We start from the raw sequence: 64,447 nt of genomic DNA, 5'->3' as shown, positions 1-64,447 counted from the left end.
GTCAGACTAATGGCCCAGGTAGCCCAATATCCTGTCTCTGACAGTGGTCAGTACCAGGTGTTTCAGAGGAATAAATAGAACAGGGCAATTATCCAGTGCCCCAACCCTGTGTTCCCATTTCAGCTTCTGCCAATTAAGGTTTAAAGTTCCCCTGAGCATGGGTTTGCATCCCTGACCATCTTAGCTCATAGCCATTGATGAATCTAACCCCATTAACTTATCTAGTTCTTTTTTGAACCCAGTTATACTTTTGGCCATCACAACATCTCATGGTAATGAATTCCACAGGTTAATTGTGTTGGGTGAAAAGTACTTCCTCTTTTTTTAATTTTAAGTCTTTGCATGTTCACGTATGACTTTTTAATAACAAAACAAAATTCAAAGACAAGAACTTAAGATGTATACTACCTCAAATGTGCTCTCTAGTGGCATCACGAGGAAAGAAACAGTATATTTAAAAACCAATTTAATTTAACCTTGAACCACAAACACTAAAATGCATTAATCATTGTATGACTCTTAAGTTGTCATACAGAGCTAAGCTAAACTTGTACGTCTGGAACGCATATAGGATGGCAAAGGCACACCTATATTTTCACAGAAAGCTTAGAGAATTGTAAGGCAAAATACCAATACAACGATTGCAAAGCTACAGAACATTGCAGTGTGTTTTGGTTTTGTAAATATTATCAAATTACAGGTCTGGAAAAAGTTCTCTGAGCATCACAGCAACATGCAAGGCGAAACAGATCGGTCAGCATAAGTCAGGGCTTCACAAACTGGGGGTTGGGACCCAAAGTGGGCTGCAACCCCATTTTAATGGAGTTGCCAGGGCTGGTGTTAGACTTGCTGGGGTCCAGGGCCGAAGCCCAAGCCCAAGCCCCACTGCCCAGGGTTGAAACCCAAGGGCTTCAGCCCTGTGCAGTGGTGCTCAGGTTACAGGGCTTCAGCTTTGGCCCCCTGCCTGGGGCAGCAGGACTTAGGCGGACTCAGGCTTCGGTCCCTCCTCCCGGAGTCATGTAGTAAATTTTGTTGTCAGAAAGGGGTCATCACGGACAAAAAAAAGGGGGCGGGCAGGTGTGTGGGTTACAGATTGTTGTAATAAATCAGAAATCCAGAGTCTTTATTAAGACTGTGATTTTTAGTGTCTAGCAGAGTAATTAATTTATGCTCCCAGATTAATCTTTTGAAAGTGTTGTGGTGGTTTCCTTTAAGGATGAGGAGTAATAGGTCAGACAGAGTGATCACTTTGTGAAAAGTGTTCATCCACAGATGATAGGGTATTTTTGTCTTTTATCATTTGTCTAGTGATTGTCAGGTTTCACTCACATAGCTGTTGTTCAGGCATTTAGTGCACTGGATGAGGTACACCACATGTTATGATAGGGATGTGCAGGAGCCATAGATCTTGAAAGGTATGTTTTTGACAGGTGTTGATCACTGTAGAAACGTCTGCAGGTCTTGCATCTGTTCTGGCAGGGTCTGATGCCCTTTTGAGTTGATTGTCATGGTCTGTGGGGAGGTTGCTTCTGATGATGAGCTTGGAGAGGCTGGGTGGTGTTTGAAGGTCACAGATGGATGATTAAGGAAACCCCTCCTTTTCGTCTTATGTCTGCAGAGGTGTTAACAGGCCCCTCTGCCTTGAATGGTCCCTTGGAATATGTGCTAACTACTTATGCCAAACAATCTGTTCCGCCTTGCATTTAGCTGTAATGGGGCTCCATTTAAGTACCTTTCCCAGACCTGAAGAAGAGCTGAGCTGTGTGTTGCTCAAAAACATCTCTCTCTCTTTCTTTCTCACCAGTAGAAGTTGGTCCAGTAAAAAATATTACCTCACCCACCTTGTCTCTCTAATGTCCTGGGACTAACATGGCTACAACTACACTGCATACATCAGATTACAGGTATTTCTGGTGGTCCAAACCATTTTGTCTTCACTGTTTCTATAGAAAAGACAAAGACCAGGGTTCTATTTTCAGGTCTAGCCTTTCACTCTGAGCCAGCGGACACTGGAAGTATGCATACTTGGGGATAGATCCTGCTCCCATTGAAGGAAATAGCAAAGCTTCCATTCTCTTGAGAGAGGTATCTTTCACGGACCTGCGGTATTTGGGCCCCAAATGGAGTATCAGTCAACCTATCATCAACTAAGGAAAGTCGCTAGAGACCAAGTCCCCTATATATAGGCTGTGATCATTAAAGTATATTGCTTGTGTTTGGAGAAATATATACTTTGAACATTATAGCTATGTGATTCTTTCTGAAGAGTAGGAGAGGTGGAAATTAAAATAATCTTTGAGATGATATAAAGTAGAGAACTAAAAGACCTGTTAAATTCAAGTTCCTTTTCCTGCAGGATACAGTCCTTAGTTACCACATGCATCAGATATTAGAGTTAATGTTTAAAATCAAATATACATAAGTTAAGGACGGTACTGTAATCTGGGGTCAGGCTTGAGTTACGAGGGATTAAAAGTATCAGTTTCAAGGTTCATGAGGTACATACATATCACATAACCAGCATAGATCTAGATTGGGGTGTGGGAGTTTTTAAAGCATCAATGGATAAGTGGGTACACCACCCAATCTATTAAGAGTCCGAGTCAGTGTATGTTTAGTCTTAGCCAAAGGCCATGTTTCTGTTGAATTTAAAGCGGGTATGTGTGTGTAAAAACAAACTTTTTTCAGAGTATAGGACAATTCTATTGAAATGACCAGAGCTGTCATTTCATGACATAACATGAATCTAGAAAAAATAGGATCTGTCAAATATTTTGAAAAGTTAAAAGTTTTGTTCCTGTTATTCCATGCAGAAACCATGACTATTTCTAAAAAGCAACAAAGAATCCTGTGGCACCTTATAGACTAACAGAGGTTTTGGAGCATGAGCTTTCGTGGGTGAATACAAATGAAAAGCAAATGAAAGTCAAGAAAGAAAATAAGATTTTATACTAACAAATCATCACAATATTCTCTGCAAAATCTTTTCTAGGCAAAGAAAACATTTATGAAAGAGCAGATGGAAATCATGATCAGAATCCCTTATTTGGAAGTGCACTACTAGTTTTTGAATTAAAACCAGTCATTGGGATACATTTAATGCTTGTGGTGCAGTATTTAACACACCCTCAGTACAGAAAGCTAACATCTACACGGAGCTGGGGTATGATTCCCAGCTTGAGGGGACATACTAACACTATTTCTGATCGAGCTAGTGTGCTAAACACAGCATGGTGAGGGGACAGACTAGCCGCCTCAAGCATGTGCCTAGTGTCCTGGCTGGGTATGTACCTGGTGTGAGAAGGCCCTTGTGCCACTATATATATGCTCTATTTTTAGTGAACTAGCTTGATAATAGCTAGAACGGGTATGTCTCCTGGAGCTAGAAATGTACTCCCTCAGTTCCAAGTGTAGATATACCCTTAGTATACTACTGCTCTCTTGTGTATTTGGTAATTTGATAAATTATAAATAAACACGTTCAATAGGTGCTCTCTCATCTTTTCACACTATTAATTTAAAAGCAGAATGTTGGCAAGCATTTATATATGGCTTTTTCCTAACTAGTCTGTAGTAGTGCTTGAATCTGCTGGCTCACACAATTTGTGAATAAATTTTATATTGCTGTAAGCAACAGAAAAGATGAATTCATATAATAGCTGTTTCAGATTTTTATGCAAATTTTAAGCATAAGTTTCTAAATTTGCTTCAGCAATGACTTTTTCAAATGCTAAAATATTTTATATTAGTGTTTGTGAACATTGTTGATGCAAACTAATTTGTGCATTCTGATTAGAAAATCCATCATTAACTGAGGTAAGTATACCAATTTTAGTCCTCATGCTAGCATATGATTCACTGAATTAGAATTGTTCCAGTGGCCTTTGTTAACAGGACTTTGGTCAAACTATTTTGATCAGCTGTGATTGTATTCCTTCACCACTTAGAAAAATGATCAGTTGCTCCTCCTTCCAAACAGCTGAGCTTCCAACAGCTTATTTGAATCCATATTTCCACAGTTCCCAGCACTCCATGATGATTTGACTTCATGCTAAAAGTGCGCACGTGAGGAAGCAGACATCAAAATTAGGCAGTGTAAGTACTGGATAACTATTTAAAACAGATGGCTAAAGCATGATTGGGAAGCATTTTATTATTCCCCATCACTTTTAAAACATTAACATCTTTCATGCTCTAAGCCAAAATGTTAAGACTATTTATGTGTTTGTTAATTTATATCTTTTTAAGTACATGTGAATATTTCCTGCTGTTTCAAATCCTGAAATCAAATTATTTTGGAAACAGCAACTTTATGGGATTGTTCTTGTTATCCTGGGTTTATTTCTGGAACAATGAATTTTATGTAGATTTTTGTCTTCCACAAACCAACCATTTAGTCAGCTGTGGGCCTGATCCACCTCCTGTTTGAAGTTGGATTGAGACTTTTTAGAGACTTAGTTGTCTTAGGTTAAGTCACTAATATTTACACACTCTAACCACAGGTTCAGATTCTAGCAGCGAAAACATCCTTCACCCTTTTCAAACAGGTCAGTGGTGTTCAGGGCTGCATAACTGTTTGTTTCATAAGAATGGGGATTTGCCCCAAACTGCCTGCTCCAGATTTCCTTTCATTGTACTGCTGCATTTCAAATTCGCAGCATATCAGTGATGATGTCTCTCCAAGAGTTTGTGCAGTGGTTTGGTATCCTTGGTTGTAATAAAGAGTTAATAATTGTACATTTATTTAGCAATCTTCTCTGCTGTGTCTGCTGGTAATTTCTGTATAAAAGAGATACAGTATTTACATATCAGCCCAAGGCCTTCCTGTCCTTTGCACAGGCTACCCTTCCCAGTAGACCCAGCTGCTAGTATGGTTCCTAAGTGAAAAATGTGAGATCATCCTTAGCTAATCTAAATAATTTTGTTAAGAAATGTTGTAGGCTATTGCTCACTTCCTTCAACCTCACCGTCTTGCTCTGCAACCTTCTGGCACCCTCTTGTTAACCTTTTGCTAGGGTAGAAATTACTTTATTTCTACTCCTTTTTGTCTCTGACACTTTCTAATGCTTGGCACTATACTGAACTATGTCTGGGTCACAAATGAACGGGGCCAGGCTCTGCCCTCCACCCTCCTATTCCCGCCTGGCGATTTGCAAAGTACCTCGCCCCCTGGTCGTGTTGTCCCGCCTCTACCTTCTGCCCTGTGTCCCACTCACCTCCACCCCGCCCTCCCCTTTTCCCCACCGACACCCGCCAGCTTACGAAAACTGCGGTCCTCTCAAACGCCCCGTCCCCTCCCAGGCAGCGCAAACCAATGGGCTGCTTTCCACGCACGCAGCTTCTCTCGGGCCAGGCTGTTTATAAGGCAGCCCCAGGCGGGCCCCTCCCCTCGCCGCACGCCCCTGCGCTCCTGGCCGCTTCCCCGAGCCCAGCAGCTAGGTCCTGGCTTGTGCTTGGTGCCGCTCCGGTTGGCGGTGAGCTGTGCCCAGTCTCCTCCAAGCAGCGCTCGCCTGGGGCGGGACCCCTCTGCCCTTTGCACCGCGGCCCGGCTCTCTCTGCCGCTGCGGCTGCTGCAGAGCGGGGCTCGGGTTTCAGTGGCTTGGCAGCCCGGCGCTGCTGAGCATCTTGGGGGCTGCATCAGCCTCTGCTCCGGGCGGCTCTGGGTGTCCCCTGGCCAGGATGCTGCTGTGGCTGAGCTGGGCAGGCGGCTGCTGCCTGCTGCTGCTGCTCCCCGGCGGCGCGGCGGAGCCCGCCCGGCGCTACGACGAGCGGGCTGCCGGCTGCTCCGAGCGCTGCGACCGGGCGCGCTGCCCCGCCGTGCCCGCCGACTGCGCGGGCGGAGAGGCGCTGGACGCCTGCGGCTGCTGCCCGGTGTGCGCGGCCCAGGAGGGCGAGCCCTGCGGCGGGCCCGCCGGGGAGCCGCCCTGCGGAGAAGGGCTCCAGTGCCGGCTCCCGCCAGGCGCCGGAGTGGCGGCGATGGCCACGGTGAGGAAGCGAGCCAAAGCCGGGCTCTGCATCTGCACCAGCAGCGAGCCCGTGTGCGGCAGCGACGCCAGGACCTACGGCAATCTGTGCCAGCTGCGGGCGGCCAGCCGGCGCTCCGAGCGCCTGCAGCAGCCGCCGGTCATCGCCATCCAGCGGGGCGCCTGCGGCCAGGGTAAGAGCGGCCTGGGGGAAGCGAGGGCTGCGATTCTCTTGGCGCTAAGCAAAGCGAATCCAGTGGGCATTAGCCCTATTCCCCGGCTGATGGCCCTGCTGGTACAGGGCTGCCCAGAGGATTCAGGGGGGCTGGGGCAAAGCAATTTCAGGGGCCCCTGCCATAAAAAAAGTTGCAATCGAATAGAATATTATATTCTCGTGGGGGCCCATGTGAGGCAGCCACGCTATGATACCGAGCTCTGTAGTGTGACCCAGGCCTGAAATCAGCTCAGCTGACCACAAACGAATCTCATTGCCCTGCTCAGGACTGGGTCAGCAACTAAAGCAACCAGGTGCCAGCTCCTGCTCCTTTAAGTTTTATCATCTTGTTAGTGCCCCCATTAACAAGAGCTGGCTGTGTTACTGGTGATACCGTCATCGATATCAGTGATGACTGGGTAGGTGCCCAGTACATTGGTGCATGTAAAGGAGATAAACAAGACTCTGAATGTTCAAGTCTAAAGAGTTGGTCAAAGGTTCCAGAGCAAGCCCCTTCACTCATGAAAGGCCTTGTAGAGCTCGATTTTTAAGATCTCACCTGAAAGGCACACAGTGTTAATCCAGGGGTCTGTGGTAGTCTGATTTCCGGGAATCTGTATTTCAACCATTCAGTGGCCATTGAGCTGATACAGTGGACTGGTCCTAATGGAGACTTCAGACCTGGTTTTATAACAGGTGGCTGCTCAAGACAGCCTGCCTTTGAAGATGATGATACAGACTGTTTTTCACTTGTGTACTTCGGTAGGTTTTGTACCAAAATGAAAAGTAGCAAATAAACTATAGTTTTCAGCAGCTGAGAATTTAAAACAATTGTAAATAACATTCTTTACAATTTTGGGGTGAGGGGAAGAGGAGGTGCTTTGCTCTTGAAGTGGCTTCCTCTTTCAGTTGTAGTTTACATACCTGGGTGAGTGGGAGTGAAAAGGTTTTAGCTGTGGGTCCACCCATTCAATTAGTATAGAGGAGTTGGGAAATCTCTTGAGACAAGACTGAGATTTTCCCAGTTTATCTATTGTCATGGTCGTCATCATGCTGCAGGGAACCGTCAATATTGAGTAATAACTTTCATCTTGAAGTCTCCCTAAGTGCTTTATAAATTAGTATATAATTGTACCACTGAAATGCAGCTTCCTTGGTGGTAAAATATTGCATATATAATAAAATTAACTTCTTAGAAGAGGACCAGAGAAAAGGGTTGTCCTTGACTGATATTTGGCTTTCAAGTTTGGTCAGAAACTAGGGCAAGAATGCAATATTTTTAGTATGCAAAGTAACAGAGAAAATTGTTTTTATGTTCCACTTAAAATAAAATTAACCCCACATCCTTTAAAACTAGATAAAATAAATTTTATCTGAATGAAATTGTATTGCCTGAGGTAGATTCTGAGAAATACTGGTGTCAGAGAAAAACTCAGTTCTCGCTTTTTGTTTGGGTGCAGCAGTCAGATACTTCATTCTGTTTAGCAGCTACAACAGGGAGAGAGTGCACTAGGACATAGGGTCTCCCCTTCCTAGACAGGTCTCTCAATAGGTAAACAATTACAACAAGCATTTATACTTTTGTTATAGATAATAAGAAGCAACAGCTGCATTTTGTTTATACATAGGTCATCCTGATATCTTGTTTTTCTCACTTAAGTCTACATATTGTTTTTTGACCTTGTGTAGATAATACAACTTCTCACACAGTTCTTTTCCACTCGCCTCACACAATCCTTGCTTCTACAAGTCTCGCGTTATTAGGGTTACAGGTAGCCTAACTCTTGCTAAGAGAGACTGTCATGCATTAAGATCCCCTACAAATCCCTGTCAGTTCTTTCTGTACTTCCACACTGGTGAAGGGGTTTATAACTGGGTACTCTTTCATGAAGAGATGTCATGGAAAATGTAATAAATAATACTAAGTTGACAGCTTCTTTTGTAAACCAGGTATTTCTAAATGAATGAAATATGTCTGTGACAACAGAGCAAGCAGTGAGCTGCTTCCACCCATCTCATCAGATGTTTTATCTTGTTCTGTTTAGTAATAATACATTTAGGTGGAAGTGGGGAAAAATATAAACTTAAAAGTACAATAGGTCGACTTTCTAAATTCTCTTCAAAAGGAACACAGGGTCAGCGCAATACAAGTGACAGTGCACATAATAATGAAGAGGCATAATATTTTCTCCTTGCTATTGTTTATAAGTATTTATTGCTATGCTAGGTGAATCTGACAAGTTAGAGGAAGTGAATATGTATTTATAGTTTAATAAGGTTATTTTTCCCATAACAAAAATATCATGGGTTTTAAATTAGTTTGTTAGGTATAGTTAAATGTATTCCAAGGTAGAGTTGTGTAAATTTGAGCAGTTCATTGTTCATGTATACTGAAGTGACCTCTCTTCATATATAATATCAGGATAAGAAAAGGTAATAGCATTATGTTCTCCTATAAATGGGCCCTACCAAATTCACAGTCCATTTTGGTCAATTTCAGGGTCATAGGATTTTAAAAATAATAAATTTTATGATTTCAACTATTTAAACCTGAAATTTCACGGTGTTGTAATTGTAGGGGTCCTGACCCAAAACGTAGTGGGGGGGGGCAGGGGGTCACAAGATTGTAGGAGGGGTTGTGGTTCTGCTACTCTTGCTTCTGCTGGTGGCAGAGCTGCCTTCAGAGCTGGGCCGCTGGAGAGTGGCAGCTGCTGGCTGAGACCCCAGCTCTGAGGGCAGAACCCCGCCAGCAGCAGCGCAGAAGTAAGAGTGGCAGTACCATACCAGGCCACGCTTACTTCCGCGCTGCTGCCTTCAAAGCTGGGCAGCTAGAGAGTGGCGGCTGCTGACTGAGGGCCCAGCTCTGAAGGCAGCAGCGCAGAAGTAAGGATGGCATGATATGGTATTGCCACCCTTGCTTCTGCATTGCTACTGATGGGGCGTTGCTTTCAGAGCTGGGCGTCCGGCTAACAGCCACCACTCTCCAGCTGCCCAGTTCTGAAGGCAGTGCAAAGGTAAGGGTGGCAATACTGTGAACCCCCTAAAATAACATTGTGACCCCTCTGCAACTTCATTTTGAGTCAGGACCCCCAATTTGAGAAACGCTGATCTCCCCTGTGAAACCTCTCTTTTGTGTGCCTTTATTCTACACTATACCGATTTCACAGGGAAGACCAGATTTCATGGTCCGTGATGTGTTTTTCATAGCTGTGAATTTGGTAGGGTCTTACATATAAATAACAGTAAGAAATACATAGTAAAGTTACAGAACTGTATTTTACTCTTGTACATGAAATTGCCATACTGATTCAGACCTATAGTCCATGTAGTTCAGTTTCAAGTCTCTAACAGTGGCCATGACCAGATGCTTCAAAGGAAAATGCAGCATCTCTTCCAAACCCATCCTTAGGTAGGAGTGGGATAATCTGTCCTCCATTCCTCTGGAAGGTTTCATCTTAATCACTTACAGTTAGCAATTGTTAAACCCTGGATCATAAGGTTTTGTACCCATGCCAAACTACTCAGTGCTTTAGGGAGTTGTATACAAAAAATAGGATAAAATATATGGCTCAGTTTCTAAAATATTAGTCATGTTTAGTGATTCAGATGCTGTTCCCCTTGAGGTCAATCATTATGATAAAAACTTGCAGAAACTTTTCATCATCTGTCTTCACAGAAACATCTGCAACTGTTTGAATGTTTTACTCTTTCCTGTCCAGTAAAAGAATATCTGTGTGGCTCAGTACATGTATATTCCAGCTCTGAGTGAAAAACTTCTGTGGAATAGGTGTTGAGTTTCAAAAGTGAGTGATATAAATGCAGTGGTTATACAAATCTTACTTTAATGGTCCAGGAGCATCATATTTGATACACAAATGAGAAAGTGAGATCTAAGATTTGTACCTCTACATTTAAAAGCTATACTGTGTTCTAATAGAATACAGTATAGCTTTTAAATATCACAACCAGTTAACATCAGCAAACACTCAAAGCTTTCATTTCCTCAGTAGACTATAAGCCTTTGATTTTAGATCTCAGTTCATGAATACAATATTGTTGTCTCATGGTCTTTTTGCCGAACGGTCACAGATTCTGGGCTGTGTTTGAGCAGTAGAGAAATAAAACTCTGCTGTTGGTTATGCAGATAAAGCATAAGCCTGAATTGACTCATTCAATTCATAGTCTTACATTTTCAGTAGAAAACCTAAAAAGTTAATTTTTAGGTTAAATTTTCAACAAAAAAAAAAAAGAAATATCCAGAAATGATCATCATTCTGCTCCTGTAGCACCTCTCATTAGTGCTTTTTTTGATGTCTATCAATGAGAACAAAAGGGAGGTGCTGGAAAAGCAGACCAGTTGTGTGACATCTCATCCCTGGTACAGAGCACATGTTGTTGCAAGCAAAAATGTTTCAAATGTAAAAAATCCCAAAACAGGGAATAGGCAGGCTAGGAGGGAGGGAGGCTTCTAGTGATATCTGATAAAGCAAGCATTGCCTACTACATGACTTGTAAAACTTTAGCTGTGGCTTTGTTTTTGTTTTTCAATCCCATTTCTAACAAGGAGGCTTTTTTATTCATAACCAATGAAGTTGGGTTTCCTGACTATAAAATTGTGGGAGGGAGAAATCCTATAACAGTCTTTTATTTCAGAGTAGCAGTCCAGTTAGTCTGTATCCACAAAAAGAACAGGAGTACTTGTCGCATTTTAGAGACTAACAAATTTATTTGAGCATAAGCTTTCACGGGCTAAACCCCACTTCGTTGGATGCATGTCTTTTATTTGCAGAATAAATTTACTAAATACATCTTGAATTGCATAAGGAAACAGAGCAGTAGGTGTGTAAAAGTTTCCTTCAAATTCAGAAAATACAAAAACATTTTACATAATATTGGGTCATTTTGACAACTGATAAAAAACAATCCGTAGTGCAAACAGTCAAGTACTATGTTCAAAATCCCCTTTTTCTTTAAGTCATCTGAAGATATGCAGCTGCTGACCATACAGAACAACTTCTCCACCAGTTATTTCCTGGGAAAGCATGTAGGAGATTCTATCCCATCTTTAGTTTTGTGGGATAGGAAATTACTACCTCTGTCTTGTTCTCCATGAAAGGTCCTCAGATCAGAAAACCTGCTCACCTCTTGGTCTCGGTACTGGACCAGCATCAGGAAAAAATGAAATGTACTTAATTTTGTACCTCTTATCTTTTGGCTGTTGTAAATATTCTTTACTTATCTCAGGAGTCCTATCACAATGCTGCATAACTTGTATCTGTACTAGCCTTTCTCTGGGTTCTGATTGTCTATTTCATACACAGAGGTTCAGTCATGATGGCCTTTTTTTTTTTAATATGGCAGGCAGAGGACCCCAAGGATCCAAACATTATGATAATACATCTTATTCTTTAGCTATCACCTATTCAGGACTTAAACTTACGCATCACACATTTTGCTCATTGTTTAATCTATCACCGTCTATGCTGAACGTTTGCGTTGGTTGTCTACCTGGTTGCTGATGTGGGATATATATTTCTCCTCAAGAAATCAAACATTCAAATACATTTTATTTAACTGTAGGGCTGTGTGTGTGTGAGTGTTGTGTTCTCTACAGAGAATGCAAAAGTGGAAATTTGAGTCATAGGTGAAAGGTTGCAGAAGGCCAAGTAAGTCTGGAACGCTTTCTTGTGCTTCCTTATCGCCTCTCTTCCCCGGGCCTTCAGTTACAAATGGTGTGAACTCTAGGGAAGAGGCAGTTCACTTCAGGGTCTCTCTCAAGTACTGGGACCCTGCCTAAGGATGCAGGGTCATTCTGCGCAACTTGTCCTGGAAGCCAGATGAACTTGGGAGAGTGAGAATTGAGAGCTTCTTAAAGACAGAAGGAACTAGGAGCCAGGACCTGCACGGAGAAGTCCTAGGAACAACGAAGTGAAATTACCATTACATGAAACCCAAGGAAGGTGGTAACTTTGAATCAGATGAGATGGACCAGCTGAGCAAAGTTACGTGCAGGGTGCTGCATTGCACATATAAACAGGCTATTTGATGTTTTTCATATACAAGCACCTCCTCATCTCTCACCCTCCCCCCCCCAAAAATGCAGCTACAGAATTTTAATTTGTGAATTGCATGCCATTTTCATCCCAGTATATTGCAAACTACTTAAACAAAACAGAAGAAATTCTCCATCTTTGGAAAAGCATGAGAACTATCAGCCTAGAGAGTTCAGAAACTATCAAAACGAAGTATCAGTACACTTATACCCTGATATAACGTGGACCTTGGGAGCCAAAAAAATCTTACTGCTTTATAGGTGAAACCGCGTTATATCGGGGTCGCAGTGGGGTAGCTGTGGCTGGGCTCTGACAGTGATTTAAACGGCCCTGGGCTTCCTGTATGGCCAGAGCTCCGAGCCCTTTAAAGTGCTGCCTGAGCCCCGAGGTAGCGGGGGCAGGGCTCCAGCAGTGATTTAAAGAGCCCCAGGCTCCGGCCACTGCGGGGAGCCCTGAGCCCTTTAAATCTCTGCCCGAGCCCCGCTGCAAGATATAATAGAGTAAAACAGCCCCGCCCCCCCGAGCACTGCTTTACCGCGATATATCCGAATTCATGTTATATCCGGTCGCGTTATATCGGGGTAGAGGTGTACTTGGTATCTAGATACTGCAGTGAGGAGGGCATTAGAAATATCTAAGGCAGATCTCCCCGAGTTACTAGGAAATAAACTTTCTGTTGCTCCTTCTTTCACAAAGATATGTTTCAGTGGCTCTAACTTCCTCCTCGTCCTGGCCTTGTCCTGCAGGTCAAAGGGAAGAAAATCCTAGACCTTTGCAAATAACTTCCTAAATATCATTTTTCTTTTTGCTGTTGTTTCTCCCATTATACAGTTATGGGCATTCTTAGGGACAAGGCACAAGGCTGACAGCATCTCACAAAATTTTGTATCCTTGCGTGACATTCTTATGAGGGTATAGCATAAAGTTTGGACAAATTAGGATAGTTTTTAACATTTGCATCTAGTAAGAAGGATAGAAACTTTCTTGTGAATGTTGTATAATATTAACCCTTTTCTAACAGCCCTTCTTCTGTGATGTTAGGACTCCACCTTCTATTCTATGTAGGTTCTTATACTGCCCTCATCACTGTAGGATATGAGTGCCTTTCAATAGTGCATTACGCAGTGTGACTAACAATATCACATGTGGTTCCTCCATTCTCTCATTCCGTTCCCAGGGGCAGGATTGTGTGTGCAGTGCAAGGTTATGTTTTGGTGGGGTTTTGTTTTGTATCATTTAAAAATGTATAATCTGCCCTATGTTTATATGGGAGAAGGCAGATTGAAGACCCATGCCTTACACTGAGAGCAGAAGGTAGTGAGGTTTGGGATGTTCCTTAGTTTTTCTGGGAATTTGTCTCAGACCAGACCCTGAGAAAGCTCTGTGCCCTGCACAGCCCAGCTTTATGTGTTACTGAATTTTATAACCTCCAGTCAGCACATCTTCCTTTCATAGTTTCAGAAATGGAAGAAGTTTATTAATCGCTAAATCTGACTAATTTGATATTTTGAAATGCACTATATAGACATACATCTTGTCCAAATAACACACTATAATTATCTGGCAGAATGATTTAAATGGAAGGTCAGTAACCATTTGTCATTAATTCTGAGTACTTTGAAAACAACAGAGAAATGAGAACTATGTAGCAAATGATGGGAAAGAACAGTAAATGGAACTACTTAAATTCTTTAGCTTATAGGACTGAAGTGGCTGGAATGGTTTTGGCAGTGGAAAGTACTGCAGAAATGAATAGTCAGAGCAGGAAGAGAAACTCAACTGAGAAATCTGGGAAGGTCAAGAACTCAGCCAGATATTTATCAAGGGGAAAGCTGATATTGTTTGTTGTGAACTGAGCTTTCAGCTGTTTTCCTGAAGATAATAATAGATATGTTTAGCATTCTGGAGAAATTTTAAGAGAACTCCATAGGTTACTTAGTACACACTAAATCCACAAAAATGATCTATGTTAGGCTGGGGGTTTGAATACAATGTGTGCACAAAATAGAGCTTTACAGCCAAGAGAATAATTGACATAGCTTTCTTCTCCTCCTCTCCTCCCATTGTGGCTACATCTTACTCTATCTAAGTGGCCTGAATTTCATTTTTCTTCTCTCTCCCTCTTGACTGGGTCTTTCTTACCTCAGTAGGGAGTTGTTTTGTGTAGTGGAAATACAACAACAAAATATTTCCTGAAGAACAGAAGGCATTCCCAAACTCTGGCTATTGAAATGTCTCTGAAGCCAGGTATTCAGATTAGGAGAGAGGGAGCTGTGTGAAGTGGATTGTCTGAAGTAGCTCACCTTTACCCCCCTTCCCAATCTAATCCTTCCTTCTTGGGAGGCAGCAGTAGTTTTGGAGATAATGTAGGCTTTCCTAATCAGCAAATGAAGCTTTGGAGGGTTGGACTTAATCCTTTCATCCCCCTTGATTTGAAATTTAAGAGCACCTTACAGGAATATATAAAAACCAAGAGTAAGCAGCAAGAACTTGAAAAAGTGGAATTTGAATGTGGTGGGGCATGTTATAGTCTCACTGTTCATGGAAAATCTTGTGCTGTCCAAGAAATTGGAGACCTTGGAAAATTTTTGCAAATAAGAGCCTGTGTGTGCTTGGAGGGTAATGTTGGAAATAGAAGCTGTGAATGGCATGCAAAATCTCTTTGAAATTTTGTTGAAATAAAGTTTGAGCCCCTCTTTCCTCCCACTTCTCCGCAAACTGATAGGGCCTCTGGGATCTCAGGCCTGCCTGGGTGGTAATACAAGTACACAAGGGGGTATACAGTTGGGTTCAGTCAGAAAGTGAATGCATTGCACTATCGTAGTGATTTGGTGTCAGAATGTGGGAAAAGAAAGGAGGGTTCTTTATGGGGTTGCAGGTGCATGTGTTTCCTGTCTTTGCTCATGTGTCTTAATTTAGGAAAAGAACTTTAACTTCTTCAAAAAAATCTGACTTTTCTGTACTGGAGAAGCACTACAGTGAATTGCCTTGATTTACAGCATCTGATCATATAATCTACAGATTAAAAAAACCAAAATAAATAGCGTAGTTCATTACTGCTGTAGTTTTTGGAATCCATGAAGTGAGAAGATTTTTGTGCCTGATAGCTACAGTCTCGCAAACAGTGAAGATGAATTAGGCAGTCAGACATGCTAGGCTTTGCATTTCTGGATTATTCTAGCACACCTTGGCTGGTGGTAAAAGGCACAAGGCTGAAGGCCAACTGACACTCTTAAACTGCTTGGATTGTGTAATGCCTTATGAATGCTCTGCCAAGGACGTGTTCTATTTCTGGGAGAAGTCATTTATAAAGGAAAATTAATTGAATAAATACCTATAAATAAAAATACGCAGTGTTGTTGGAGCCACAGAGCTCTGGAGAAGAAGAGCTATATGAAAGCTCGAAAGTTTGTCTCTCTCACCAGTGAAGTTGGCCCACTGAAAGATATTACTTCACCCACCTTGTCTCTAGAAATAAAATGAAATAGGAAAGTCAGACCTCTGAACGTACACCTCAATCCTCTAAAACAGTTGTCTCCAACATGTATATGCCCAGGATCGCTTTTTGAATCTAAGGGCAACCCAGGATCTACCCTTCCCTGACTTGCTCATTCCATCCCCCTCTCCCTCACCCTCACTTACTTTCACTAGGATGTGGCAGGGGTTTGGGGTTCGGGAGAGGGTACAGGATCTGGGCTAGGGCTGAGGGGTTTGCAGGGTGAGAGGGGCCTCTAAGCTGAGCCTGGGGCAGGGGGTTGAGGGGTAAAAGCTCTAGGAGGGAGTTTGGGTGCAGGAAGGGCTCCAGGCTGGGACAGAGTGTTGGGGTGCAGGAGGGGATACAGGGTGCTGGCTCTGGGAGGAGGGTCCAGGCCAGGGCAGTGTTGGGGTGCAAGAGGGGGCATAGTATGCTGGCTCTTGGGGTTCTGGGCTGGGGCAGAGTGTTGGGGTGCAGGAGGGGGGACAGGGTGCTGGCTCTGGGAGGGGGGTCAGGGCTGGGGCTTGGAGTGCTGGAGGAGTTCATGGTGCAGGAGGGGGTTTAGGGTGTTGGCTCTGGGGCGGGGCCTCAGGAATGAGGGTTGGGGTGCAGCCTCCCGCCGGGCAGCACTTACCTCCGGCAGCTCCCAGTCAGTGATGGGCACAGTGAAGCTAGGGCGTGCTCCCTGCCTACCCTGGACCCACACTGCTCCTGGAAGGGGCCATTGCACCCCTAGGTGGGGGGGGGAGTGAGGGGGCATCTGGCTCCACATGCTGCCCCTCTCTGCAAGCACTGCCACACAGCTCTCCCGGCCAATGGGAGCTGCAGGGGTGATACTTGCAGGCAGGAGCAGCGCACAGAGGGAGACCCGTGCCTCCTATCCCTGGGGCTGCGCTGGTTGCTTCTGAGAGAGGCGTGGGGCTGGGTTAGGCATAGAGTTTGTCTTAGCAGCAGCCACACTGTGCTGCTGGAGATTGCAATTGTCTGGTTGGTGACCACTGCTCTAAAACATGAAGCCTGTGTTTAACTTTACCACAAATAGTCCCACGAACGGGTATGGTAGTCCCATTAATAAAAGTACTTATACCCATTCATGGACTATTTGTGATAAGGTTAAGCACATGTTTAGTATACTTATTTCTTATTTTTTTTAACAGACCGCTTATAATTGTACTTAATTGGTCTCACTTCATGCTGTATTTTCATCTTTTCAAAGTTCAGGTGTGATCTCTGAAAATATATTCTTTGTATTACCAGAGTTTGAAATCCAGTTCTATGGACTTGCATATCTTACCAGAAACATGAATGTTACCAAGTTTAGGAATGGTTTACATGGTAGTTGGAATTAGTAAATATACTTTAATTTTTAAGGCATCCATGCTTAATGCCTTACTTACTTGGATATTTTTGTTTTTAAAGGAATGAGTAAATCATTTTCCAGAGTAGAACATAAGTTTTTTAAATTTCTGTAAAATGGGTTTAGATGTACAAGCTTTTCTGTACACCTTACTTCTTTCAGTTTGATGTCTATCCCTGATCTTTTTATTGCAATAAATGCACCTATCACTTGCTGATTTCCTGGGGTTTAGTAATTCGAGGTGGGTAAAAAAGAGACTATTTCAGTTTGAAAATAACATGGGGAAAGAATGAATGTGGGCCCTAAAGGAAGTAAAGTAGCATAGACTTATGGATGAAAAGTGCTATATAAGAATAGAATAAAAATATATTGTGGCTGTTACACAATAGCTATAAAATCTTCAGCTAAGACTACAGTCCTATCTTCTTCTGTGATATAAAGCTTTTTAGCATAGTAATTTATATGAGCGTCTTTAACTTCTGCCATTAGAGGAAGCTATTCAAAAGTTGAGTTTGTGTTTTTCCCCTGCTTTCTTGCCCTTGATAGCCAAATATTCCTAGAAAATGGAAAAAAAAGTAGTCTCCCCAAAATAGGGCCATCTGTTAAATATTAAAAGCAAAAGTCTCATGCCTTCAGAACGTGACCTTAATTTTTTTTAAATAGATAAAAGAGATCTTCTGAATAACACTTTTGTTGTTTACATTTGGAATAGATAAACTTGCCATGTGATTGTTACCTAATGCCATTTAAATGGGCTTTGTATTCATTCTCTCTATGGGGAGTATGGAACTGGGAAGGAGAATAGGATGTTGACCCGAACTGGAAGCTTTAAAGGCTGTAAACTGGGCAGGGTGGAAAAGAGAGAAGGCAGAATGATTGCTGACTCATCCATCGTGTTTTCAGAATTCTCCAGAAAAGAAAATAACACGTCTGCTTTGAATCCTGTCGGCTGAAGTGCTCATTGCTTCTGTCTGCAGGATCTATTGCAGATCCTTTCCCACATCTACCAGAAGTACATGTCTTAGTGTTTCTATTTCAGGCAGGTTTTCCTCAGTGACATTTCCCAGTTCAATATGCTTCACCCTTGTCCTGAATATCTTTCTTCTACCTGTTTAGCTTTTTCCTAGCTCTGGTCCAAATGTTGCATCTGAACAGAACTTTCTGGGAGTACATAAGGCCGGGGAGTAGGACAACCGTTGGACAGTGAAGCTCCATTTCTGTTGTTTTTTCCACTGTGGAAGTCCAGCTCTCCCCCTCACCACTTACATTTACAATGAGGGTCTTTCACTTCTGATTTATTTTAGTTGTTCGTCACTGTGCTCTTCAGTTTCTTTCCATTTAATCATCCCACTGTGTCTTCCTCATTCATTTGAAAATCAATTGGTTTGACGTGGATGTTTCCGGTGATGTAACTTTTAGATTGTTTTGATGGCTTACTAATGCTGCACAGTTTAAAGAAGAATTTCTGGAGGCTTTGAGCGTTTATATAGCAACTTCATCTGAGGTTCTCCAAGCATTAGTTAAGTCTGAGCATACTTCATTTAAAGATGAATGACACTTCCATGATTGCACAGTGAGTCAACAGCATAGCTGAGAAGTCCTGAATCCCAGCCATAACCACGAGACACGCTTCCTTCAGCAAAAAAAAGTTCCATTTGATGTTTATCTAGCAATCCCAATGTTAATTTTCAGCAAGTCATAATAAGGATATTTCCCTGATTCATACACCACTAACTGTAGCTTTCATATTAGTGGTGGGAAGATCTCCTGCTTAAAATACATCATTAAAATCCTAGCCAAATAAGGAATACACTATAATACTCCATAAGAGAGCCATAAGCAATTTATCCCAGGGTGGACATTTATCACTTCTATTCAGTGATAAGGAGATACAGTGTTTTCATGGGGTGAGTGTCAGTAGTCGGCATGTGTCCACAGAGGTCTAGTTCGTCCTCACTAAGAACCTAGAGTAATTCGTGGAACTGAAATAACGAATTCTTCAAAGACTTCTGTGGTGGATAATTAATTTCTCTAAAGATATTTGCACATTTTGACTCCAATTTTATAAATATGCAAGAGCATTGCCAATGTTACATTGTTTATATCAGTGCTTCTCAAAGTCGGGCTGCCCTTTGTACAGGGAAAGCCCCTGGCGGTCCAGACAGGTTTGTTTACCTGTCGTGTCTGCAGGTTCGACCGATCGTGGCTCCCATTGGTCGCGGTTCGCTGTTCCAGGCCAATGGGGGCTGTGGGAAGGGCGGCCAGCACATCCCTCAGCCCGCGCTGCTTCCTGCAGCCCCCATTGGCCTGCAGCGGCAAACCGCAGCCAGTGGGAGCCATGATTGGCCGAACCTGCAGACGCGACAGGTAAACAAACCGGCCTGGACTGCCAGGGGCTTTCCCTGAACAAGTGGTGGCCCAACTTTGAGAAGCACCGGTTTACATAACATGATTATTAGTTAATGTCTAGTGCCTATGCTTGTTCCTTAATAATTTTGTCTTCAAAGCACTACTCCTTTTTAGACCCCTTTGAGGTGGGTAAACTTTACTATCCATGTTATAGTTTGAGGAACAGGAAGAACTGAAGTACAGAGTGGTAAAGTGAGCTATCCAGCACCCCAAAGCAAGTCTGTGGTAGAATTCATGTTAGAACTTCCTGCCTGCCCAACCCTCAACTCATCCTTTCAGTCCATACTTCCTCCAGTCAGAAGCTGTGGAAGCTATTGAGTTCTATAGCCTTTGGTATAGATTCCTGTGTTTGTTTAACCATGAAACAATGAAACAGACTACAGTTAGATACCAGTGTTTTTTATCCACAAGGGAAGCAAGAGTTTTGAGGCTTACATTCATAGGAGCATGATCAGGCCATGTGACAGATTACTGGGAGCTAGCCAAGAAAGAATTGATCCTCATGTAAATATTATGAAGATGAGAATACAGTGCATGCACTCTGCTGAAGATTGTGTTGACACCAAACAAGAAGCTTTACTTTAAAACCTCCACTAATCCTGTAGAGTTTCTAGCTTCAGGAAATATTTAATTAAGTGAATACTAGATTTTGCTCAATTTATTATTAACTTAAATAGGACATGTGAAACATCTCCATGGTACTTTCTGTCATGTAAGTATATTCTTTGTTAGCTATACACACCACATAATATCCCTATTTCCTCCTAAGCAATTGTCGGTGAAATCTCTTTAGGTTATCCTCTCTAGTTTATCACAATAATGCTGGCAGTATTGACAGACGACCATCTCAAAACCCCTTCCTGTGATTTTTGTTTATGCTGTTGGATCAGTGGGTTGTCTTTACAACATGTAAATTGCTGCTCCTTGTTTTCTTAAAACTGTCCTTGCGTTTTCCTTTATAGTGGATTACACAATTTATCCTTCAATAGTACGTGGAATATTGTGGTTTACAGTTCGATGTAATTTTAAAGATAAAATGGAAGAGATGGGGAGAAAAATTTCAACTATCATTTTCTCTTTACTTTTCCAGTGGAGCAGTAAGTACCTTTCACTGTGAGATAAATAAATATGCTGTTTGTAAAAAATAACCCCCCCCCCAAAAAAAAAAAAAAAAAAAACAAAAACAAAAACCCAAACCACCACCAACAAAAACCTACAGTTACAGAGCTTTAAAATACAGCTGGCCTGGATGAGTAGATGTTTTAGACCACAACTCATTGTTCAATGGAATTTTCCCCACAGAGCTGGAAATCACCTACAGGGTGGATAACATTTTAAGGTTCTGTGGCACCGAATAGAGCAATCATCCTTATTCAAACAAAGCACATAATTGTGTGCTCAGGTCCTATTGACTTCATTTATGCTGGGAGTATTGTGACAGTTGGGTTTAAGTATGTGTCTTAAATTAAAAATGTGTTTTAACTACTTTGTTGAATTGAGGCCTGTAACCATAGTGTGTATGTAATATTAAACAAGTAGCAGGTAAATGAAGTAATGTCGATTGGCAGCAAGTTGATTTGCTTGTGCAATATTGATACTGTTTGTAGCTTATCAGTAGATACTGTAGCAGGATGCGGTGGGTGTAAGCTTTTATTCTTTATATGGTGCAAGGACCTCCTGGAAAGAATTTTGATAACTATAGAGTTAACAAGGAAAAACAGATTAATCCTTGGATATGAGCCTTACTCTCTGAAAGGCTACCAGGCACCAACCTGGTTTTAGCATACCACGGGATCTGCTGCTGAGCACACAGATCTGTGTTGTTAACAATGGTTCTGATGCATGAAGGAAAAACACTCTTGAAACCAGGCCTTTTCATTGAGGATGCTACTGTTTCGCAAAGAGTCCTAAAGAAAAACAAACAAACCCAAACCCATTATTTCGTTGAAAGCACAAGAGTGTTAGTGGTAGAGGAAATCTTTTTCAAGTACAAAACTACACTTAGACACATATATTTCAAAGAGGATGCTTCAAACAGTTAGCGTGTATATGCATGTACACTATCTTTTATTTTTGTTTTAATAAGAGTACTGATAATCAGAACTGTCCAGAGAATGACAAGTCTGTTTGGCAGCAGTTTGAGGTTTTACAGTTTGTTTTGGTTCCATATTGAAACAAAATCTTTTCAAGGTTTTCACAAAACTGGAATTGTGTCTCATGTCTGTTTTCAGATTGAAACCTAAGCTTTTTGGTTTGGAAAGGTTTTTTGGGTACAGATCTCTGGTTTACCCTCCTGTTTGAAACAGCACCACTTCAAAGCACACTGCAGAAGTACATGATGTACTGACCACATGGCCACTTAGTGTTCTGTATAGTCACTAACTGACCTGATTCAGAGTGTTCTGCGACAAGAACTATGCCCTGAATCAGGCAGAGCAGGGCCTTGAACTCAGGATTTCTTACATCCCAGTCCAGTGCCCTAACCACCAGACTATAAAGTATGAGAATCATTCGTTGTCTTTCCCTTTCTTGAAGTGTCCAGAGACTTGGATGAAATGAAATTGTTCACCCAAATGTTCCCATCCCCTCTATTGCTAGTGTTGATTGACGTCTCTGTTTCTTTTCTGAAGTCTTTGCTTAGAATCCACACTGGTCACTTGCTGTTCCAGCACTGTTACTCTGTGCTAGGACGTGCAAAGATCAGAGATGGGTTAAACCTTCAGTCTAAATCCGTCAAGCTTTTGAAGGTAAGGTGTGAATGTTTGTGGACCATAGAGACACCTACCTGGTAAGGTTTGTGGAATTACTGTAAATGACAGTCAGCTCCAAACTGCTTACACTTTATGTAATGTGGGTGAAATAAACCAAAAAAGGTTCAGAGGGAAGGTGGGGGGTAATAGGCTGTTTTAGCATATATTAGCTGTGATGGTGTGCAACTCCTAGATACAGGAGGCTGATCAAGTCAGTACAAACTAAAATTTCATACAGACAATGACATGTTTATGCTGACCTGTATGCTGAAATGCAAGTACAATATCTATATTCCAATTGATTTATTTTAAAATTATATGGTAAAAATGAGGAAAGTAAGCAATTTTTCAGTAATAGTGTGCTCTGACACTTTTTATTTTAATTTTTGTGATTTTTTTTTTTTTAAGCAAGTGAGGTAAAACTTGGGGGTACGCAAGACCCATCGAACTCCTGAAAGGGTTGCAGTAGTCTGGAATGGTTGAGAGCCATAGGTATACTTCATATAAAGTATGTGTGACTGCATTGCCTTCTATGGCAAGTCCACTGAAAATGGGCAGCTAATAAGAGATTTTCTTTATGCTCAGGTGCAGAGAGCCATGATGTTTTCCAATTATTCTTTGAAAATTAGTTGCCTCAGGAAATTTTCATGTTGTAACCTATTAGTGTTTTAGTCAATCAGTCGTCATCTGCCAATTAATCATCGCTAACTTGATGATCATCCTTGTAACTTCATTAATAAATCACCCCTAGCCATCCCCATGGGCACTAGGCATTGTATAATAGTTCAATACACGAATTACTAAACACAGTGTGTTATAAATAGAGATGGGGAAGTTTTGTTTCTTTGCAGATGAAGCCCGAAGTTCCGAAATATTCAAAGCCAGAGTTTTGGTCAGGCTTATCTCTGTGTAAGGCCTTGTCTACACTGCCAATTGAACAATAACACTTTTGTTGTTCACAGGTGCTTAAAGCAAGACAGAATTTTTTCTTCAGCAAGCAGCAGTGTAAACGGCTTGTTGGCAGGAACGCTCTCCTGTCGACAGCGCAGATCCCGCTCGGGGTGGAAGTATTTTGTCAGCAAAAGTGCCGACAAACAGTATTTACGCTGCCTGACTTTTAGCGACACGGCCATGTCGCTAAAAGCTGTGTAGTATAGACAAAGCCCTAAAGACACCATAAAGGAAATACCACATGGGAAGGAAAAAATAATGAGGGTGTGACAGAGAAATAAAGAAAAAGCGAGCACAAAGGTTTTATATATATGGAGCCAATACCGTCCTTACCAAATGTAGGTTAGAAATCTAGATTTGAATTGAAGTTTAAAAATGGGGAGAGATTCACAGAAATGGAAATCAAGAGGGAGTGAATTACAAGCCTTATCTAATAGTGGGATCCCTGAAAAGCAGGGTGAAGGGTTCTGCTTATGCATATCAGCATGAGACACAAGGAAGAGTTAAAAATAGTAAGAACCTACATCTCGACCGGCTTCTGTATGATTCTTTCTGTATTAGTAGGTGGAAAGTGGTGAGAATAACTAGATAAGATACTGATACAACGTCTCTTCCTCCAAACTCAGAGATACTATCTTTAGTCAAGATAGTAACCCAGTCTGTTTGTATTTTTTGCTTTGGTAGTCATGGCGTAGTAAAATACAGCGTTTTAAAATGCTGCAGTTAGAAAGAGTACCTTTGATGATTTGAAATCAGGAAATACTTGCATTTGCAAAAATAACTTGTAAAACCCTGTAAATCACTCTTTGCACTCACTTTTCCTTGGAATTTCTTGCTGTCCCTAGAACTGGTTGGAAAATTTGGAGAACAATGAAACAAATGAAATTGCTCAAAGTTGTGACTTTCTTCACCCCTGTTTTCCAGTGAGCTCTAGATGTTGCAGAAATTACCTTGTAATCATTCAATCATGAGCAACTATTGTTCATATACAATTGTGTGAGTTGAGATTTACATGATGATTTGGACTGGTATGTGGATGTCTTCTAGTGATTTGTTTTCCTCTTGGTTTAGCCTGTTTGTTGTTGGTATAAAAGATAAAACAAATGTACTTAGTGGTCACTGCCACTGTTATAGGAAATAGTAAATATATATTGACATACATAACAAATAGCTATTCAAGAAGTATTTTAAGGAAAAGCAAAATGGGGTAGGTGTGACTCTGCCTCTGTGGGTTACACCTGAGAGTGCCAAATTCAGGACAAACCCCTAAAAAAATATGGCAGACATACTGCAAAATTGGTGGTTATTTTCCTATAAGAGATGCCAAACCTGCAACAAAAATAAACTTCTGTTTCACCACACTGGCTAACAAGAAGTCAGAAAAGCAATCTCCAGTCCTGGATTCAACATCCAGACACTAGACCAGGGATCGGCAACCTTTGGTACACAGCCCATCAAGGAAATCCACTGATGGGCCAGGATGGTTAGTTTACCTGCAGCATCCGCAGGTTTGGCCGATCGCAGCTCCCACTGGCCGTGGTTTGCCGTTCCAGGCCAATGGAAGCTGTGGGAAGTAGCGACCAGCCCATCCCTTGGCCCGCGCCACTTCCCACAGCCCCGTGGGCCTGGAATGGCGAATTGTGGCCAGTGGGAGCTGCAATCGACCGAAACTGCAGACACGGCAGGTAAAGAAACCGTTTTAGCCCATCAGCGGATTTCCCAGATGGGCTGCGTACCGAAGGTTGCCAATCCCTGCACTAGACTTAAAGATGAGTGGTTATTTAAAATCAATTTAATCAAACAGGATTCTTCTGATCCCAAAGGATCAGCCACATATCCAGGTCAATATACAACTCAGATCTTACCCAATAATCATGCTGTTGCCCGTTCTTTAGTATCTAGTATCTAAACATTTGTTTATAAAAAGAAAGAAAGGTGAGTTAAAATTGGTTAAAGGAATCAAATAAATACAATATTTACTCCTGGGAATTCTGCGCCACTGTATGTGCACAGAATTAATGTCCCCCACAGATTTCTTTGCTTCCCTTCAGAAAAATGACTTTCTGATGGGGAAGCAAAGAGAAGCTGTAAGAGCAGTCATACACCACTCTAGCAGCGCATGTACATAGATTCAGGTAGCCGGCACAGAGGTAAATCACCACGGGGCTGGGGACATCTGAGCCAAGATTAGCTGCTAGTCCTGGTTGGGCTGGAAGCAGGAGAGGATGGGACTTTCTGTTCCCCTGCAAGGAGTGGCTGGGGCTGTGTCAGACCCACCTCTAGAAACCTCCCTCAGCTGCAGGGAGCTCAGCATCCTCACCTGCTTCCTTCCCCCATCACTCCTCAGCTGCGGAGGGGAGGGATCATTGTATGGGGAGCTGCTCCTCCATCCTTCCAACCCCTGTGCATCTGGACCTCCCATAAACAGACACCTCTGTCAAGCCTCACCCAGTACATCCAGAACCCCCTAGCCCTCCATACCCGAACCCCACTCCACTGAACTTCAACCCCTGCATCTGGAGCCCCCCTGAACCCAGACCCCCTGTCTCTGGACCCGCACCCAGACCACCCCCCACTGAGCTCCTTGCACTCAGGTCCCCACCCTGATGAACTCCCCCTGTACAACCCTGAGCTCCCACATCCAGACACCCACACCACTGACCTCCCAACTAGCTGCATCCAGACCCCCACCCCACCAAACCTCACTCCTCAGCACCCAGACTTGCTGCTGAGACCCAGCCACCTTCACCTGGAAGCCCCTGCAGAGTCCCATTGCCCCTGCACCTGGAACCCTCCCAACGAGCCTCTGCACATCCAGATTCCTCCACACCTAGATCCCCCACTGAGCTGCCTGCACCCAGATTGTCCTACACAGAACCATGTCACCCCACACCTGAATCCCCCCACACTGAGCCCCTTCACGCTTGGATCCTGCCTGGTTGAGCCTGTCTGCTCCACGCCTGGTGCAGAGGATTGTTCCTTGGGCAGGCCCAGGCCTTGTGCTGTGTCAGGATCAGGTCAATCCATGTCCCAGCTCCAGGGTGATCTCCCACCTTCATGCAGCACAGTGTTCTGTGCTCCCCATGGCCATGACAGAGCCTCTGCATTTATTTATTGACAAATAAAACTTGCAGAATATTGTGCAATTTGTAATTAAATTAGTAATTTTAATTAAATTAATTTTAATTTTTTGGTGCAGAATGTCCTTCGGTGTAAATAATTGCAAAGTTCTTGAATCAGGCTTGTAGCAGTGATAGAATAAAATGCTGGGTGGTTAAGTCTCTGGTTGCTTTGGAAGGTCCTCAATCATTTGGTTAGAATGCTCCCATTAGTAGAAGTTCATTGTCCAGAGGTTTGAGTAGGAAAGAGGCCAAATGGAGATGTTTCTAGGGCCTTTTATAGCTTCTGCCAATTGAAGGGAAACCTACTGTTCTTACTGTGGAAAAATTACAACAAGCAAGATGGTGTTTGGAGTCACATGTCTGTGCATACTTAGTCATAGCCCACGTCCAGACTAACCCGCGGCATCGGCGGGTTAAAATCGATTGCTCGGGGATCGATATATCGCGTCTAGTCTGGACGCGATGTATCGATCCCCGAGCGCGCTTACATCGATTCCGGAACTCCATCAACCCGAACGGAGTTCCGGAATCGACAGGGAGAGCCGCGGACATCGATGCCGCGCCGTCCAGATGGGTGAGTACCTCGATTTTAGAAATTCGACTTCAGCTACGTTATTCACGTAGCTGAAGTTGCGTATCTAAAATCGATTTTAAAACCGTAGTCTGGACGTGGCCATAGTAGAGGCCATCACAGGAAAGTCCATTAAGGGTAGATAGGCATCTCCCCATATCCATTGTGAGTTAAGTGTTCCTTGAGGAGCCATTTAACTTGAATAGTCCCTTCAAGCTGTGCAGGTTAAATATCTTGTGGGGGTTACCACAGGAGCGAACCTATTTAAAATACTGGTATAGACCGAATGCTTATAACTTCAAATACAAAAATGATACATGCATACAAATAGCATAATCATATTCAGCAAATCATAACCTTTCCATAGACACCTTACTGGAGATACTTTATACAAGATTTGTTGCAATTATATAGCAGTAGAAGGTACAACGATGCTCTGCGTGGGCATATTTTAATCAGATAATGTCACAGTAGGAACATAAAAAATAGAGATGGTGAAGACTTGTTGGATCATACAGTAACTCCTGCAAATATGTGATATGCTCAACAAAAGACCATTAGCATTAGATATATGAAGGGGAGAATATACCCCTTTTAATGGTCCACTTTTTCTGATATATTTGTAGTTGTTCTTTCAGTGTAAGCAAAAATAACTCAATTGTAATATTAGAAGAGAGACTGTTACTTTCACTGGAACTGGTACCCAGTTAGAAAAACAGTTAGAACAGTGAAAGATTTCATTGATGAAAGCTGGTTGATTCTTGTTTACATAATTCAAAAAAACCAGGTATGTCTTCCATTCCATTTTAAACCATTGTTGCAAAACCATATTATACAACACAAGAATCTCTAATACATAAGAAGGGAAAAGGAGGGGTCTGAGTTATTTAGGTCACCATGCCATGACTCAGTCTTTATTACCTAATGTTTTCAGACACAATATTAATTTAATTTTGGCCTTTCATTTATGTATTCAGTTTGACTGGAGACTGCACAATTGTCCAGATTTTAGACCGTGACAGTCTTAGCTCTAAAATTCCTTGCAATTGTAGATTCAAATGTAAAGTCAAGACGACTCATCAGATTTGATTTTTAATATCCTTACCATGTATGCATTTGTTATAATGAAAAAAGATTGAAAACAATTCAGTCATGCTACATATTGTCTGCCTGTGCGGTTCCCATCACTAACAATGAGAGTTTTAAATATATCTCAGTGACAGGATATATAGCCCTAAGTGCCTCAACATTGTTGTTAATATCCAGTTATTTTATAAGTGGTGTACAAAAAGTAAACTGATTTAAGTGGCAGTGTCCCATGGCTTTTTTTTTTTTTTTTTTTTAGCCAAACAAAATACTCATCCACGCTGACAATCTGTCAAGCTTCTGTTTAGTTTGAATGAATACATCCAAACTATAGTTTATTCACCCAGTTTCCAAAATAATTTGGTAATACAACTGGTCAGCAGAGCTTTACAGATGATGGTGCTGTAGTTCCCTGGGCAATGAATTTATCCAATAAGCAATACATAACTCATTTTGATGAGACATTAGTCAGCCATCCTTTATGCCGTGTTCTGATGACGACCTGAACTGAAGTTCAAGAGCCTGCTGCACTTTGAGGAAGAGATTAGATGGTGATAACTCTGGTATCCTAGCCAACATTCTCTTTGTAATACAGATTCTTATGTCCAAACTGAGAATTGTCACTATAGTTCAGTACATAATTACTGCTGTTTGCAAATGTCCAGCGAACAAATTGCTATATAAAGCACTTCAGAGGTTTCAAATATTATGGTGTGGAGAAGCGAGGCAATTATGAGAAATTAAAATGAGGGATGCAGTGCAGACTAGCTGGTATTGTGTCTTGTCTGTACAAGCCTGCCTAGAATCTTGGGTGCCTATTCGTGTTGCTAATCTGTGCCAGAGTCCAATGCTGCTGCATCTTCACTGCTGTTTTAGCCATTTTCGTTAGATTAAAGCTAGCGTGGGTATTCCCATCTGAGCTGCCATCAAACCTCTGGTTGCAATAGAAGACATAATCTAAAACTCACCAGGCTTCCTGTAATTTCCTTCCTTGAGCCTGAGATCCCCCCCCCCCCCTGAACTGACTGCTTCTAGATTTTATTTTTTCTCTGCAGTGCTTCGCTCTCTTGCCTTAGAAATCATCTACTTTTTGTTCTTCTGAACTGTAACTAATGAGACCCCTCCAAGTATGGTGCTGGGGTGAGTCATCATTATAGTCGTGCATCTCTCACCTAGAGTCTGATATGCTATCACAGATACCTATAGTATTATAGAACTACCTTTTAGTCTCATCTATTTGACAGATCAAAGGATGACAACATGAAGGAAATTTGACTGGAAACTTACATATTTTAAAAAGAACAGGAGTCCTTGTGGCACCTTAGAGACTAACAAATTTATTTGTGCGTAAGCTTCTGTGGGCTACAGCCCACTTCTTCAGATGTAGCCCACAAAAGCGTATGCTCAAATAAATGTTAGTCTCTAAGGTGTCACAAGTACTCCTGTTCCTTTTGCGAATACAGACTAACACGGCTGCTTCTCTGAAATCTTACATATTTATAAATTTATGTGCATAAAAAAAAGTTTGAAATTAACATGCTTAATTCTGTTAGGGCAAAAATCTCTCACATATGGACAAAACCCAAATAATTAAGCTTTGTGTGGTTCCTGTAGAAGAAGGGGATCCCTGTCTCACAGGCAGAGCCTAAGGCATTTCAGTAATCCCACCACAGTCACTACTTCAGACCGTATGACGTATTTCTGACCGTTAAACAGTTTTGGGGAAATTGCTCAGAACAACCAAAAAATTGTTTATGGAACCTTGCACTACATTTCCAGGGAACGTTCTCTTTTTTTTTTTTTTTCAGTGCAGAAATATTATTGATGACTTATGGAAAACAGGCATGGTAAAAGTACTTTAAACACTTATAGTAAGGACAAAGAGGAAGGAAATAATACATTATAGGATTATAAGAGTCCAAGTCCCTTACTGTTTCTGTTTTACAATTTCTTTTTTGTGCCTTTATAATGTGAGATCAGTGTATGAGATCAAAACAGTCACGTTGATGAAAACAAAGCAATTGTATTTGCCTGTAGGCACATGTGGAGAACACGTGGTGTTGTTCAACACTCCCGTACCAAGAAACAAGGCTTTGTCCTATAACTGTAACAAGATGTGATTAAGAGACTGAGGTTAAAACAGAAGGAACGAGGAGTCCTTGTGACACCTTAGAGACTAACGCATTTATTTGAACATAAGCTTTCGTGAGTTAAAACCCACTTCATCGGATGCATGCAGTGGAAAATACATAAAATACATATATCTTTCTACTGTATTTTCTACTGCATGCATCCGATGAAGTGGGTTTTAACTCATGAAAGCTTATGCTCAAATAAATGTTAGTCTCTAAGGTGTCACAAGGACTCCTCGTTCTTTTTGCTAATAAAGACTAACACGGCTGCCACTCTGAAACCTGAGTTTAAAACAGCGGTGGCTGAGCTCTCACCACATGGGGCACAAAGGCCCCTAAAGATGCAGATAGGCACCTACTAGGACTGTCAAAAGTGCCTTGGTACCCACTCCCATTGGAACCAATGGAAGTTAGACCCCCGAGGTGCTTTTGAAAATCTTGCTAGAGGCTACGTTCACAAGGGGAACTTCGGCACAAAGTGACGGTTAGGCTCGGAAGTCTAGCATTTAGATGCCAGAGGCATTCATAAAACCATTACTCAGCTCTTGTCTAACTTGTAGGTGCCTGCTGTCCCCCAGGCATCTGTGTTTCTGTTGGGAGAATGAGCACAGTCCTGATACCCTCAGCAGCTTGGCACCTAACTTGTACCAAGCCTTGGGAAGATTCACAAATTAGGAGGTCCCCTGCCTATCTCACCTCTAGCACCTGATCTTCTAAGTGTGCTTTGAGCATGCCTGTCCCAATCAAAGGACAGCCAGCAGAAGTAAGTGTGATGGTGCTGCACACTGCTTCTCAAATTCCCAGTGCTTATGGCACTCTCCTGGGAGGTGGGAGACCTGAATTCAAATCTGTCCTCTGCCTGATTCAGAGCAGAGATTTGAACCCAGCTCTCACACCTAAAAGGAGAGTGCTGTAAACACTGGGTGATAGGGTATTCTGGGATGGGTCTTTCTGTCTCTCCGGTTGAAGCCATTCCACTTTGTATGAAATACTTTAGTCAATGGTCCAGAGGGAAAGTGATAATGACTCTAGCCTGGTGGTTAGGGCACTTACCTAGGATGTGGGAGACCCAAGTTCATGTCCTGTTCCAATGACTAATTATTAAAAATAGACCCACTTCAGCAGGAGCGATTGAGAGATTTCCATGCCAGAAAATCCCATACCTCAGTGACTGGGGTGCCCTTATGCAATGTGAGAGACCTGAGTTGAAATCCTTTCTCCACATCAGGCAGATGGGGGAATTGGGTGTTTAACATTCCAGGTGAGTGCCCTGTACTAAAAGTTACAAGGAGGGGGCAGCACGCCAGCCACTTCCTCTGGCCATTTTGTGAATCTAGCACTTAAAAAATAACAGATAGAAAATGTTTCAGATCGAATGACATGTTTCATTCAACCCTACATGGATTTTTTGATTCACTGGAGGGTTTTTTTTTTTTGTAGTTTTCAGATTCAATTCAACCCAAACCATTTTATTTTTATTTTTTTTAATTTTTGGAACTCTCAATGAACTAACAAGTCAGTTATAGTCCCAACTCTACAGGCAGTGCGGTTACAGGTGAGTCCTGAATGAAGGGGTCCAGAGGGTAGAGGCCTAAATTAGGTAATCTCAAATCTGAGTTAATATTATTTGTATTACAGCAGATTCAACTGAGATTGGGCTCTGTTGTGTTGAATAGAACAGAGAAGGGTGAGAGGGGAAATGGAGGCATAAAAATATGAACTGACTTGCCTAGAGAGACCCAGAAGGTCAGTGGCAGAAAGGGGACTAGAACCCAAGTCTCCTGACTTCCAGCCTAGTACTCTGTCCAGCGGCTCTCTACCCCTCTAGTGCAACTACCTTGGATATAGAAAGAGATTCCATAATCCATTCAGAATTTTCCATAGACCCCTTTGCCCAGCTACGTTGCCAGTAAAACTTTTTTTTTCCAAAAGTTAAGGGAATGGTTTAGGGCGGAGATCAGACTCAAAACTACAAGGCTCTATGGTTTCTCTTAAAAAGAAATCTCTACCTAGTGTTTTTTAATGCAAGTGTTTTGCAACAATTCTTCTGCCATTTGAAGAATAACATGTGTTTTCTGTGTTCGTTTTCAGGCCAAGAAGATCCTAACAGCCTACGGCACAAATACAACTTTATTGCAGATGTGGTGGAGAAGATAGCCCCTGCTGTGGTTCATATTGAATTGTTTCGCAAGTAAACAAGATACCCAGTTTTGATTTATATTTCTGTAGCTCACAAGGATTAAACTTGCAAGAATCAGTTAATATATGTATATATGGATATAAAATAAAATAATGACACTGTTTTCAAGATAATAAATGTGTGTCACGCTTAAGTAACGTAGTATGTTCATTTTAAAAAAATTTTGGCACAAATTTTTGAAGTCAGTAGACTAATGCATGTCCAATTAAATGTTAATGGGTATACTTAATAAATGATACTAAATTTTCTAAAATGTTTTTAAAAGTGCCATATACTTGTTGGCAGTCTAGGAACGAAAAAATCACAAATGATTTGTCATCTCTGAACAACCTGAATTTTCTTCTAACTTAAATGTTTATTTCCCATATTTTGTAGGCTTCCTTTTACAAAGAGGGAGGTTCCTGTTGCTAGTGGGTCAGGCTTCATTGTCTCAGAAGATGGACTAATAGTAACAAACGCCCATGTAGTCACCAATAAACATAGGGTAAAAGTGGAGCTGAAGAATGGTGCAACATACGAAGCCAAAATTAAAGATGTTGATGAAAAAGCAGATATTGCACTAATTAAAATAGATACTCAGGTGAGTCAAGGCTTTGTAAATTTCTTGCTAAAATCTATTTTTCCTAAAAGCTGTTGTTAATTGTAATGTTTACAGAACATACAGCTTAATGGCATGGACCATAATGTATCTGTGTGATCTCACAAGATGAATAGATTTTTAAAAGCTATGTCGCAATGAATATTGGTAGCTACATTTTTCTGTACAAAAAATCTGTACATTATAAAAGCAAGGCTATTTGAAGCATCCATGGATCCCCCAAAAAGAAAAGTATAGTTTACTAAATGGTTAACATATACCCAGGCTAGTGTAATCATTAGAGCCATGAGAGGAAGTTTTGTCTTATGGCTGGTACAGGGATATAGCAGTACACACCTCTTGTAGATATTGTGAAATTGTCAATTAGCATTTATAAAACATGTTGACATCCTCAGATGGAATGTGCGATATTAACACCAAATGTTAAAATGGACAATATTTATACTTGGTACCATATTTTATAAAATTTTGCTTCAAAAAAATACCCAGATCAAAAGCTTTCTTTGGGAAGAATGCGGAGTCACTCTTCCATTGAATGTGGACTTGTGAATAAAGCAAAGGCATAATTATAAACACTATTTCTCTTATCTTCAAAAATGGTACTTTTTGTTTGAACTTCATTATATCATTTAAATGTTGCTGGATTCAGATTGCTTGAGATGCTTATCATACTGTTTAATTATTTGGGCTTCCTATTTAAATGAACTTCATACATCCAGTGTAAGAAATATTAACATAAATACAGCAGGCAAGTAGGCATCATCTGAAACACACAAAAATGTGTAGCTCCTCCAGTGTGTTTTTAGTTCTAATCTATTCCCCAGCAAGGTCAGAGGATTTCAGTCCAGAGTTCATTACAAAATCAGATATCAGTCAACTTAGAACTCTTGTCTAATTCATCCTATGAAATGATACAACATACTTTTCCTGCCTGTAACATTTAAAGGTTCCTTTTTCTCTTACCAGCAGCATACCTGCAAAATCTTTACTGTACCCCAAACATTCTTTCCTGTGTCTTTCTGACTCTTACTGGAGCAGATGACTATGTAATAAAAATACTTTGTTTCAATCCATCCTTGGCAGGTACGGTTTGGATTCACCTTCATTTGTGTATCTACCAACTTACTTTGAGAAGTCTTAAATTCTTCTTTGTACGTTCATATGTTAAGATAAGCAAATACAAACCTGTTCTTTGAAAATAGTGACAAGGCAATGGGAAGGAGCCAAGGGGATACCATGGGTGAGAACAGACACTGTCCAGTCGAGTGCGATAGGAGGAGGAGAAGATAGGCTATAAAATGGTGGGAAAGGTGGCAGGGTAGGAGTAAGAAGGAAAAGAGGATGGTGAGAAAAAGGTGTGGAGAAGATGATGAGGTAGGTGAAAGCACAATGTGGAAGAGGAAGAAGAAAGGAAAGAGAAGACAACGGAGAGGAGTGGCAGGGTGTGAGGTGGGGACAGACTGAGTTTTCTACATCAGGATCTTTCCACTGACACTACCACCCACACAGGATAGATACGACTCCTGGATTTCATTAGCACTTGCATGGAGTGAGATTAGAGTAGCTTAAGAAAAGGAAAATGCTCTGCAGAGCCACGCACAGTAAAACATTGTAAGGACTTGCTCTGCAGAACAGTTTGGTTGTGGTCCATGGAGAGCTAACTGGCTGGCTGTTCTTATTTCCAGCTGCTTCTGCAACTCCCTGGTGGGGTAGGCTGCCTAGGAAGGAAGAGCCTAGAGGCTGTAGAAGCAACTGGAAACAAGAAGAGTGAGAGGCAGTCTCACTGCCTGTACTGCTGCTACATAAGAACATGAGTTTATGGTCCCTTGGAGTAGATAAATAAGGAAATGGCTGATGAGCTTATATGCTGGCTAAGTGCCTGGGTTTCTTTGGGGTTTATACATTTGTTTTTGGAAAGAGAAAAAAGATTTGCATTATGTGCAGTATGCTCCTAAACCATAAAGCACAATCATTCTCTTTATATACAGTGGAAGTTAATGTTTTTGCATATTCTGACAGTTAGCCATGTTTTTTATTACACCTTAGTTACAATTCATAGCTAGTAGATTATTTCATCAGTTTCATTTTTAAAAAAAAGTTTGCACAATGTCCACAAACAGTTCATTTTGGTTCATTTTTTGCAGCTTTCTCCAGCAAATAATTGTAGATCAGCTGGTAATTTTCAATTTGCCATTCCAAGTTCATGGTATGTTGCGCTGTCCAATGAGGGAACAGAAACAATACCATGTGACTTATGTAATTCATCAGTACGTTATGCATTTTGAATTTTATATTTGATTATAATATAAGGCACATGGTATTGTCTGTTTGGTGGTTAGATGACTTGTGTACGCTGTTAGCTACACAGCACAGATAGTAACACTGACAATTTGCGATCTAATGTACATATTCTATTTTATAGGCTGGTTAGGGCAGGAACTGGCTGCGCTATGAGTTGTACAAACACATAGTAGAAGTGGGAACTCAATCCTGAATGAGGCCTCTGGGTGCTACTATTTGTAGTCCAGATAATAGTACAACTGTATTTGAATTTTTAGCTTGATATTCACCATTCTTCATGAGTGTTCATGCTAAGAAACTTGAATAATCATGGAATGTGAAAATGAAAAGGTCACAAACACAGTCAACTCGAAATTTACTTTGTCTGAATATTCACTAAACACTTCAATTTCTGTACACAACTCTATTGTTTATGTATCCATTTGCATTTAAATGTCACACAACCGTAAAAGTAGTTTAAAAACCTCAGTTACTTAGTCTAATGTATTCAGATTTTAACTTATTTCTTGATTAAAAATTCTGCTATAATGATCTCTTCAAATCCTGATGTGGCATGAAAACACTCATCCAACAATTTAATTTCTAAGGAGGAAGTAACATTCCTGCCTTTAGATAAATCATTTGAAGACGACATCAAAGTGAAGAATAAACTGTGTTCTGCCCTATCATGTTAAGACAGGCTCTGAAAGGCATGAAAATGTGTCTGTAGCAGAAACTGATAGATCTGAAGTATGAGTCCAGGTTACCAGCTGGTATTCCCAAAATAGTTAAGTTCTTGCAGCAGTGTGCATGCTATTTTCCTTTAAATGGTGCACTTCTGACTGAAGACAGACTGCTTGAAGTAATGTGGCTTTTCTGAATGGAATAGGAAATTTAAATAGGCTTTTAAGCTGTAGGCACCAGTAGAATGGAACTGGTTTGCCTCTGACTGACCCATTTTTCTACTGAAAAGAACTGGAAGTCAATGAGAAACAGAAATCTCTTTGGGGATTTTCTTTTTCTGGCTGTTAATTATGCTATGGTCTAGAAAAAATTACCTTGCATTAATAAGAATGTCTATGGTCAAATACAGTTAAATTACTAAAGCATTAATGATAGGAACTTAAATCAAAGCCAACCCCAGAAAAGCCTCAGAACAATACCGTATATACTCATTTATAAGCTAAATATTTTTGGTAAAAAAGTGATGCATCAAAGAGCAGGGGTCGGCTTATAAATGAGTCTACCCCAAAATTTGATGATTTTAGAACTCTATGGAATCATTTAATTGAATATCTAATACATTGTCATTTTGTTTACTTGGAGCATCTGCAGACATGGAGCCCCTCAGTTCACTGTGGCTGTAGTTCGCTGTTCGCAACCAATGGGAGCTGTGGGAAGTGGCACATTGCAGCCCCTCGGAGCTGAGGGGCTCCATGCCTGCAGACACTCCAAGTAAGTAAACAAAGCATCCCGACCGCCAGTGGCTTACCCTGACGGGTCGGGAGCCAAAGTTTTCCAACCCCTGAAATATAGAGTCGGCTTATGAAAGAGTCATACAGTTCTTGCTATTTTTACCTATCCATTTTGAGAGGTCGACTTATAAAGAAATGGGCTAATGAAGAAGTATATACGGTATGTAATATTTGGGAAAATAATTCCAAACACATGATATTCAATGGAACAGAGAGATCTGGAAAGTAGTAATGCTGAAAAAGGTCTAAGAGTGGTAGCAGCCAGCTTCCTGGATGTGCACAGGCAGAACTCCTGTCTCAGACTGGAGAAGCAATAATGTATTTTCTGTGGCACTGGTGAGATTGCAGCTTGAATGCAACATCTCAGAATTGTTGCCAAATTGGAAGGCTTTCAGAGATCAGCAACAAAATGATTTATGAGCTAGACCGCAGACTTATGGGGAGCATTTTCAGACAAATATTTACGGTTTGGTTACGTGATTGCATATAACTGCCTTCAAATATTTGGAAGTTGTAAATGCCAAGGAAGGAGAAGCTTTTAGGGTGGTCTAATGGGTAGTAACCAGGACTAGCATAGCACAGGAAAAGTAAGGTTGCATAACAAGTAGAGTTTCCTAATGACGGGGTTGATTACATTGTCTTCCCAGCAAAACCAAACTGGGCAAAGCACTTGGGATTGTCGGCCTAATCCTGTGCTCAGTCAATGCGGGCATGAAGGCCAAAAGCAGTGGAAGCACAATCACTGTTGCTGCTCCGTGTCAAAACTGAGGCGAGCTCCTGAAGACTGCATGCCCTAGAAGTGAACTCTGTGGCAGGTTTCTCAGCTCACTACACAAGGGAGCAATGTGGGTGGGCTGTGGGTGTACACTCTTGGAAACCCCACCCTCCCACGTAGGAGCTCAACACTGGGCCACTTACGCCATCCTCTGTAATTGCAGCTAGGACATGGCTACATGGGCTCAGTGTCCTCGTTCTTCAGCACCACCTCAGTCATTTGGGCTTTGCTTCATTGGCAAGATGTGGCCCGTAAACTAGGGAGCAATGCTGCATTGGTAGCAGGAAATGGGGAAATTACATTGAAGGTCTTACATCTGTATTTTCTCTCATAAACTTTCTTCAAACCTACTCATTATGGCACTTTAAAGTAAATAAGAACTTTTGCCCTCATTTCTCTCTCTCCTTTTTGCTTGCCTTTCAGTCCAATTTCACTTTCCTTGGAGCACCACAGTTAGTGTCAGTGAGCAGAGGGGATTTGGCTTTCTCTGTGTGCACAAGGAGGAAGCAGTGTGTGGAGGAAGCAGAAAAGCCAACTTTTTTTCTGTTATAAATATTTTAATAGCCAGCATCTTTGAAAACAAACTAACTGAGCTTCAGATGTAAGCGACTTTTAAAAACACGTGGAATCAATGCTTATTTTACTTTGAAATACATAACTGAATATTATAAAGCTTCCTTGCTGGAGTCTACCACTAGAAAACCCTCATGGTAGTTCCAGGAGATCTTAAATGACATACACAAATGAAAGATGTCATGGGGAAGGAACAAAGGCAATCCATGAAGTGCTTTCAGGTGGCAGTGCTGGTGATTTATTGTTTTTAGGTTGCGATAATACCCACCACATGCTAGGCTTTATCAAACAGAGGAAGACTGTTTTCCTGCAACATTGGTAGGAGAATCCAGGAGTATGTTCACGGGGGATGGATCTGGGACCTGTCTTTTGTCAGTTCCTTTGTCAGTAGAAATTAGGGTGGTGGGTTTTTTTTTCATATGAATGCAAAGTGAAAGATTTGTATGAAAATAGAACCATGTAGCATGGGCTACTTTCTTTCTAAGACCCACTGTTTGCTAAAATAGCAAAGCAAGATGCTTCCAATTACATGTTCAAAAAAAGAACATAAAGTATATTAAGCTGTCTCTTATGAGAGACCAATAAGTAATTCCAATGGACTGTATGTTTCACAGTTCATGTAACCAGCAGCGGCTCCAAGCGCGTGTCTGGGGCGGCAAGCCGCGGGGGGCGCCCTGTTGGTCCCTGCGAGGGCGGCAGTCAGGCAGCCTTTGGCGGCTTGCCTGTGGGAGATCTGCCAGTCCCGCAGATTCGGTGGCAATTTGGCGGCTGGTTCGCCGAAGCCGCAGGACCAGTGGACATCCTGCAGGCATGCCACCGAATCCGCGGGACCGGGGACCTCTCACAGGCAAGCCACCGAAGGCAGCCTGTCTGCCGTGCTTGGGGTGGCAAAAAAGCTAGAGCTGTCTCTGCTTGTAACACTTTTCTTTGAAAAGAAACAAGTGAAAGACAAGTACAAATTTTTTCAAATCAGTGTGTTTCTCTTTCCCGCCTATCCACCCATATTTAATTTCTGCCTTATCAAGTTCCCCCTTGCCTTACTACTTTCCATCTTTCCTCACTTCCTTTCTCCTTCCCAATCTTAAGACTTGAACTTTCCTTTTCGCCTTTTTCTTGTTTCACTATCAACATAATCATTTGGTTGGATGGTGAGCCTGCAGTTACCCTAGCACTGAGGATTAGTATAGTGGATACAGTTATGCTGCTGTTTCAGTATTAATTCTATTATATGTTTTAGGGTTAACGTTTATATTTTGTTAGATGACATAAATCCCAATGACATCATGAAATATTTTTGTTCTTTGTGCAAGCTCATCAGATTTTATCTGATGGAAATTTTTTTAAAATGCTACATACTGTGAAACTATCCAAAATTGGAAGTATTTTGTTTTCTTTGGCATTTTGTCAAGGAATTCATAGATTGTAAAGGACATTTCTTGTTTTAATATGGTACAGCCTTTATGTATTTTGGTGTAATTTAGTCTGCAAGTTTAATTGAATTCCATGTTTATAATAGAAAGACAGTTCCCAAGACTTTCAGAGTTAATATTTTGCAAAAGTTTAAATGACAACTGAATTTGTAGATGCAAATATACAAGCATCTGTTTCTTTTCCACTTAAAAACAAATTAAGGCACTATATGTCACATCTCAGAATAAATCAGAATAAACCAGAACGTTGTCCCATCTTCACTGATTTATGGAGCTCCAAAACCCCTGTGTGCAGATTCATCGCATTCCTTCCGTAAATTTAGCAGACTATAGAACAAAGAGATAAAAGTCAACACACTTTTCCCCACACAGATGCATTTACATGTCTTAAGGTTTAAGTTCTAACTGAAATATGTTTCTGATTGGGGTTAAAAAGATAAGAGATGACAGTCCAGTGTACTAGCCAAATTCTGACTATGGTTATTACAGTCTGCCTGTCTAGATTTCCATCCCTCAGTTTCAGAGTTTGATCCTTAGCTGATATAATTTGGCAAAACTCCATTGACTGCAGTTGGTGTGGCTCCATTGCCAATTTACACCAGCTGAGGATCTGGCTGTCAGTAGGGTACAGAGTTTGTCATCCTTATGATAAAGTTACCATTGGGTAGTGTTACTGTGCATAGCTGAACAGCTGCTGAAATCCACTGAAGAGAGAGAGTTGCATTTCAGTAATGGGTGAAAGGATTCATTGGTGAATGAAAGTAGTGGGATGCAAACTCAGTCCTGTAAAGCCAGCATGGAACTCACATTATACTCAGTGGGAATTCTGTGCATCACGAGTTTGTAGGGTTGAACCCACAGCCTGTAAAATGTGCAAAGTAGTGGGATGAAAAGTGCTAAGATATTTTTGCTAACTGATGGTTTAGCCTATGAGAAGGTATAATCTTGAATTATGGGTTACATGGTTAGTCATAGGTTAGTTTGCAGACTGTGCACTTGCATGTTTATATTGTTGTGTTAACACAGAGTTGCCTGAGGTCACACAGTGAGTCACTGGCAGAGGTGGAATTAGAACAGCAGTGTTTGTTTGCCTTTCAGCTGTGTGCTTTATTCACTGCATTACGTTGCAAGGCAGATGAGTTAGCCCAGGATTTTCTTAATCATCATGGCATATCTGTAGTTAATTTAAAGTGATTATCTCCGATAGACTGTTTTGTTATAGTAAGCCGATCTACAACCAGCTGGTGTTAAGTAAAAAGAAAAATGAATCTATTTATTAATTGTTTTATAAGTCCCGTAGACACAAGTGCTTAAGCTTTAATTATTAAGTGTTGTCTTCATACTCCAGCCGTCATGAAATGCTTGTTAACTGAAGCTTGTGGAGGGCACCTTTTTATAGTTTTGTTTCAACTACTGAATTATAAGATGCCTTGTATTTTATAGGACTTCTCTTGCAGGCTGGAACAAGATACTTTATGTGGACCAGGTGTACCGTACACATCTTACTGTTAATTTCTAACTAAGTCTAGTCATTTTAATCACATTTTTCCCGAGTTCCAGCTGATAATTTTTACCAGTTGGATTAAGTTCTTGTTTGTTTTCAAGAAGTGAAATACTGCTAATTGTCACTGTAGCTGTTAATTTTTTTTTAAAGATTTTTTTTCTTTTCTTTTTTTTAAATCCCCAGGAACATAAAGATGACATACCATAGATTGCTTACAAAATTGATTGACTATAATGTGTGAATTTACACATACTGACACTTAGCAATTACTATCTCATTTTTTAAAATAAATTAACATTTGCATAATACTGTAGGTGCCCGTGACACTGTACTGAGAAATTAAAGGTAAGGAGTAACATTCTGAAAAGTATCATTGATCTGAAAGTCTTGGGTGCTTTTGAAAACTTTACCTAGGATTCTTTGCAGTCTTGGGTCCTTGCAATAAGCTCTGCATGGATGGTCCCCTACATCCACAGAGCCTCATTAAGGGTAAACATTAACTATGGAAGCAGATGCAACTTCAGTAATTTTGACAAATAATAATATTGAATCAAATTTTGTAGTTACAGACCATTAGCTCAAAATATTTTCTCTTCAAATACGCAGCAGTCTCTTCTACAAACACCCTGTATAGGGAACACATGCTTTTCAAAACCATGTTTCATAATGTGTGCAGAGGGAAACAATTTTTTGAGTTTGTTTTTTTGTTCTGAGCAAATGAAAGGTTAGTCTAACTCTTTCCAGAAAGTCTGTTGAATCACACAGATGATCCACAGCCAATCCATACAGTGTTAGACTCTGAACTGAAGTTTAACTAATATGGGCCCAGGCTTGAAAACTCAGCACAATTAAAAATAATTGCACTAGTCAGTGATTGCTTATAATGTATTTTCTTTCTACTGCCAAATTTCACTTTTGGCTACAAAAATGTTTATATAGGAATATTTTATAAATCTCTGAAGTATCAGCATAAATCTTTTTTTAAAAAACATTATTAACTGAAGAGAATATTGTCTATTCAGATTTGACTTTGGTGAGTTTTTTTTTTTTAATCTGTTTTTGAGTAGCCCCCTGCTCTAAAAGTACCTTACAACGTACCACTGAAAGTTCATGCTCTAATTGGTTCTGAAATCTGAAGTAGGCTGAAATACAAACATAGGGCAAATGTATGCTTTACAAAAGAGGAACTAGGCAGAGAGGGAGGTGTGACACTACCAGAGCAACAGCATCTTGACCTTATGCTGTAAAGATCATAAGCCATTTAGGGGAATGTGCTCAGCAGTGGCATTTCCACCACCAATAGCAAAAAGAGGAGGTAGGGCTATGATCCTCTCACCATCCAGACAGTACGCCGCTGGGACTGCTAGCACAGCTGACATTACACACACTTTGTGCTTCTCAGTGCAGCCAGTCAAATTATGGCTGCCCCCTGCACATTGCATTGTATTGGTGAGGTTCTCTGTGAATACCAGATTAATCTGTATTCATGGCCCTTATTTGACCCATCGATAGTGCTTGTTTAATTATACTGTATTTTAACTTCCTAAAAGTGTTTCCTCAAAACATGATTAGAAAGCAAACCTCCTCCCTTGCTGCATTGCTTATTTAGTTGCCTACCCAGATGAATCTCTTTAGTCAGCAGCTGGTTAATTTTCTTGCTGTCTTGAAACTGCAGAAGATGAAGTATCTTATCCTGTTTTATGGGTTTGGCACTCAGTTTTGTTAAAGCAATATGCTCATCTCAGTAAAACTTTGTTGGTAGAACTGAAATGCAGTTAGATTAAAGGATATCGTGAGTCAAGCCTTAACTGTGAAAGCTGTAACTGCTGTTTTCATTGTAGCATATGTGGACCTGATCACTGTAGTAATGGAAGTGTTTTTATTTTCTTGTTACAAATACTTAATATTTTTCAGAATATACATTTTATGAAATAAAACCCTAACTGAAAAATTCCAAGCAAAATATACTTGAGAGATTTGTGTATTTTTTTAGTCTTATGCTAGGGATTTTTTTCTCAGTCCCAAACTAAGAAATTATGATGAAATTATTGATGAATGAAAACTGTTAAGGGTCTGACTCCAGAAACTAGCTGTAGCCAAATTTCCAAAAGTGACCAATGATTTTTGGGTGCCTTGTGTTTTGGGTGCTCAATGCAAAGATACCTGGAAGGGGACTGTTTTTCAATAAATGCTGAGCCCTGAATATCAGGCCCTTTAAGGTGTCTCAGATTGAGCTTCCCAAAATAAAACATCCAGAATCACTGGCCTGTTTTGAATATTGAGCTACTGCTTGAGAACAAGGAAGTGGATCTTAAAATGGACTGAGGAAGGAGGAAGCCTATTTTAAAATTACGCCTAGCAAGCAAGTTACTCCTCTCAGGTCCGCGTATGTGAGATGTCTCCTATTTTATTTATCTGATTTCCCTTTTCCCTCATCCTACCAGTCAACAGTATAACTCCTGTATCATGCTCTTGTAACAAAATCAGTGTAGTTTCAACTAGATTTCAGAAACCTAGGCCCTTGGCCTGTGAATATTTACATATATGCTCAGCTTTAGGTGCTTGAGTTAGGGCTGCTGCCTGTAGGTATAAAAAAGGGATGTCAGCCCTCTTAGGTACCAAAAAACAGGACATCTACCTATTTACCTACCCCTCAGACTCCACGTAGGGCTACCACCTCTGAGGCGCAGAAGTCCAGGACATTTGTCTGATACCCCTGGGCACTGTCTCCTCATCCCATTCCCAGGAGATGGCATCCGCCCTCATGGAGTCTTGCTCCTGGAGCTTTCCTGGGCACTGATCTCACCAAGCTGAATGTGGCACAGGCCGGATATACTCCTCTCCCACCTGACTATGATCCCCATAGCCAGTACTATGTAGCGGTGACTAGATGCTGCCAGACCCGAGCTCCCTCTGTCCTCTTGCTACTCGCAAGCCATCCTGTCCCTGTGGTTCCCAGACACACTGGAGCCAGAGCTCCCTCTGGGCAGGCACTGCTAAACCTGAGAATTTTCATGTTCCAGGAGGACCTGCAGCAACCCTTCTTTTAAAAAAGGGGTGGGGTGGGGTGGGGTATTAACCTGGAAAAACTGGGGTTGGTGGCAACACTAAAGTGAGTAATTCATTGACCTCAATGGGACCTGTTGGATGATCCAAATTAAGCACACACATGTGTTCAAAGGGTCAGGGCCATGCTTACAAAATGTTAAACATCTTCCAAGAACCAAAGAGCTAGTAAAATTATGGAGAGCAACAAAATGGAGATTTAAATAATTACTCAGCCTAACCCTTTCTTAATATCGGTTTGATTTAAAAGTATTTTTATAATAGATATAACTCGGGGGATAAAAATCCCACCCACCATGCCTTCTTTGTAGGTGGATGCTGTTGAATAAAGAATATGGAAGTTGAGTGACTGTTTCAAAATGAACTCTAATAAAGGGATCTCTTGAGAACCTAAAGTAATCCGCAAGTTACTGCTGCCTTAGAATTTCAGTAACAGTCACCCAAATGTGGCTCCTGTTGGAGGGAGAGAAGGGGTGGAAACAAGATGGGACCCATATATTTCCTTTTATATAAATAATGTGAGGTTGGCTAAGGGGCCAATCTTCTCCAGTTGCCATATGGGAATAGTCATCCTGACAGGGCCCATCTGTGTTCCTGCCCTAGGATAGCCAGCCAATTCAGTCTCTCCCCAGATGTTAGTCAGCTTGGGAGGAACCCAGTCTTATCTCTCGAGCCAATACATTGGAAAAGCACTGCGCGTGCCTTCACTGCCTTCATTCTCCACAGCCCAATTGCCATATGTGTCAGTTGAGTGGATAGAGCCACTGTCTCCACCGACAGGATGGGGTGTATTACCAGCCATGCCAATTTGCTGCTGATAATTTACCATGGATACTGCTTGGGCCTGGATTTGGTTCACTGAAAGCAATGAAGAGTGAAATGAATTCTTCAGAAGTGGAATCCTCATGGAAATGTCTGGATCTAATGGATGTTAGAGTGGGTGTTCTTTGGCTCAGTGCCATCTCAGTTAGCGAAAGCGATGCAGGTTTACTAGCATAGGGTTACTAGCCTAGAAGTTAGGAAGCATGTTGGGGGTGTCTTAGATTGTAAGATCTTTGGACAGAGACCTTATTTTTGTTCCATGTTTGAACAGCTTTTATCACACAGAGGTGCTGGTGCATGATTGAGACTTCTAGATGCTACCATAATACAAATAATAATACTGTAAAACCTTTGTTAATAATGTCCCTTCAGAAGACGAGCTTGGCATGTCAGGGCGGAGATAGGGTTAATTATGTTCCAGATTTCCCCAAATCTATAGGACGGAGTAGCTGTAACTGACTTAATCTCCTCATCAGAATATAAATTACTTTTATGCACCTGTATGTTTGGTTATGTACCTTAACTCTACTTTGTATTTTATTTTTCAGTATTATTAAGCACTGCATGTATTTTATTTTATTTTATTTACATCTACAGCTGTTTTTCTAATTTATTTCAAGAAGGTGTCAGATACAAGTCCAAACCTGGTGTGTTCAGATATTTGCCTTGGAGAGCAGTGTATAAATATTCATTTATTTTGTAATTGCTTTTCATTTAATGGCTATTCTATGTGGAAAAAAGAAATGTTATCTGAAGAGCACACTCCTTAGATTTAAAGCTCATGTAGGTATTGTTTACATAGTCACACACAATCCCTGGTGATAGCAGAGCATGTTTCTTCATTTTTTCTGTTAAATCAGTTTGTGTATGTTTCAGTGGTATAGATTTTATTTGCAAAAGAATATCTTATGATGATTCTGACCATAATTTATGCATAGGGTAAATTGCCAGTTCTGCTGCTTGGTCGATCTGCAGACTTGAGGCCTGGAGAATTCGTGGTGGCAATTGGAAGTCCATTTTCACTCCAAAACACAGTGACTACAGGGATTGTTAGTACTACCCAGCGTGGAGGAAAGGAATTAGGGCTTCGGAACTCTGATATGGACTACATTCAGACGGATGCAATTATCAATGTAGGTCACTTCTACACAGCTGAATAGCCCTTGTTCCATTCAATGTAGACTTCTGACTCTAGCTGTAGCTGCAAGTTTGTCAACCATTTTCCCAAAGAAAAGTGGGTTTTGCTGGATTTTATTGTTTAAAAGGATTTTTATCAGTATGAGCATGGACAATTGCCATGGCAACAGTATTGTTTATTTTTTAAAAGTCCCTGAAGGGACAATATCAAGTAATTAATCATAAAATATCTGACCTGACTTGAAATTGTTTGAATTTGTAAAGAGTATGCTAAACAGCATTTTAAAATTCATCACGCTGTCACCAAGACATTTTTAAAAAAATATCCAAGCTTGTGTTTATGTGGGACTGTGGCAAAGCAATATGTTGACGTCTGTGTTCTTGCGCTTGGCCTCGAGCTGTTGTCCTGGCCCTGGGAGTTAGGTTTGATAGTTAACAATACTACGTAAACTGTTAGTCTTCTGTGTTTCTATGAGTTTTTCTTAAACTTAATTAGCAAAAGAATTAAAAACTCGGTTTTGAAAAAGTTGAACTATAAAGGCGTACGGTTGGGGGGATATTGTTTGCGATTCTGAAGGGGTGCCATTGTGCAACTATTTTATAGAAAGTGGAAAATAACTAGAAATATTTCAACATTTCTTTTAAAATACTTAAATTTGTGCTTGTAGTAACTTCATGGAAACGGATATTAAAATATAATCTGTCCAATTTATTTTCAGTATGGAAACTCCGGAGGACCTTTAGTAAACCTGGTAAGGGTTTCTTTTAAAACAAAATTCTTTAAGTTTGTGTGTTTTATTAACCTGACCATTCTTTAAAAGAAATTTTTTAACTTTCTTATTGTTTTTTATATAGAATATAAACACATAATGAAATAAAACATATATAAATATGTGCACGAGATGGAAAACCAATATAAATAACAACATTCATTGTTCCAAAAGAAATTTGCCAAAGGAAGTGATTCAGTTCAGATGATAACTGGCTGACTGTATAACCGGGCAGGGTGCTTACTAATCTCTCATCAGTGTTTATATTGGTCAGTCACGTGATATTCTTGGAGTTCAGTATTCCAAGTGTTTGTCATTTGCATAGTTTAAAATGAGTGTAATGCCCAGTATGTTTGCTGATGCCATGCAAAAGGTAATATTAAACATACTTTTTACATTTAAGAAGTAATTGCACTTGTCGTAAAGTATGTAAGCCCTTTGCAAATCAAAGTTAAATTTAATGGTATCCATATGTATTGTCCCTTCATAGTGCATTTCATCACTGTGATAGGGCAGAAAATCGCCACTCTGGATCAGAGCAGGAAGGAGTCAATGGTTTGTTTTACAGTCAGATGCTGACTTGACCCAGCCCAACAACTGCTAGCAAACTCAAGTACAATTTTGTCTTCTGGGTATTTCCAAACATTTAAGAATAAAGTTGTGACCTAATTCTGTCATCCTTCCAGCATAGCCAGACAATGTATGCATGGAGTTCCTCACTATGGAGAAGCTACTTAGTCTGTGTCAGGACAATTTTACCTTGAAAAATATATAACAAGACTGACAGAATGTTACAGTTACTTTTGGCCTACCACACTGTACAAGTTCAGCAATGATAGTGAGACATTTTAGTATTTCCATTTAAGGGCCCAGTACCCGATAAAGTTACTCATGCTGAATATAGGGTGCCACTGAAATAAGCAAATTGAAAAGAATGGGACCAATTGTGCAATAAGTTGCTGTTTATTGCGAGGAAGAGCATTCCCAGATTCTGATCTTGACTATGCTGGTGTCAATCTGGAATAATTATATTGGATTTTAAGGTAGTTACTCTAAATTTATAGCAGTGAAACTTGTATCAGAATGTTGTCCATAGACTTTCTAATTATGGCAAAATCTTTGAGTTTAAACTTAAAAAATATAAAGTTAATAAACCTTGAAAAAATGAGTTTAACCCAAGTTTAGTGGCTAATAAATTAGCTTCAAAATATTTTGCATATACCTCATTAATTTTCTTTGTGACTGCTTGCAGAAAATCTTCCCTTGCATTGTTTCTTCCTCATGGTGTTTCATGTTTACTAACATACTTTTTTTTATTTCTCCAGGATGGTGAAGTGATTGGAATTAACACTTTAAAAGTTACAGCTGGAATCTCATTTGCAATTCCATCTGATAAAATTAAAAAGTTCTTAACTGAATCACATGACAGACAAGCTAAAGGTATTGTACTGTACTATTTTTAAAAAATGGGCACATGTCACACAATAGGGAACCAACATCAAAATATTTGGGAACCAACATCAAATTATCTCTGTGTTTAAGACCACTAGGACTTCTCATAAGAACCATAAGTCAAGATTTTCTTTTCTCTTTCTAACAGGAAAAGCTATAACTAAAAAGAAATACATAGGCATTCGAATGATGTCACTCTCTCCTAGGTGAGTAAAGATAAATTCTTTCCTCCGCCTATAATTTTATTTAGATGTGGCCATTCCCACAAATTTTGCTTCTGTCACTTTGAAATGGGTTATTATAATATACTTCACAAGGAGCACCTGAAGATCTACAAATAATGGCCTGATATTTTCACTACTTCTGTTTTCGTCTATGTGTTGCCAGTAGAAGATACTTATTAGTATTTTACAGGATGCAGATTTCTAAACAAGTGTCAAGTTTTAAAATCTTGTCAAGTCTTTAGGAATCTGAACTGAATTGTACCATATGTGATCTCAGTATGTATAACATACAAATAAAGGTTAAGTGATTGAGGTTTTTCAATCCTTGTAGTTTAACTTCCTTATATGTGAAATGACCTTCTGTCAAATTAATTTTAAATTGATGTCACTTTTTTCAGCAAAGCTCAAGAGCTGAAGGAACACCATAAAGACTTTCCTGATGTTGTTTCTGGGGCCTATATTATTGAAGTAATTCCAGATACACCAGCTGAAGCGTAAGTAAAAGGACTTTTTTTTTCCTCCTTTTTTTCTTTTCTCTAACAGCAACCATCAGCGTAAGCAATTGGTAATGAGATGCTTTCACCTCTATGACAAGTTTGACTATGCTAAAATCAACCAAACTATTGCCATCTGACAACTGTTTAAATGAAAGGAGTTGGTGGTTTAAGTCCAGTCCCTTGTGAGCAGTCCTCTATATTTCAAAAAAGACTATCACAGTGGAGCCCTTGTCACAGATCTCAGCAGAGAGGTTAAGCATGGAGTGGACATGCTGGCTAAATCATCCTTTCACTGCTAGAGATGATCTCACCAGGTCATGATTGGGACATACATTGGTAGGGCAGTTTGGGGAAACTTGTGCTTCTGCTGCCTGTGTGATTGTGTGTTTCGTGGTCAGAGGATGTGTCCATCTAGCACCTTACATGGGCATTTAATTCTCATGATTCACTTGGTTAACTTAAAATAAATAAATAAACTGTTTAATTCAGGTGGGTGAGGAGAGAGTTTATCAAGAACATGAAATTCAAAATCTTTTATGGGAAAAGAGCAAAGGTTATTGTGCAACACATGTGGGGTAAGAGACATGTATGTGCAAAACACATTATTAAAAATGTGTGCCATGAAATGTTAATTTTCTAATCTGTATTCAAAGAAGGGAAGAGGGCTGGCTGGCATCTCTCTGGAGCAGAGTGAAAGCAGTTTGGGTACCTTAACCTTAATCAATCATGGTTAGGTTTCTAACATCTGTTACAGGTGTTTTTTGTTTTGTAACTAACATTTTTGAAAGGTAACGCTCAGTCAAAGCTCTGATCTGTGCCTGCAACCTGAATCTCCCTTAAACTATTGCAGGAATAATCCAGTTCATTGTACTGTAATGTGGGGTTTGCACTTGTCTTGACCTGAGGGGATGACACTTGGCTGTATTTGGGATGAGAAAGTGAGCCTGCATTTGGAGAGCATGTTCTGTAGTGTGGGAGTGACAACGGTTAGCCAAGAGACAGAAGGGAAAGAAGAGAGATAGGAGACAAGTGATGTAGGATAGTAACTTAAGAGTTCAGAATCGCATTGATATTAACGTGTTAATCATTAGGGGTGGTGGACAATATCCATCAATAACCCCCTACAGACAACTTTATTGATGAAATTTGTACATACTTTGATTTGGGCTTGGTTTTTCACTGACTGTGTGTGTGTGTGTGTGTGTGTGTGATATCAACTCAAAACAGCTCTTGCTGCCACAAAATTCTGTCAGTCTTTTTAATTCAGAGAAGGGTTCTGTTGCACCTACACACAAGGATCAAAATATTCCAGTCTGACTTGTGATTTTTTTGGTTGCCCAACTTGAGAACCATAAAAGAGTCTGTTTTCAGAAAGTGCTGAGCCACCTGGCCTCTGAAAATAAAGCCCATTTAAGGTGTTCTGATTAGGGCACCAGAAATCTTAGCCAAGACATGTAGCTTGAGAGAAGCACTCGGGTAAGACCCTTCTCTGTGACTGGAAGAGGCATATTATTACTGTGTGGTTGTGTAAAGATTATGCTCAGAGGTTGAATCATGTCTGATCTGGTTACTTAGGTTAGTATTTCCATGACTTGCTGCCAGAGTTTTGTGCATGACAGGGCAAGCCAATGTGGTATGTACAATATTTCCCTTCCCCACTCCTGTTCCTCAGTCCCAGCTGCAGTCTTAGCCAGCTCTTGTGTATAAAATATGAAAGGGACTCAGCACAGAATGTGGAGGATCTGCAGTAGAAGGAGCCTCAGTCTGACTTTTCTAGTCCCCGTCTATCTGTATCTACCTGTTGTCTTTTTACATTGTAAGCTCTTGGGGTAAGGACCATCTTTTTTGTTTTGTGTTTGTATAGTACCTGGGATGAAGAGGTCCTAGTCCATAACTGGTGCTCCGAGGTGTTATTGCTATAAAAATAATAATAATGGGTGGAATAAATCAGCATCCCACTGAGTTCATGTGTAATAGATCTACATTATTCTCCGTTTTAGTTTTGAATCATTTGAGATGTAATTGAGCCAACAAAGCTATGTATAGAGAACAGTGTGGGATACTAAATATACAGTTCTATTAAGTGATACAGGTCCCCTACTGGAGTGGGCTGAGGTGCGTATTGAAATATCTGCCATGTGTACCTGCCACTATACACAGTGTTGCTTCCATGGAATTGCTCCTAAATTGTATAATTGAGTGAAAGGTTTGAAGATTTTCATGCTGAAATAAAACTCCTTTGTCTTAACTATCTGATACACGTTACCACATAACTCATCTAACCGGTGGTTGTTTCTATGCATCTCAAATTAGAATCCAGTCCTTTGAATGTCAGTCTTGGTGAATTGTGAGCATTCAGTTCTCTTTCTCAGTAGCATTATGAGGAGGATGAAATGGCAGTTGTGATAACGTATCCCTTTTTTGTATTTTAGTGGTGGCCTGAAAGAAAACGATGTGATTATAAGCATCAATGGACAGGGAATAATCTCAGCCAGTGATGTCAGTGACATTATTAAAAAGGACAATACTCTGAATATGGTTGTACGCAGGGGCAATGAAGATATTATGATAACAGTAGTTCCTGAAGAAATTGACCCTTAATCAGAAACATGAGCTGGATTTCATGTTTTCTTTTAGCAACAGTGGACTGCTTATGTTATGACTGTGCTGGTACAGGAAACATTAGACTGTTGACCAACATTCTGCTTGTTCAAAAGAATAGTATTGGCCAACAACACCAATGTAATGCCACAGATATTCCAGATGATAATTTTTTCCTTCTGTATTTTATCTATGCAATGTATTCTTTACTGGCTAACACAACTGTTACTGCTTAAACAGTCAACATTTTTTTTCTCTGTGTCACTCTTTCAACTAAGACTTCAACAAAACAAAATTCATGCACACAATGTGTGTTGTGGTATTCAGGTATAAATAGCATAGCTGTTCCTTTAACTGGAAAATGCCATTGTAATAGAATTTTGGGATAAAAAAACACAGTTGGAAAAATGTTGGCTTGTAAACCAAAAATAATAATCTTTTTTCAGAATCCATGCAGAATTTTTACTACTTCAGTCTTTTCCTAGTGTTATTAAAATAATTCTACAGTATTTTTTTCTGGTGTCATTCATTTTGCCTCATGTAAGTTGCTGGATGTTTTGCTTTTGAAATGTACCAAATATCTACTTGAAAATATTTCTTGATGGACTTATTTCCTCTGTCATTGAGCCAAAACCCTTTTACTTTTCAATATATTCTTAGTTTCCTATATTCTTAGTTTCCTATATACTATCACCGAAGTCTAAGGTAAACATCTGAAGCAAAGAAAGCCTAGTGTTTGAACTCTAGTTTCTTACCTTAGTCTTTAGCTGTAGTATCTCAGCTATCCTAGGAGGGAAGGCTTCCATGTACAATTATTTTTTACCGTATTTTCTCTTTAAATTTTTAATTATAATGCAAACAGTGTCTGAAACACTTCTCCTTCAGCAGAGTTCCTCAACTGTGAGTCATGGACCAGTGATGGTCCAGGTATAGCTATGTGGTCTCATTTTGCTATCTCTTCTTGTTCCAGATGACAAATTTGAATAAAAGACCGCTATAATGCATGGAAATTTTTCATATTTCTTTTTCAAGTATGCAATTTCTGCTGCTTGGGGTTGTAAATAAGAGGTGGTTTTGAGACACTGTTAAGATGTGGTCTATTCTGTGCAGGTTATTATATCCATCACCTTTTTTGCTCTCTTCTCGCCTCCAGTGTGTGCAGTGGACTGTTTTGGAATTTTTTCAATACATACACATATGTTACTGTATGTATATTAGAGAAGGAAAGATCAAAGAAATACACCTTGCATTTGGAGTGAAAGGTGGCGAGGTTTGCGATGGCCCATAGTACTTACGGGAGTTCCTTACAGTCTGTGGATGGATCTTGAGAGAGTTAGGAAAATGAACTTCTGACCTACAAGAGCTGTGTAGAAGACTGTTCTCTCTTTGACAATCAATAAAGAGATCATTTTGCCCCTGCAGTAGTTTGCCATTCTCACTTTAAATAAGTTTCTCTGTAGCCCCGACACATGACTAGGTGCAAAATATGATTTCAACTGGGTTCACCCCTATTTAGGCAACAGGTTTTGACCTTGAATCATCCATCCTTGTTGATCATAATGTTTCATGTTTGGACACAGGCTGTAGATCTTTCCTATAATAACCCTTACACCATATCTTACTCCTCAGGGCATTCTTCACCAAAAAATAAAAATTCTGTGCACAATATTTTAAAATTCTGCAAGTATATTTGTCAGATGTGGAGGCTCCAGCATGACATTGGGGAGTACAGGCCACTGGCTGCACAGAAGTGAGAGATCACTGTGCAGGTCACCCCCCGCCCCCAGGACATGGTCTCAGTGATGAGGCTGCACCCAAGCCTGACATAGCACAAGGACCAGGCCTGCCCCAGAAACTCCCAAGGGCCCTGCCCCTCCATGCCAGGAGCACTAGGTGTGAGCAGGCAGACTCAGCAAGGCAGGATCCATGTGTGGTGGGGCTTAGTGTGGGGGGATCCAGGTCCGAGTTGAGAGGATTCTGTGGGGGCATTCTGGGTGCAGGCAGTTCAGTGTGGGATCTGGGTGCAGGAGGGATCTAGATGCACAAGGCCTTGTTGTGGGGGGTTCTGGGTGCAACAATAATGGGACTCTTCTGGGGAGTCCAAGTGAAGTGGTTGAGGCTCAGCATGGAGGAGTCTGGGGGCTGGGTGGGGAGAGTCCAGATGCTGGGGGAGTGGGGTGGGATTCTAGGGGCAGCTGGTTGGAGCTTGGCAGAATGGGGATTTGGGTGGGGGTGGCTCATCAGGGAGCTGCAGGGGGTGTGGGGCTGATCATGGGTGGGGGGTTCTGGGTGCAGGGGGAGGTGGGGCTTGGCATGAGGGTCTGGATCTGGATGCATGGGGGTTGGGCTGTTGGGGAGCAGCTCCCTGTACAGTGCTCTCTCCCTCTGCAGATGAGGAATGACAAGTGTAGGAAGCACAGGGAGGTGGGTGTTTGCAGAGCTTCCTGCAGCCAGAGGAAGAGGGAAAGAGGAAGTCCTGTCCTCCCCAGCCCAGTTGGGACTAGCATCTGATCCTGGTGCAGGGTAGAACCCACCAGCTGGGTCTTCCCCAATCCTGCTCCCTACCGCATAGTGATTTACTTCTCTGCCAGCTGCCCTAGGCACCCAAAACATACTGCTGGGGAGGGTCGCATGATCACTGTTGTGGCTTCCCTTGACTTCCCCATCAGAAAATCATTTTTCTGCAGGAAAGCACAGAAATCTGCAGGGGACATAAATTCTGTGCATGCACAGTGGTGCAGAATTCCCTCAGGAGTAATATCTTTTAGAAAAACACAGTCTCGGTTTTAAAAATTGTCAGTGACAGAGAATTCACCATGACTCTTGAAAAGTTGTTCCATGGTTAATTACTCTTGCTGTCAAAAATTTACTTATTTCCAGTGTGAATTTGTCTAGCTTCAACTTCCAGGCACTGGATTGGGTTATGCCTATCTCTGCTAGATTGAAAAGCCCATTATCAAATACTTGATCCCCATGTAGATACTTACTGTTTTATAATAGCTATATCGTTTATTTCTAACCTGGTGTTCCCTCCGTCGGTTCCTGTATCCATCTCTTGTCTTTCATCATATAAATGGTTTATAAGTTCTTTATGGTAGGCACCAACCATCCTTTCATTGTATGTGTACAATGCCTAGCACAATGAGGGCCCCAGATGTGAAGCATCTGGGCTCTACCACACTGTAAATAACTACATATTTGTACACTTATAGTTCAAGTTTGGACATTGGTTAGGAATTGATTGACCATCAAAGTATTACTTGGTCCAACCACAGATATCCATGTACTATTCACAGGCAAACAATAGATTCAAACAGTGGATTGTGATTTTCGTGGTCAAGTTATGTATGAAGAACATTAAATTTGTGGTCTAACCCTGTAGTTATCCAATGACCGGTGTCTCTAAACATATTCTGCCTTAGTGAACTCAAAGAGCTGTATTGAGCAGCAATAATATTCAAAAAGCGAATTATCTATATAGTCTGGCAATTTTATGATATTCAAACAAATGGAAGAATGCCAGCCTTTGCAACTGTAACAAAAGAGAAACTCTGAAACCCACAACTGACATGTTTCTTCTCTGAGTGGGTGTATTTCTTTTCCGTTTCAGCCAGCACATGACAAAACAACTGTAAGGAATATCCTGTTCCTGCATGAATCCTTATATCCCAAAACTGCTTCAGCACTTACTACATTGGATCTTCTTACATGATAGAATGATAACACAGGTGCAGAGCTCATTTCTGTGTCTGTATTAAGCCTGCTCCTTAACATGAACTGACACCCAATTATATCTCTCCAACTTGTCAGTCACTGGGGTAGATCACAAATGAGTAATTTGGTAAGCATCTGCCTTAATCATTTGCCATGCCAAACACATGCTGTAGCTTTGCAGCACCCTGGAGCTCAAAGGCGGAAGGAATTTCAGATGGCAGTAACTCCTGCTGGTTTGCATTTTACTCTATTTCCACTGATACTGGATAATTCTATTGACATTCATCCATTTGCTGAATTGCCGTTAAAGTAATAAATGAGAGATTTGCAGGCAGTATATATCCTATGAAATGTGGAGTGAGATCATATGGGACCAGCAATGATTAAAGCTATTTAGCATATCCTGCCTTCTTCCCTCACTCCAACCATGCCCTTTTCTCCAAAGCAAAGCTGGAATCATCCACACAATCACTGAGATTTACATGTGTACCGTGAAACTACTAAGCATTGTAGTTTGTGGAGTGTAATTGCCCCAACCACTGTCACTTCCTCGCTTGTGTATAAAGTGGTTTTAGTGGGCTTTGTATTGCCAACCCTAATACAAATTCAAAAATTGTGATTCAGACCCACAAAATCATGAGATTGTACTACAAATCAGATTAAAAATAATGGGTTTTGGTCTATCTCCTGATATTTACTTTTCCTTTGAGGAGAAGCAGCCTGTCTCAGTTTGTGTGATCATTTCAGGCTGAAAAGTTACAATCAAGAATGCCCCCAAACTTCTAGTTTCTCAGAGGAGGACTCCACTTACCATCTCCTATCATTTAGGGTGGGGAATGGTAAATCCATTCCCATCTATCAGATCACATTCTTGTCTCCCTTCCCCTCTTCCAGCCCCTCCCCTTAGTATTCTGCCCTATCTCCTTGCCATTTCCATATAGTCTCTAGATGTTCTTTTATCCCCTAGTCTTCTACCTCTCCCAACCCCCCAAAATATGTACCACCCCTGTCCCTGCAGTATTCCTCCTTATGCCTCCAAGTATACCTATTACACCTCCCCTCTTCCAACTCCTTTTCTAGCCCTCCACACGCACTTGACTGAAGCCACATATGGTGAAGAGGTAAGTATTTTAAGTGAGGGCAGACTTGTTTCTATCCTCCTAAGAACAATGGGACATGGTGGCCATTTTTACTAGAGACAACCTCACTTCCATCTGTAAATGTAGCCATCTTGACTGTGAGGGCAGCCTGTGGCTTCAGTCTCACTGAGGAAAAAAATAGTAAGATGGTAGTCACTTCTGAGGAGCAGAGGGGGCATTAGTACATATATTTTTTTTTTAAAAACACCCTAAAATGGTGAAACTGAATAATACCAAAAGAGTTGGCAATTGTAGGTCTCAGAGTCAGGGGACTCCATATGTAACAATTGATACCACACACGTTGCTGAATAATTTACAGAGCAGGTAGGGATTTTTCAAAACTTCAAAGTTAACCCCATTCTGTTACTGGTGACAACTTTCCCATGTCACTCATTTAATATGCAGATCACTTGACATGGTCTGTTTTGGTTTCTTGCTAGATAATTCTCCCTCCTGATGTTCTTGCACTTGTAACAGGCGTACAACACATCTTTGTCTCCCATTTTCAGTTATTGCTATGAGATGAGGGGTATGTGTGCATGGGAAGGGAGGTCTCTTTTGCACAGGGATCCTAGGAGGAGAAAATGCACCTCATTTCAATAGTCCTTCATCCCACATCATTGAAATAAGACTCTGACCAGATCACTATACTGTATAAAATGTAGCTGCATCCTATAGCTCCACCTAGTGGTGAATTGGTTGGTCAATCATCTAGCAATCCTTTTCCGTCATATTTTCAAAGGCACATTTTACTCGTTCATGATTGTGATAGCTGAATGGTTCTTTGTTTAAGAAGTCCAAAAGGAGAAAGTATTGTTGCAAACAAAAACTTTTTGACTCAATTATGGATTGAAGATATGTTTGCATAGTTCTTGGGATTTTTCCCCCCCTCCTTAAATTAATCATGTTTGTGGTTTACTGTATTTGTGGGGTGATGATCGCTTGCTCCATTTTATATAATTGTTTAAATAACAAGTCAGCTAGAAATACTGTTGAATGTACTTAAGTAAAGTACCTGAGGCCTGGCCTATGCTAGGTTAGGTCTATGTTAGGTCTGTGTAAGCTGCCTTGCAGCAGACTAGTTGTGCAGCTGTCTACACTTAAATTTGCCTCCCACTGATGTAGACTCCCTGTTTCAATGACACCATAACACCACCTCCTCAAGCAGCGTTGAGCCATGGTCGATGTAGTGAGGATGATGCAGATACTGTTACTTAGGGCCTGGCTACACTTGCAGATGTAGAGCGCTGGGAGTTAAACTCGCCTTCGGAGACCACAGCAGGGAAAACGCTGCCGAGTGTTTACACTCTCAGTTGGAAGTGCACTAGTGTGACCACATTCGCAGCTCTTGCAACACCACAAAGAGCAGTGCATTGTGGTAGCTATTGCAGCATGCAAGTGGCTGGCTGCAACGTGTTTTTCAAATGCGGGAGGTGGGTTGGAGTATGACAGGGAGTGTGTTGTGTGTATGTAGGGGGAGAGAGTGAGTTTTTGGGGTGCTGAAAGTGTGTCAGCATGCTGTCTTGTAAGTTCAGACCCCCCCTTCCCTGTCTCTCACACTCACATCAAGCAACATTCCACACTAATGTCTTGCTTTGTCCTGGGGCAGATAAGCAGTCGGCTGTCAGAAAAGGAGCATTCCTACAGCCAATTCCAAAACAATGACAAGAGTGGCCACTTGACTTAAGGGGATTATGGGACATTTCTGGAGGCTGATCAAAGTGCAGTAATGCAACACCTTGTTCACACGGATGCTGGGGCATTTCAGCTGAGGCATAACAAGCATTATGCTTCTCGTGGAGTTGGATTACCAGGAGTGCTCCAGTTGCAGAGTCCAGGTGCTCCAAGTGCCTTACCAGTATGGATGGGTCAGGAGTTAGGACGCCTGGGGATGCTTTAATGCGCTCTAACTTGCAAGTGTAGCCAAGCCCTTATGTTGAATTTAACAGTCCTGCAGCAGCTGTCACACAATGTTCAACGCTGACTACTTTAATGATTTATTGTGAAGTCTACTGCCTGGGGATCATGAAGACTGGAAGGTGCCCAGGCCCCCTCTAAAGCCCAGCAAATTTTTGAAATGCCTGATATCAAAAATTCCTAAAAGTTCAGCTTGGCAAGCAAACCTAGCATTTCATAGTTGTCTCACTGCCCATCTGACCATGCCGACTACATGCTCCAGACACACTCCAGCTTGGAGTAGACAGGAGATATAGGATCTCCTGGACTCATGGGGAGAAGAAGCTGTGCAGGCATGGCTATGGATCAGCCATACAAACATGGCACCTACAATTAGATTGCACAGGGGATGCAGGAGAAGGAGTATGACTGGGATTAGTAGCAGTGCCAGGTGGAAGTGGAGGAACTGCCTAAGGTATAGCAGAAGGGCAGGGAGGCCAATGGTCCATCTTGTGCTGAGCTACAGACCTGCTGCTTTTACAAAAAGCTGCATGCCATACTTGTCAGAGACCTCACTACCTGCTGCAGATCACCATGGATACGTCAGAAGAGCCTGAGTCACAGGCCCCTGGCATGAAGAGGAAGGAGGTGGAGAAGGAAGAGGAGGAGGATGGGAAACAGGTGACTGGGGGATCCAGCTGTGCCATGATCTAGGACCTGTTTGAGACTTCTCCACGGTCCAGTCAGTCATGGTAGTCGAGCTTGGGCAACCTGGATATAGGGGAAGGGACCTCAGGTAAGTGTATAATTATATTTCCCATTACAATGATGTACTAATGGTGCCCCCATCTTCACAGGACACAGCTATTTAAATCTGAAATTTCACAGTGTTCTAATTGTGGGGGTCCTGACCCAGAAAGGAGTTGTCAGCAAGGCAGGAGGGTTTGCAGCACTGCTACAAGCACTGTGAAGCAGAAGTGTCAATAAGTATGTCGTGTTTAAAACTTCAGTGAAGTAAGGGAAGGGAGTTCCGAATCTTCGCTTTCGCTTTCCATGGTGACTGTATTGACAGTGGCATCTCTGTGTGTTTCATCTGCAGCTGCAGCCATTGTGCCCTTGAGGGGATTCCCCTCCACAGCTGCGGACTATCTGAGTCAGATAAGGAGAAGAAAGGGACTCAGGATCACCACTCACTTCTCCACTGTCAGTGACACTCTCATTTTGGTGTCTGACCATCTTTGATTTCAAGCCTATTGCACTGTGGAAACTTGTAATGCCAGATTGGGACCAATCAGTGAGAAATCATTTTGGAGTTGGAAAGTCTATTGTGGGAGCCTTTGGCATGCAAGCGTGCAGGGCCATGTTTGTCCTAGCCTATGTGAGGACATAGTAGTGTTTTGAAAGTTGTACACCATCTGCCAGTATACGCAGCTCTGAAAGGTATAATTTTTTAGCAGAAATTTTAAAATGTGTTGATTTTCAATGTCCAGAGAAACCCCCTCCGTCCACAGATGCTTACATATTGTCTTGTTTATGCTCTGCATTCTTCCAAACCGGGTTTGTTGGCCCTTTTCTTGCTTTTATCTTTTTCCATTATAGAAACATACGTCCCTGAAAATAAATTGTGTTCTTGTTGTTGACGCCATGAGGTTAGAGTCAGAATAGCTACAGTTCAGTTGCTGCCTATGTTTTTGTGTCACTGTGGTACAAATAAGCAATCATTTCTCATTCTCTTAGCTCCCCTTGTGACATCCAATGGCTGTTTAAAATCAGCAAATATATCATCCCAGTAATTGCTAAGCGACATGTTAGGAAAGAAGCTCATAAGTCTGTCTTCACATATCAGGAAAAGTTTTTGAGGTGGCGTTTTTGGATTGCTTCAGAATACCTTTGGAGAGGGACACATAGAAGACTCTGTTATGGATGTGGACCCCATTGTGAAAGGCATGTACCAAGAGAGTGGAATATTGTACAGTATAAAGACTCTGAGGAGATGAAAGGTTGGGATGGTATTAAAGAGCAAGAAGCTGAAATGATTGAATTTGGTGAGGAGTTGAGTTTCAAAAATTTTCCGAGAATAATTGCTCAAATGGTTAAATCAGTTCACAGCTCTCTAGCTTGCTTCCCAAAATTTATGCAATTGAGTTTTAGTAGCACAATTGTACTCAGAAAATTTTAATATTCACATAAACCAATTGTTGCGTATAAGCACACATGTACTTGCACTGGAAAAGTTTGCATGCTTGTCCAAATTGGTATTAGAAACAGTATCTATGGCTTATCAGACCAGTTGCAACCAGCCGATTGTTCTGAATTTGCTAGAAAACTTACTATTGGTAATATAAGCTAGGTCCTTGTGTTTATTTAAAACTCCCTGTTTTTCTCTGGGATGCACACAACATTCCTCACCCCTATCCCACTCTTTAAATGCTGTGGTTCCGGTTCAACACTGTGTTACTTTAGTTTAATGCTAGTGTAATTCCACTGCAACCACTATACTAGTCCTATATTATGTTTGAGTCTGGGCTTGTATTTTTTCTGATAGGTGCATTAAGTCCTTTTTCTATGTTTTTTTTTTTAACATTTCCTGGATTTTCTAAAATCAATCAAAGCCTTGAAAAGTTGGAAAAGTTCTGATCCAAATCTAGTTCCAAATTCATTCTCTTCTTATTTTGTATTCCTAAGAAAGTTCCCATCCTCAAATAGACTGGGTGTGGACTAGTCACACAGCATGTGCTTTTGTATCAGACTGAACTGGAGTCTGCACAACACAGTGCTAATAAAGGAGAAGAAGTTTAACAATGTGCTACCTACCCCTTTTTTATCCTGACTGTGGAGCACTTAACCCATCAGTCTAAAGCTTCTGTATTTTAAAAAATGAATTTGCAGGTTATGGTTACCTTTAATGGAAGGCAGAGTGGCTGAATGGATAGAGCACTGGACTGGGAGTTGGGAATTCTATTCCCAGTTTGCCACTGGGTGACTTTGTGCAAGTCACTTCACCTCTCGATACCTCAGTTTCCCCATCCTTAAAATGGAGTTAATGATGCTTACCTCCTTTGTAAGTGCTTCGCGATCCATGGAAGAAAAGTGCTATATAAGAGCTAGCTACTATTGCTATAATAAGAAGCAACAGTTCACAGATCTAATTATATCAGCTTTTTGGTAGTACTGTGATTTATTCTCCATCTAAGTACTAGCTATGAGCCCCATCCTGTTAGTGGCTTAGTGTCCTCCATTTCCAAAGTCCAGTGGAAGTTGGGTGAGCTCAACAGCCCTCTGGACTGGCTCTGTGTCTGCAGTATTGTACTGAGCATAGATATTGAACTCCGACTGGTCACTAGGGGGTGAGCTGAGATCATCCAATGCAATTGTCGATTCATTCCCAGTGTGTAGAAGAGAGGTATGGTATGTATTCATTTAGACAGTCTAACAGCTGTCAATAGTGGTGGCATAGGGACTATTGACAAAAAAAATTGCAAGAGGAAAGTAATATAGTAAAAGCAGGGGTTGTAGAGTGACGGTGTCCACATTGTTCCTAATGGCATGGAAATGTACTTGGGCCTCCTCTCTCTGAGCCAGCATCTATCATGGAAAGGATGATGATATGTGACTCCTGTTGGGTGGACAAGAGAGAATGGGATCCAGAGATTCACACTCGCTGCCATCTTAGTATGAATGACAACCACTGGCAAACAGCTGGTCAGGAATAAAATCACGCTACTTGTTCTCCAATATGTATGCTAGTTACTGCAGCATGATAGCAGTTTTCAGTTATCTAAAAGGGTGTCATAAGGAGGAGGGAGAAAACTTGTTCACTTTAGTCTCTAAGGATAGAAGAAGAAGCAATGGGCTTAAACTGCAGCAAGGGAGGTTTAAGCTGGACATTAGGAAAAAGTTCCTAACTGTCAGGGTAGTTAAACACTGGAATAAATTGCCTACGGAGGTTGTGGAATCTCCATCTCTGGAGATATTTAAGAGTAGGTTAGATAAATGTCTGTCAGGGATGGTCTAGACAGTATTTGGTCCTGCCATGAGGGCAGGGGACTGGACTCGATGACCTCTCAAGGTCCCTTCCAGTCCTAGAATCTATGAATCTATGAACTGTATTGTTATGCATGTTTATTCTGTCTGCAGGCTATGCAAAGCAGCAGTTAAAGCCCAGGAATTATTTTTCTCCATTGTGAACAGTTTTTTGTCAATATTTAATGCTTAATATTGGAATTGAGTGTACTTTATACTTGTTGATTAGTTCTGATTGGTCAGCTAACTCATGTGTTAGTGTATCTGTTCCCTGAGCCAATGATGGAATATTCCCATGAAAGGGCTTGCACTGAGATGAGAATTAAAATTCTGAGGCTGATCTCTGAATAATTAGTCAAGCAACTTTGAAATTCTACAGTGTCACACATCACTGGTGGTTGATTTACAATGGTCTTTTCTCAGGAGCACAGTTCTACGGGATTTAAAAACTGTCACACAGCCTTGCTGTGACCATGATCATGCCAGATTAACCATCAACTGTCCATCACTGCAAGTCACATCCTCTCAGCTGAAAGCCAGACCAATCTCTGCCTGTGATACAGCATGGCCAGAGGGCAGCAGGAGAGTGTTAGCAGGGAGCCTTATTCCCTGCAAGGGGAGGAAGGTTTGCTATAGATTAACTAGAGCACCTGAAGCCAATTAGAGCACCAGCAGTCAGTTATGTGATAAAACCCCCCTGCTTCAGTCAGACAGTGTGGGAGTTGGAGTAGGAAGGTTTGGTTGGAGCAGAGAGCAGTTTGAAAGAGTTGGAGCAGAGAACAGTTTTGAAGAGAGACCAAAAGGAAGGTTTGGAGGAGTGCTGTTGTGGGCTGAGAAATCCAAAAACCCTACGTAAGGGGCACCTGGCTTATGTAGAAGGAGGGCAAGAAGCCTCTTCCCAAGCTGAAGGGCAGGAGAGGGAAGTAGCCCAGGGGAAGGAACCGCTAGTTCAAGTGGTTCACCACAAACCTCAGGGCCCCTGGGTTGGGACCTGGAGAAAAGGGCAGGCCCAGGTCCCCCCCTCTCCACTCCCCTCCTCAAGGACACTAGTGGGGTAATTAAAATACTGATTCAGAGGCAAGCAATGGTGCCCTGAACCTTCCCCAAAGAAGAGAGAGCACGAGACCCAGCATAACAGTACCGGCAATTTGTCACAGCTCAACAAATATCTTTGACTATTGCTAAGATTGGCTTGGATACTGAGTGAATCTTTGGATTTTTCTTGCTCTCCTCATGTTTGCTTTCCTTGTACCAGTGAAACTTGCTCACCCAAATGTTCAGGTGAAAGAAAAATAAAATTGGATTAGGAGGAGGTAACAGAAAGGTTATTGATGCTGATCTTACATTGATATAGCATCTTATATCCAGAAGTACTCTCTAAATTATAAATGCTTACTTCAAACTACATAAAAAGTTCACCTACTACTGAAATGCAGCCACCTCTGATAGGAAATGCAGGAGCTGTCAGCAGTCAGTTTTGCAGCAGGGATACCAGCCAGCTGCTAAATATGCAGCGGAGTTCTGATGCTTGGTAGTGAATGCCAAGTGGAATGAGGCCATGCAGTGTGATTGTTTCCATCTCAGCCTCAATGACGTATGGATAGAATCCTCATCCAACCTGGATACCTTAGTCGACCTACAGGGGCAGTGGGTATAACAGGCTTGGGGAGGCTAAGCCTCTCCAAATGGGGCAAGAAATGTTGAATGTGGCATACCTTCCTTTGGAGCTGTGCCAGCCTGCCACCTTTGGAGCGCCACCACTAGCAGTTTCCGAGAAGGGGAGGCCACCGGCGCCCAGACCGCAGCCCTGCCCGCACTTCTCCCCAAAGTTCCACCCCAGCTCAGCGTGTTGCCCCATAGCCCTGCCCTCACTCTTCCCTTCCTGCCCCCCGCTTTTCCTCTTCTGCCGAGGTCCCCACAGCTCACCTTTTGTGCCTCTCTGACCCCTCCCCCCATCACTTGTATTTAACACAAGAAAAAAGTGGGAGGGCAAAAGAAGGAGAGGGAGCCTTGGGAGAGCGGGTGGAGAGGAGTGAGTAGCGTCGTCAGGCATCACCGGTGTGGTAGTCAGTTCTGTTCAATGATGGTAACAGTCTCGCGTGTTCCCTCTGCGTGCTGCCCCACCTCCGCTCAGAGCTGGCACAGCAGACCCCGAGAGAACACCCAATAACCACAGACTCCAATAAG

General features: G+C 41.3%; 1 protein-coding gene across 1 annotated transcript; it reads left to right on the top strand.

Moving 5' to 3' along the window:
* The first annotated feature begins 5,388 nt into the window (after positions 1-5,388).
* Positions 5,389-51,996, top strand: HTRA1 (HtrA serine peptidase 1). Its single transcript, XM_050959020.1, has 9 exons — positions 5,389-6,157; positions 32,175-32,274; positions 32,659-32,863; positions 45,745-45,939; positions 46,663-46,695; positions 48,039-48,153; positions 48,314-48,371; positions 48,788-48,883; positions 51,319-51,996. The coding sequence occupies exons 1-9, from the start codon at positions 5,680-5,682 to the stop codon at positions 51,485-51,487; spliced, it is 1,449 nt and encodes a 482-aa protein (XP_050814977.1). The 5' UTR covers positions 5,389-5,679; the 3' UTR covers positions 51,488-51,996.
* The last annotated feature ends 12,451 nt before the right edge of the window (positions 51,997-64,447 follow it).

This window comes from Gopherus flavomarginatus, chromosome 6 (assembly GCF_025201925.1).
Source record: "Gopherus flavomarginatus isolate rGopFla2 chromosome 6, rGopFla2.mat.asm, whole genome shotgun sequence".
NCBI classification, from domain to species: Eukaryota; Metazoa; Chordata; order Testudines; family Testudinidae; genus Gopherus; species Gopherus flavomarginatus.
This window is presented reverse-complemented; position numbering and strand designations above follow the sequence as displayed.

What these genes read in the sequence shown, in the direction of transcription:
- HTRA1 (XM_050959020.1), top strand. Translation starts at nt 5,680, where the DNA reads ATGCTGCTGTGGCTGAGCTGGGCAGGCGGCTGCTGCCTGCTGCTGCTG. An exon ending in GCGGGGCGCCTGCGGCCAGG is followed by an intron (nt 6,158 to 32,174) that starts GTAAGAGCGGCC and finishes GTTCGTTTTCAG; the next exon opens with GCCAAGAAGATCCTAACAGC. An exon ending in ACATGACAGACAAGCTAAAG is followed by an intron (nt 48,154 to 48,313) that starts GTATTGTACTGT and finishes TCTTTCTAACAG; the next exon opens with GAAAAGCTATAACTAAAAAG.